The sequence below is a fragment of the Akebia trifoliata genome, chromosome 8 (genome assembly GCF_017979445.1).
Source record: "Akebia trifoliata isolate Shusen 1 chromosome 8, ASM1797944v1, whole genome shotgun sequence".
In the NCBI taxonomy this organism is placed as follows: domain Eukaryota; kingdom Viridiplantae; phylum Streptophyta; class Magnoliopsida; order Ranunculales; family Lardizabalaceae; genus Akebia; species Akebia trifoliata.
The window spans coordinates 2637447-2696760 of record NC_141382.1 but is presented as its reverse complement, the minus strand read 5'-3'; the positions used below and the strand labels follow the sequence as shown (position 1 = coordinate 2696760).

Here is a 59314-nt window from a genome sequence, read left to right as displayed (position 1 = left end):
CCTCACACACACACACACACACACACGTGGGTCTGGATTTAGGGACATATGAAAAAACATATGTAAAAACAATGTAACATTAATAAATTTTCAAAATATGGGTTAGAAGTTTCAGATTGAGCTGATTTTTTGTGAGGATGATCTCTATGATGGGAAGATCATCCGGAAAAAAAAAAAATTAGTCCAATCTGAAACTTTTAACCCCATTAAAAGTGATTTAGAATGTGGATCGTCGATTTTTTATCAATTTTTGTCAATAATTTGTAAATTACTTTTGATGGATTTAGAAATTTCAGATTGAGCTGATTTTTTGTGAGGATAATCTTCTCATCATAGAGACCATCCTCGCAAAAAATCAGCTCAATCCAAAACCTCTAGCCCATATTTTGAAAAACCATTATTTTTACATATGTCCCTTGAACCGCCCCCTATATATATATTCCTTTGCTTTGTGAGGACTATGTTTCCAAGAGCTAGATTTAATTCCTAACTTGGAATACAAGACACAAAAATGTTTATTAATATACCAAAAATTCGATAAGGCCAACACTAAGATCTAAATTACAATCAACAATGCCTGCAAAGAAAAGATGAAAAAAAGCCCTCCATTCATCCCAAAAAAATTACGTTTGGTTTATTTAAAGGCTTCATTTTTCTTTTCTAACAAATTTCTACTGCTACTCACACCAATTATGCAATTAACATTCTATAACATACAAGGATAGCAGTTACATTCAAGGACATATTCTTGTAATTCGATCAAATACTTACTTTCAATCTTTAGTTTAGATTGAACATAACAAACAAAACTCCAATGCAACAAGAATCACCCCCCAAAAAAAGAGAGATTGTATACAACATTGTTTAACTCTCTTGTCAATCATAGTGAAATAGCGCTCGCAATGACATCGGTGAAGCCTTCACGGGGCCTATACAATGCCTCTAAGGGCTTAATCTTCGGTATGGTGATCCCCGGCCCCTCGGTCATGTCCATTTCCTCCGAATCAATCCTCTCCCACTCAAAACATTGGATCAATGATCCCAATGTCAGCCCCACCATACGCATGGCCATCCGTGTCCCTGGACACCCCCTCCTCCCGAACCCAAAAGGGATGAACCTAAACCCTTCCCCTTCCCCATTTTCGAACCTCTCGGGCTTAAATTTATCGGGATCTTCCCATATGTTGGGGTCTCTATGAATGGCCCATGTATTAACCAATAGCATTGTGCCACGTGGCACATCAAAACCTCCTACAATGCACTCCTCGGACGACTCATGTGGGACTATAAGTGCCGTTGGTGGGAAGAGTCGGAGTGTCTCATTAATGATGTTTTGGAGATACTTCAGCTTCGGTAGGTCAGATTCCTCCAATAGTCGATCTTTACCAACATGAGCATCTAACTCGTCTCGAGCCTTGTTCAGTACCTCTGGATGATTCAGAAGAAGTGACATTGCCCATTCCATAGTCATGGCTGAAGTGTGGGTTCCTGTTGTTAACAATGTCTAGACATACAAATTATGGTCATAGAGTTAGATCATCTCTACCAAATTCTTGTTTTAAAAATTTGGGTAATTTCTTACTAAAATTATGTATTTTATTAATGGAAGAGAAATAGATGATTGGTTAATTGAATATTTGCTAAGCAAACTTTGGAAAACATTGAAGAAAAGATGATAAATGTCTGAATTGTTCCAGTTGAAGTTTATATTCAATTTTTTTTAAAAAAATCAAACTATTGATGAGGCAAACAGGCTACCTAAGGAATCAGTTTTCCCACTTTAAAAACAAAGAGGAATAAAGGAAAGGTGCACAAATAACCACCAGTAATTCAATTCTCGCATGTCAATATCTCTCTTTTTTCAGAAAGGGGTGTCTCCTCGTACCACATATCATGTTATTGATTTTTATAGAAACGGACAAAAAATTGTGCTTAATTTGTAGTGGGTTGGATCTAATATATGATTAATATTGATTTGAACCATTGTCAAATCTAATAATAATTCAATTGGATTATTATCGAAATAGGCTAAATAGACTTGAACAAAAGACATAATATAATTTACATAACTCCTTAGATTTTATCTAGAATCATGATAATTTGACTACCCCACGTGACATACTCAATCGATTCCCCCGATGTGATAAGTTAGAAAATTATAGATCTATATGCCTTGGGATACACAATTGCACTTATCTATAAAATAAGTATGGATTGGTACTAAGGCAGTTGATTGGGATTGAAGCTTTAAGGTTTCAGTGGGTGGGGCCATTAGGATCCATTGTAGTGATTGGGTGGGGCCAAAGAAGATTCCTAACTCATTACAGACCCCAAAACATGCAAATATTTGAATGACACGTGGCATTCCTACAGTGGAACTCAGGCGTTGGTGGCCGACCTCACCCTTATTGAGAGAGAGCACGCCATGCAAGGAGATTCCTCAACATCCGAAACATATGATATATATATTATATATGATGAGTGATCAAGTCAGTTGTCCTCTTCATTGGATGGGGTTTACCGCTCCACCAATATGTAAGGATACAGATGGGAAAATTAATAATAGCCTCAAACGAGATTTGAGGCTCTCCTTAACATGGAATTTTCTGAACAAAACAACTTTTTTAGATTGTCAAAACGACTAAGATGGGTGGAAAAATAAAGATTTTTTTTTTCTTCGAGATCAATAGAACAATTGTCGGCAGGGCGGAATTAGGATTTCTTTTAATGGGGGAAAATTATAATTAATGATAAAGTTGAAGAGCTTAAAGTTGAATGATTTATGAGGAGAAAATTCAAAGATTTTTGTTTAGAAGTTGATGAAAAGGGTATGTATGTCATTTTCAATTAATCTATGAGAGAAGGCTCAAGTCAATGGGCAATGTCATCTTCAAAAACTGAGGGGGACAAAAATTGGAAGGAGGTAAGGGAGTGAGGGCAAATGGGGCATGTAACTGGTTGAAAATATAGGGGTATCTCAAATTAAAGCACATATCTACCCGTTTCCATCCAAACGAAGGTTGAGATGTTAGTTATTCCCAAGTAAAATATACATATACTTAAACAAAAAGGTTGTACCAGTCCTTAGAAAGCATTTATTGATCCGAGAAAGTTTTTGTTTTTTCTCCAATGACGGGGAATCCATCCTCTATGGCACTTTTTTTTTTCTTTTTTGTGTCAGCCTCTGTTTTACTTTTTCATAGTTGAGAGAGTGCCACGTTGAATAAAAAAAGACCAAATATTTTGTTTTTCACTTGATCAAAGGTTTTGAAATAAGATTACTACTAAATTCTAAAGTTTCAACGCACTGATGATTTTTTTTTTTTTTTACATGACACTCTCCCAATCATCCAAAAATGCTACATAGTGCTCCATGAAAATGTGTTACATATGCTATATGCATTTTAAAAAGAGTAACAATAATCCGATACTCCCACTTGGCATACTCAAAATACTCTCTGACGTGAGATGTGTTAGAACTATAGATTTTCTTTCATCGGGATACACAACAGCCCAATTTTATCGGGATGTATAATTGTGTATCCCGGGGCATAAAATCTATGGTTCTAATGCAGGCCATGCCAAGAGAGTATCTTGAGTATGCCACGTGGAAGAGTCAGATTATCACGACTCTTTTTAAAATATATAACATACAAGAAATACATATATACGTACATACATACATACATACATATATATGATTAATTCTATAGTGGCCTCAATGGTGGACACACAAGGACATCTTGACGGTAAATGCATTTTCTCCGAGATAAGAGTAAAATGCATTTATGGTCATGTGCGCGCTACCATGCCAAGGTGTCCCCCGTTGAGGTCACTCCAACACGACTCTATGTGTCTATATATATATATATATAGATACCTTATTTGGTAATGAAATATTTATACCAAACAAGATACCATTCTAATACATCTTGTTTGGTGAGAGAGAGAGAGAGTTACCATTATAATTCCATAAATGATTTCATCAGTGTAATAATCGGGCTCTCTTTGTTGCATAGACAACAAAACATCAATAGTAGTTGAAGAAGAAGAAGAAGAAGATGAAGAAAGATTACTTCTCATTTTTGTTCGATTCTCTTCCACAACACCTTTCAAGAAATCATCTCTCTTTCTTTTCAATCTAACCATTTTCTTCTCTACCCCTTTAAAATCCAACCACCTCAACATCGGCAAATAATCTCCAATATAAGGTGACCCAATCAAATCCACACTTTCCTTCATAAACTCCTTAAACATCTTCGCCTCTTCTAAATCCTCCTCCTTCACATCTTCTCCATAATATCTCTTCAAACCAATCATCTTAGTTATATTATTAAATACCAACTCTGTAAATTTTGATTTCATCTCAATTTTCCTTAATTTCAAACTCAAATTCTTTCGATATAGTTGGTGAAGAAACACCCCAACTTCTTCTCGTCGAATTGAAGAAGAAATTTGTAAGCGTGACATGGAGAAGATCTCGAGGAGTGTGAAACGACGAAGATTACGCCAGTTTACACCATAAGAAGCTGACACGAGAGTGGTAAAATTATAATTTAGATGCTTTGCTGCTAGCATTTGAGGACGGTTGGCGAAGATAACGTCGTTCTTTGTAAAACATTCTTCAACTGCAGAAGGGGTGGAGATGAGGAGAACGGGTCGAGATCCAAACCGAAGGAATAAGATGGGTCCGTATTGATGGGAGAGAGATTGTAGTTCTCGGTGGAGTGGTTTTTTTACAAGGTGAAGGTGGCCTAATAGGGGAAGATTTGGAGGGCTTGGTGGTAATTTTATGGGTTTTAGGGTTGGGTTGGGTTTGGGTTTGGGATTTTCTAATTGTGAGAAGAATAGTTTGGAGATGGATATGAGAAAGATAGAGAGAAAGAAGAGAAGGAAAGAATAAAAGACTTCTTCCATGCTCTCTCTCTCTCCCTTTTGTGTTTTTTTTTTTTTGTTTCTATTTCTATGATCTTTGTGTATTTATGTTATAGGTTTCATTGTATCTTGTAGCCGATGATAAGTTTGCTTCACTCGTTTATTATGTAGAATCTTTCTAAGGTCCAACGTAGTTGGACACTTATAATGTCCAACGTAACTTGACACTTATAATGTCCAAACCTAATAAAATAGGGACACGGTGATTTCAATTTTTTTTTATATTTTTTTTTATTATTTAAAAAAAAAATGATGAATCACTATATTAAAAAAAAAAAAAAAACACTTACTGGTCGTTTGAACTCACCTTGTGGCATCCAAAAACATGACCCGATGCTTCACAAATGTAAAGGATAAAACTCTATGAACTTAAAACAATGATTATTTTTCATTCTTAAATTTTAATTTTAAAATTGGGAGTTTGGTAACAGTCCATTTTCAAAACCTTAGACAAGGATTGCAATTGTATATCTTAAGAAAAAAGATCTATGGTTTTGTGATCATGCCATGTTTTTTTTTTTTTTTTAAAATATTAAAAAGGTATCTGGGCCAACTTGCGTGCACCAACTATTCCCTCCTCCCCTAACAAGACTTGCGAAACATGATTTTAATCTTGCAGTCCATGACCACTGATATTAGTAGCCGGTGGGAATCGAACTTGAAACCACATGGGGAGCACACCCCTTGATCCCAAAGTGCTACCACTCAGCCACCCATCTGGTGGTGTGACCATGCCATGTCAACAGAGTATTGACTGAGTGAAGACTTTCTAGTTAGAAAATCATTATTCTATAATATATAAGTTTTGATAATGTGATTCGTGAGATGGCATACTCAATTGACTCCCTGACGTGATAAGTTCTAGAATCGTAGATTTGTACGTCTCGGGATACACGATTGCACTTCCACATAAAAAAATGTATCACAAGGGAGTCGTGTATCCTGAGACGTATAGATCTACAATTCTTGAACTTGTCCATGTATGAGAGTCAATTGAGTATGCCACCTTTAGGATTCGTAATACATTGAGTAAAAATATCGGTTTACAACAATATTTGAGATTCTTCTTCAAAGAATTAAAGAAAGGGTTGACATAAAAGATTATTGACAATGATTTAAAAAAAAAAATTGCATCTCAAGAAAATCTCTATTGATGCTTAAAAAACAAGTACATTCTTAAGATTCATGGATAGCCTCAAACGACCTTAGAGAAAAAGAAAAAGAAAATCTATACTCACACCATTGGAAATTGTGGATCCAGCTACGTAGCACACTAAAATTCCGACCTAATATAAATCCAAAACAACTTTTGTCGTATTGAAAGGTCAGCTTCAGCTGTGGTGGTATTATAATTAGTAGCGATCCAATACTACAGCGGGAGTTACATTGCAATAACTCCTGGCCACATTTCACACCAATTGGTCCATTGATCCAGGGAATTTGGAGCCCACAATTAGTAAAACTACATGTCGAAATAATGCAACTGAATTCGAATATTTTCTCATCATGGGCTTAGGATCAAATCATGAAGTCCATCATGGAAATTTCCTCGACCACATCAGAGTATCAGACTAATTTGAAGTTACTTAAGTAAGTTACATTGGCAACATTTGGTGGGTTAGTAATCCAAAAAGAGTAGGAGTTGGGTCTATCTTGAGAATCCATACAGTAACCAATGAAAGTACGACACATGCACTAAAAGTGACGGGTTGACGTTACCATCTACTAACCCAATCCCACCTACCTAACATCTACTAACCCAATCCCACCTACCTAACAAATTTGCAAAAATTACCCTCTCTATTTTATCTTTCATTTTATACTCCTTTCAATTTTATTGTCTTTCCCTTCCTTCCCATTTTTTTCATTAATATCCCTTCAATTTTATTATCATTCATCTTTTACCCAATTTATGACAATACCTCTCTAACTTTATTATCTTCCTCGTTTAACCCTTTAACCCATTTTATTGACTTTCTTCGTCTCTCTTTTTCTTAATAAAACCTCTTCAATTTCATTATATTTTGTCTTTTATTCTTTTAACTTCAATTTTTTTTTTTCCAGTAATACCTTTGCAATTTTATTATTCTATTTTCATTTTTATTCTTCAATACGAAAGATGATGCCAATGCCTAGGACACAAACGAACTCAAATCTATATACTACAACAGACTTATAGAACCCATTTTTATGAGAACAACTGGATTTACTCCCCAAGTCATACATTCGAATTTCTATATGTCTCTTCACATAAAGTAGTATATTTAGTTGCTGTCACATGTAGGTGGATGGTACGTGATATATATATATGGGTCCCGTTCGGCACCCTAAGTTTTACCACACACTTTAACAAACGCGTTTTGTCTTACATGGGTTAGAAGTTTCGGAATGAGCTGATTTTTGGTGAGAATGATCTCTATGGTGAGGAGATCATCCTCACCAAAAATCAGCTCATTCCAAAACTTCTAACCCCATCAAAAATGGTTTACAAAAAATGGACGGTCCACAATTTTTCAACGTGTAAACATGGGGCTAAACATTTCGGAATGGGCTGATTTTTGGGGAGGATGATCTTCTAATCATAGAGATCATTCTCACCAAAAATCAGCCCATTCCAAAACTTCTAACCCATGTAGGACAAAAAACGTTTGTTAAAGTGTGTGGTAAAACTTAGGGTGCTGAACATTTCCCTATATATATATATATATATATATATGGGTTCTGTTCCCCACGCTATGCTTTACCAAACGTGTTTTGTCTTACATGGGTTAGAAGTTTTGGAATGAGCTGATTTTTGGTGAGGATGATCTCCTCACCATAAAGATCATCCTCACCAAAAATCAACCTATTCCAAAACTTCTAACACCATAAAAAAATGGTTTACAAAAAATGGACGGTCCACGATTTTTTAACTTGTAACATGAGACTAGAAATTTCGGAATGGGCTGATTTTTTGTGAGGATGATCTTCTAATCGTAGAGATCATCCTCACCAAAAATCAGCCCATTCCAAAACTTCTAACCCATGTAGGACAAAACCCGTTTGATAAAACATAGGGTAAAGTTTAAGGTAAATGGTTTAGCACCCAACCATTTACCCAACAATTTGCCCAACATGTTTTGTCCCATATGGGTTAGAAGTTTTGGAATGGGCTGATTTTTGGTAAGGATGATCCCTACAGTTAGAAGATCATCCTCACCAAAAATCAGCCAATTCCAAAACTTCTAACCCCATGTTTACAAGTTGAAAAATTGTGGATCGTCCAGTTTTTGTAAACCACTTGTGATGGGGTTAGAAGTTTTGAAATGGGTTGATTTTTTGTGAGGATGATCTCCTCACCATAGAGATCATCCTCACCAAAAATCAGTCTATTACAAAACTTCTAACCCATGTAGGACAAAACATGTTGGCCAAATTGTTGGATAAATGATTGGGTGCTGAACGGGACCCATATATATAGGGTTCCGTAGACACATAAAACTACTAATAAAGCTACAACGTTTTTGTCTTATATGGTTAAAAAGGTTTGGAATGGGCTGATTTTTTGTGAGGATGATCTCTGTGGTGAGGGGATCATCCTTGCAAAAGAATCATTCCATTCCAAAACTTCTAACCCCATCAAAAGTGATTTACAAAAATTGGACGGTCTAAAATTTTTCAACTTGTAAACATGGGGCTAGAAGTTTCATAACAGGCTGATTTTTGGCAAGGATGATCTCCTCACCATAGAGATCATCATCACAAAAAATCAGCCCATTCCAAACATTTTTGCCCATATAAGACAAAACACGTTGTAGCTTTATGTGTATACGGATCTTAATCCATATATATATATAAGGTCACATTCACCTGCCAAACTCTCAAATCAACATCCACACAAAACAATCCAATCGTTAGATAGTGTGAGATCCATCGATCTAGATCAATTAAAAATAATTGTAAATCACTAAAAATAAAAGCACAACTTTATGCATCACAAATTTTAGATTATTTGAAAATAAACCCTTATTATTTACAACCACCTACCTTTATTTATCCCATCGTTTAAACCTCGTTTTCTCAAACTAACCCTAACTCATAATCCTTCACCACTGAACCAACACCCTCAATTGAAGACGAAAATGACGCAACAATCTCTAACCCAGCTCCCTCCTCGAACTAACCTCCTTCTCTACTTTCCATTGAAGACAAAAACGACTCAACACTTCTTTAAGTCTAGAGTGAACTGTTAGGATCACACACCCCTCAACATGTTTCAGTGTTTCTATTTCAGCAATTATTTTGATGAGGTCATTTTGGTTTAATTGGAAAATTATTGTTGTAAAAATGATATTTTAATCAATAAAATTGGAGCATTACAAAATTAAGATTTCAAGAGTAAATGCATTACAAAATTACAATTTTGAAAGATAGAGAGATTATAACTAATTCAATTGATCATATTTTTTTTAATTTTTAATTTTTTTCAGTTCAATGGTTCGATGATTAATTTGGAGAATCGTAGATTAATTAATTTGGGTAATCCTTAATGAGTTTTTCCTAATTTCCAGAAAAGAAAAATTGGTGAAATTTGCCACAGTGATGATGTTAACAACTATTAAACTAAATACATTCTCAAAGAGTCTAATATGAAAATAAAAAATTGAGAACATGTTCAATTCATCGGCAAAATCATTCTTCGTGGATTCTAATTTTGGGGATGAACGTGCGTTTTCGATTTTCTTTACTCAACAAGAATTGGTTACCTCTATAGTTCTTGCTAGTGATCTTCAATGGCCCTTAATATGGGCTTCTATTTAAGACATCTTCAACTAACATTTTAAATTCCATTTGATATGGTTTCATCAATACTTATAATCCCATTCACCAATTGGCCAACACTAAGATCTAAATTACAATCAACAATGCCTGCAAAGAAAAGATGAAAAAAGCTCTTCACTCATCCCAAAAAATTAGGTTTGGCTTATTTAATGAACTAAAGGCTTCTACTCTTACTCACACCAATTATTCAATTAACATTCTATAATGTACATGGATAGCAGTTACATTCAAGGACATATTCTTATAATTCGATCAAATACTTACTTTCAATCTTTAGTTTGGATTAAACATAACAAACAAAACTCCAATGCAACAAGAATCACCCCCAAAAAAAGAGAGCTCTTGTCAATCATAGTGAAATAGCGCTCGCAATGACATTGGTTAAGCCTTCACGAGGCCTATTCAATGCTTCTAAGGGCTTAATCTTCGGTATGGTGATCCCCGGCCCCTCAGTCAAATCCTCTCCCACTTGAAACATTGAATCAATGATCCCAGTGTTAGCCCCAACGTATGCATGGCCATCAGTGTCCCAGGACACCCACTCCTCCCAAGCCCAACAGGGATGAACCTAAACCCTTCCCCTTCTTCATCTTCGAAACTCTCGGGCTTAAATTTATCGGGATCTTCCCATATGTTGGGGTCTCTATGAATGGCCCATGTATTAACCAATAGCATTGTGCAATGTGGCACATCAAAACCTCCTACAATACACTCCTCAGACAACTCATGAGGGACTATAAGTGTGGGTTCCAGTTGTTAACAATGTCTAAACATACAAGTTATGATCATAGAGTTGGATCATCTCTATCAAATTCTTATTTTAAAATTTTGGGTAATTTCTAACTAAAATTATGTATTTTATTAATGGAAGAGAAATTGATGATTGGTTAATTTAATATTTGCTAATCAAACTTTGAAAAACATAGAAGAAAAGATGATAAATTTCTGAATTGTTCTAGTTGAAGTTTATATTCAATTTTTTTTATATCAAACTATTGATGAGGCAAATGGCCTACCAAAGGTATCAGTTTATTTTTTTTATTTTTTTAACCGAGTGAGAGACTAATCTCCCTTGGGGGCCGAATGACCAACCCCACACGAGTTTGAAGGGGACGAACCCAAACCATTTAAAAGGAATCAGTTTTCTCACTTTAAAAACAAAGAGGAATAAAGGAAAAGTGCACAAACAGCCACCACTAATTCAATTCTCACATGTCAATATCTCTCTCTCTTTTATCAGAAAGGGATATCTCCTCATACCACATATCATTATGTTATTGATTTTTATAGAAACGGACAAAAAAATATGCTTAATTTGTAGTGGATTGGATCTAATATATGATTAATATTGAATTGGACCTTTCTTGGATAGGATTTTTATCAGATCTCACTATTAGAATCCTAATCCAATCTAATAATAATTGAATTGAATTACTAACGAAATAAATTAAATATACTTAAACAAAAGACATAATATTATAATTTACATAATTCCTTAGGGCCCGTGTGGATACAGGAGCCAGAAGTACTTAGAACATAAGTACTTTCATAAGTACTTTTTTAAGTACTATCTGGAGTAAGTGGATAACTGTTGTGTGTTAGGATGCAGGTTCTGAAAAGTACTGTTAGAAGTACTTTTGATAGAGTTTTGTGTTTGGAAACTATTTTGAATTCTGTTTAAATGATCAAAAAGCCCTTATAAGTATCAGTTACTATTATTAACATTATAACTCAACAAATTATTCTTCAAAAGAAATAAAAGTTATTGTTTTTATCCATAAAAACTAATATAAACACCCAACAATTATAAATAAATAGAAAATATTGTGAGCAAATATATACAACCACTAAAAATATGAAGAAGCTTTCACCACATCAATGGATAGTAAATTTGTGTGTAATTGTTCACATCAATTTTCCAATAAGAAAATTTCAACCATAGTTGGAATGCTCATGGATAAATCATTGAGTAAGCAATTGGGGGAGTTAGAAATTCAAATTCAAATGCTACACTAAAAGACTACCACCACATCAATGGATAATAATAAAATATTATTTAATTGCATTTTTTAGGGTATGCTTGTAATTTTCAAAATTTATGATGGACATACTTGTCCCAAATGCTATACCAAAAAGCTACCACCACATCAATGGATAGTAATATAGTATTACAGCAATTGCATTTTTAAGGGTATGCTTGTAATTTTCAAAATTTATGAGGGGTATACTTGTCCCAAATGTTACACCAAAAGGCTACCACCATATCAATGGATAGTAATATAATATTATTTCAATTGCTTTTTTGAGGGTAGATTTGTAATTTTTGAAATTTATGAGGAGCATACTTGTCCTAATCTCGTCATTTTGACAATATTTTGTGGCTCCGCGCAAGAGTAGTTTAGAGAAGTAGCACCATCGGTACTCCGTGAAAAAGCACTAAAATGACTCCACAGTAAAGTAGTTCTTTCTAGGAGTAATTTATCCAAACACCTTTAAAGTGCTTCTGACTCCCCGCAAAAGTCAGAAGTACTTAGAAAAGTCAATCCACACAGGCCCTTAGATTTTATCTAGAATCATTGATCTATATGTCTCGGGATACACAACTGCACTTTCCCAAATGATAGTGTATAGTAAGGGAATCATGTATCCTGAGACGTACAGATCTATGGTTCCAAAACTTTTCACTTCAAGAGAGTCGATTGAGTATGCCATGTGGCGGTAGTCTGATTATCACAACTCTTTTGTGTAATGTGATGTGGTTCACCTAGTGTCATATTCGATAGGTTATCAAATTGTGTCTCTACTAAAATCCAAATCCTCATGATTTGTGTCCTAGAATTAGATCGTTGGATCCAATGGCTAGAAACAATCAACAAGTCTGAACTTTTATATATAAACCAACTAGGTGGGCATGGTGGGTGAAGCTATACAAATGAATCCACGTGGCAGTTGGAGGTCCACAGGGCAAGAAAAAAAAAGAACTGTATGTAGGTAAGATGGATTGGTACTAAGGCAGTTGATTCGGATTGAAGCTTTAAGGATCAGTGGTGGGTGGGGTCATTAGGATCCATTTTAGTGATTGGGTGGGTCCAAAGAAGATTCCTAACTCATTACAGACCCCAAAACATACAAATATTTGAATGACACGTAGCATTCCTACAGTAAAACTCAGGCGTTGGTGGCCGACCTCACCCTTATTGAGAGAGCACGCTTCCTTAACATCCGCTACTTATACATGATGATGAGCGATCAAGTCAGTTGTCCTCTTCATTGGATGGGGTTTACCGCTACACCAACATATAAGGATACGGATGGGAAAATTAATATAACAGCCTCAAACGACATTTGGGGCTCTCCTTCATATGGAATTTAGATTTTTTCATTTTTTCGGGATTAATAGAATTATCTTGTCGACAGGGCGGAGTTAGAATTTTCTTATAATGAGAGAAAACTATAGTTAATGGTAAGGTTGAGGAATTTAAAGTTGAATGATTTGGGAGGAGAAAATTCGAAGATTTTTGTTTAGAAGTTGATGGAAAGAGTAAGTACATCATTCTCAAATAATCTATGAGAGAAGGCCCAAGTCAATGGGTATTTCAAATTAAAGCATATATCTCTTAGTGAGGGTCCTCTCGAGGAAAACACTAGCCTTAAGCCATGATTACCAGTTTCCATCAAAATGAAGGTCAAGATGTTAGTTATTCACAAGTAAAATATACATTTGCTTAAAAAAAGATTGTACTGATCCTTAGAAAGCATTTATTGATCTTAGGAAACTTTTGTCTTTTCTCTAATGACGGGGAATCCATACTCTGGCATTTTTTTTTGTCTCACCTTGTGTTTTACTTTTTCATAGTTGAGAGAGTGCCACGTTGAAGAAAAAAAAAAATCAAATATTTTGTTTTTGACTCGATCAAAGGTTTTGAAACAAGATTACTCCTGAATTCTAAAATTTTAACGCATTGATATTTCTTTTTGTTGACATGACGCTTTTCCAATCATCAAAAAAATGCTATAGAGTGCTCTATGAAAAAGTGTTACATATGCTATATGCATTTTTAAAATAGTAACGATAATCTGACACATCCACGTGGCTTACTTAAAATACTCTCTGACGTGAGATGTGTTAGAACCATAGATTTTTTTTCATCAGAATACACGACTGCACAAATTTATCAGGATGTACAATTGTGTATCCCGAGGCATAGAGTCTATGATTCTAGCACATGCCATGTCAGGAGAGTATTTTGAATATGCCATGTGGGAGAGTTAGATTATCATGACTCTTTTTAAAATATATAATATATATGAAATACATACATACATATGATTAATGTTAGAGTTACCTCAATGGTGGACACATGGGGGACATCTAACGGTAGATGCATTTTCTCTGAGATACGAGTAAAATGCATTTATGGACATGCGCAAGCCACCACGTCAAGGTGTTCCCTGTTAAGATCACTCCATCACGACTCTATGTATATATATGCCTTATTTAATAATGAAATATTTTTACCAAACAAGATACCATTCTAATACATCTTATTTGGTGTGTGTGAGAGAGAAAGAGAGAGACAGAGAGTTACCATTATAATTCCATAAATGATTTCATCAGTGTAATAATCCAGCTCTCTTTATTGCATAGACAACAAAACATTAATAGTAGATGAAGAAGAAAAAGACGAAGAAAGATTACTTTTTGTTCTTGTTTGATTCTCTTCCATAACTCCTTTCAAGAATCCATCTCTCTTTCTTTTCAATCTAACCATTTTCTTCTCCACCCTTTTAAAATCCAATCACCTCAATATCGGCATATAATCTCCAATAAAAGGTGACCCAATCAAATCTACACTTTCCTTCATAAACTCCCTAAACATCTTCGCTTCCTCTGAATCCTCTTACTTCACATCTTCTCCATAATATCTCTTCAAACCAATCATCTTAGTTATATTATTAAACACCAACTCTATAAATTTCGATTTCATCTCTATTTTCCTTAATTTCAAACTCAAATTCTTTTGATATAGTTGGTGATGAAACACCCCACTTCTTCACGTCGAATTGAAGAAGAAACTTGTAAGCGTGACATGGAGAAGATCTTGAGGAGTGTGAAATGACGAAGATTATGCTAGTTTGCATTGTAAGAAGCTGACACGAGAGTGGTAAAATTGTAATTTAGATGTTTTGCTGCTAGCATTTGAGAACGATTGGCGAAGATAACGTCGTTCTTTGCGAAACATTATTCAATTGCAGATGGGGTGGAGATGAAGATAACGGGTTGGGATTCGAACCGAAGGACTAAGATGGGTTCGTATTGATGGGAGAGAGATTGTAGTTTTTGGTAGAGTGATTTTTTTACAAGGTGAAAGTGGCCTAGTTGGGGAAGATTTAGAGGGCTTGGTGGTAATTTTACGGATTTTCGGGTTGGGTTGGGTTTGGTTTGGTTTTGGGTTTTAATAATTGTGAGAAGAGTAGTTCAGAGATGGAGACGAGAAAGAAGAGAAGGAAAGAATAAAAGACTTCTTCCATGGTATCTTGCAGCTAGTGATAATTTTGCTTTACTCGTTTATTATGTAGAATCTTTCTAAGGTCCAATGTAATGTCCAAACTTAATAAAATAGTGACACGGTGATTTCAAAATTTTTTTAATATCTTATTTTATTATTAAAAAAAATGATGAATCACTTAAAAAAAAAACACTTATAGGTGATTTGAACTCACCTTGTGGCATCCAAAAACATGAGCCGATGCCACTTAGATGTAGAGGACAAAACTCTATGAACTTTAAAAAAATGATTATTTTTCACTCTTAAATTTTAATTTTAATTTTAGGAGTTTAGTAACAGTCCATTTTCAAAACCTTGGACAAGAATTGCAGTTGTGTATCTCGAAAAAAAATATCTATGATTCCATGGCTATGCCATGTCAATTGAGTTTTAACTGGGTCAAGACTTTCTAGTTAGAAAATTCTATAATATATAAGTTGTGATAATATGATTCGTCAGCCAGCATACTCAATCAACGCCCTGATTTGACAAGTTCTGAAATTGTAGATTTGTTCGTCTTAGGATACACAATTGCACTTCCACATAAAAAAAATGTATCACAGAGGAGTCATGTATCCCGAGGTGTATAGATCTACGATTCCTGAAATTGTCCACGTATGTGAGTCAATTGAGTATGCCACGTCTAGGACTCATAATACATTGAGTAATATATCGGTCTAAAACAATATTTGATATTCTTCTTCAAAGATTTAAAGAAAGGATTGACATAAAAGGTTATTGACAATGATTAAAAAAAAAAATAAAAAAAATTTGCATCTCAAGAAAATCTCTATTGATCTTTAAAAAACAAGTACATTCTTAAGATTCATAGAGAGCCTCAAACAACCTTAGAGAAGAAGAAAAAGAAAGTCTATACTCACATCATTGGAAATTGTGGATCCAGCTACGTAGCATACAAAAAATTCCGACCTACTATAAATCCAAGACAACTTTTGTCGTATTGAAAGATCAGCTTGCGCTGTGGTGGTATTATAATTAGTAGCGATCCAATACTACAGCGGGAGTTACATTGCAATAACTTCTGGCCACATTGCACACCAATTGGTCCATTGATCCAGGGAATTTTGGGCCCACAATTAGTAAAACTACATGCAAAAATAATGCAACTGAATTCGAATGTTTTCTCATTGTGGGCTCAGGATCAAATCAAGAAGTCCATCATGAAAATTTCCTCGACCACATCAGAGTATCAAACTAATTTGAAGATACTTAAGTAAGATACATTGGCAACATTTGGTGGGTCAGTAATCCAAAAAGAGCAGGAGTTGGGTCTATCTTGAGAATCCATACAATCACCAATGAAAGTACGACACGTGTACTAAAAAAGAGATGGATTGATGTTGCAATCTACCTAAGAAATTACAAAAAAACAAAAAAAAAAAAAAACAAAAAAATAAAAATAAAAGACCCTCTTTATTTTATCATCAATTTGTTGTACCCATTTAACTTTATTATCGCTCGTGTCCTCCTCTTTATTTTGTTCAATAATATTTCTTTAATTTTACTATCATTCATCTTTTATTTTATTCATGAAAATATTCCTCTAACTTTATTATCATTCATCTTTTAAGCCTTTAACTCATTTTATTATCTTTTTTCATCTCCCATTTTTTTATATAAAATCTCTCCAACTTTATTATATTTTACTTTTTTACTTTATTAATCTCAATTTTTTTTTCAATAATACCCTTATAATTTTATTATTTTATTTTCATTTTTACCTTTCAATACGAAAGCGGATGCCTATGCCTAAGGCCCAAATAAACTCTAATTTATATAATAAAACTAAATTACTGTACCTACTTTTGTGGGAATAATTGGATTTGCTTCCTAGGTCACACATTTGAGTCTCTATATGCCATTTCACATAAAATGATATATTTAATTGTTATCACATGCAGGTGGATGGTACGTGCGGCCTGTGAAAGCAAATATATATATATAGATCCTTTTCTTTATGGGGACTATTTTTTCAAGAACTAGATTTCTTAACTTGGAATACAAGACACAAAAATGTTTATCAACTTACTAAAAAATCGATAAGGCCAACACTAAGATTTAAATTACAATCAACAATGCCTGCAAATAAATGATGAAAAAAGCCGTACATTCATCCCTAATAATTGTGTTTGGCTTATTTAATGAACTAAAGGTTTTTCTTTTCCGACAAATTTCTACTACCACTCACATCAATTATTCAATTAACATTCGATAATGTGCAAAGATACCAATTACATTCAAGGACATATTCTTGTAATTCAATCAAATACTTACTTTCAATTTTTAGCTTAGATTGAACATAACAAACAAAACTCCAATGCAACAAGAATCACCCCCCAAAAAAGAGAGATTGTATACAACATTGTTTAATTCTCTTGTCAATCATAGTGAAATAGCGCTCGCAATGACATTGGTGAAGCCTTCACGAGGCCTATACAATGCTTCTAAGGGCTTAATCTTCGGTATGGTGATCCCCGGCCCCTCGGTCATGTCCATTTCCTCTGAATCAATCCTCTCCCACTCAAAACATTGAATCAATGATCCTAGTGTCAGCCCCACCATACGCATGGCCATCCGTGTCCCAGGACACCCCCTCCTCCCGAACCCAAAAGGGATGAACCTAAACCCTTCTCCTTCCCTGTCTTTGAACCTCTCAGGCTTAAATTTATCGGAATCTTCCCATATGTTGGGGTCTCTATGAATGGCCCATGTATTAACCAATAGCATTGTGCCACGTGGCACATCAAAACCTCCTACAATGCACTCCTCGGACGACTCATGTGGGACTATAAGTGCCGTTGGTGGGAAGAGTCGGAGTGTCTCGTTGATGATGTTTTGGAGATACTTCAACTTCGGTAAGTCAGATTCCTCCAATATTCTATCTTTACCAACATGAGCATCTAACTCGTCTCGAGCCTTGTTCAATACCTCTGGATGGTTCAGAAGAAGTGACATTGCCCATTCCATGGTCATGGCGGAAGTGTGGGTTCCTGTCGTTAACAATGTCTAAACATACAAGTTATGGTCATAAAGTTAGATCATCTCTATCAAATTCTTGTTTTAAAAATTTGGGTATTTCTTACTAAAATTATGTATTTTATTAATGGAAGAGAAATGGATGATTGGTTAATTTAATATTTGCTAATCAAACTTTGAAAAACATAGAAGAAAAAATGATAAATGTCTGTATTGTTCTAGTTGAAGTTTATATTCAATTTTTTTTTATATTAAACTATTGATGAGGCAAACCGGCTACCTAAGGAATCAGTTTTCCCACTCTAAAAACAAAGAGGATTAAAGGAAAGGTGCACAAATAGCCACCAGTAATTCAATTCTCACATGTCAATATCTCTCTCTCTTTTTTCAGATAGGGATATCTCCTCATACCACATATCATTATTTTATTGATTTTTATCGAAACGGACAAAAAAATGGGCTTAATTTGTGGGGGATTGTATCTAATATATGATTAGTATTGAATTGGATTGTTAACGAAATAAACTAAATATACTTAAACAAAAGACAATATTATAATTCCTTAGATTTTATCTAGAATCATAGATCTATATGCCTCAGGATAAACAAATGCATTTCCCCAGAAAAAAAGTGTATACCGAGAGAATCATGTATCCTGAGATGTACAGATCTACGATTCCAAAACTTTTCACTTCGAGAGAGTCAATTGAGTATGCCATGTGGGGGTAGTTTGATCATCATGACTCGTTTGTGTAATGTGATGTGGTTCACCTAGTGTCATGTTCGATAGGTTATGAAATTGTGTCTTTACACTGAAATCTAAATCCTTGTGATTTGTGTCGTAAAATTAGATGGTTGGATCCAATGGCTAGAAACAATCAACAAGGCTGAACTTTTATATATAAACCAACTAGGTGGGCATGGTGGCAGTTGGGTAAAAAAAAAAGTATCGTATGAAGGTAAGATGGATTGGTACTAATGCAGTTGATTGGGACTGAAGCTTTAAGGATCAGTGGTGGGTGGGGTCATTGGGATCCATTTTAGTTATTGGGTGGGTCCAAAGAAGATTCCTAACTCATTACAGACCCCAAAACATACAAGTATTTGAATAACACGTGGCATTCCTACAGTAAAACTCAGGCGTTGGTGGCCGACCTCACCCTTATTGAGAGAGCACGCCATGCAAGGAGATTCCTCAACATCCGCTACTTATATATGATGATGAGCGATCAACTCAGTTGTCCTCTTCATTGGATATGAGGTTTACCGCTCCACCAACACATAAGGATACAGATGGGAGAATTAATAACAGCCTCAGACGAGATTTGAGGCTCTTCTTCACATGGAATTTTCTGCCCCAAACATCTTTTGAGATTGTCCTTGCAACTAATTAGATGAGAGGATAAATATAGATTTTTTTTTTTTATATTTTTTATTTTATAGGATTAATAGAACTATCTTCTGAGCAAGTCGGACCTAGAATTTTCTTATAATTGGGAGAAAATTATAAGAATTTGAATTTTCTTATAATTAATGATAAGTTTGAAGAACTTGAAGTTGAATGATTTGATGGGAGAAAATTCAAAAGTTTTTGTTTAGAAGTTAATGGAAAGGATATGTACGTCATTTTCAATTAATCTATGAGAGAAGGCCCAAGTCAATGTGCAATGTCATCTTAAAAAATTGAAGAGGGCAAAAATTGGAAGGAGGTGTGGGAGTGAGGGCAAATGGGGCGGGCCTGTAACTAGTTGAAAATATAGGGGTATCTCAAATTAAAGCACACATCTCTTAGTACGGGTACTCTTGAGGAAAACACTAGCCTCAACCCATGATTACCGGTTTCCATCAAAACGAAAATCGAGATGTTAGGAATTTCCTAGTAAAATATACATATGCTTAAAAAAAATTGTACTAATCCTTGGAAAGCGTTTATCTATGACTTTTTTTTTGTCTCAGCTTCTGTTTTACTTTTTCATAGTTGAGAGAGTGCCACGTTGAAGAAAACAAAACCAAATATTTTATTTTTGACTTGATCAAAGGTTTTGAAACAGGATTATTCCTAGATTCTAAAATTTCAATGCATTGATTTTTCTTTTTGTCGACATGACGCTCTCCCAATCATCAAAAAATGCTACAGTGTGCTCCATGAAAAAATGTTACATATGCTATATACATTTTTAAAAGAGTAACGATAATCTGACACCCCCATGTGGCATACTCTAAATACTATCTGACATGGGATGTTTTAGAACCAAAAATTTTCTTTCATCAGGATACACAATTGCACAAATTTATCGAGATGTGCAATTGTGTATCTTGAGGCATAAAAGTCTATTATTCTAGTGTATGCCACGAGGGGGAGTCAAAGTATCATGACTCTTTTTAAAATATATAACATACATTAAATACATACAAATATATGATTAATGCTAGAGTGACCTCAGTGGGGGACACACAAGGGACATCTTGGCGTTAGATGCGTTTTCTTCAAGATAGGAGTTAAATGCATTTATGGACATGCATGCGCCACCACGTCAAGGTGTTCCCCGTTGAGGTTATTCCAACATGATTCTATGTATATATATACCTTATTTGGTAATGAAATATTTTTATCAAACAAGATACCATTGTAATACATCTTGTTTGGTGAGAGAGAGTGAGAGTGAGAGTGAGAGTGTGAGAGAGAGTTACCATTATAATTCCATAAATGATTTCATCAGTGTAATAATCTGGCTCCCTTTGTTGCATAGACAACAAAACATCAATAGTAGTTGAAGAAGAAAAAGACGAACGAAGATTACTTCTCATTCTTGTTCTATACTCTTCCATAACACCTTTCAAGAACTCATCTCTTTTTCTTTTCAATCTAACCATTTTCTTCTCCACCCCTTTAAAATCCAACCACCTCAACATCGGCAAATAATCTCCAATATAAGGTGACCCAATCAAATCCACACTTTCCTTCATAATCTCCTTAAACATCTTCGCTTCCTCTAAATCCTCCTCCTTCACATCTTCTCCATAATATCTCTTCAAACCAATCATCTTAGTTATATTATTAAACACCAACTCTGTAAACTTCGATTTCATCTCAATTTTTCTTAATTTCAAACTCAAATTTTTTCGATATAGTTGATGAAGAAATACCCCAACTTCTTCACGTCGAATTGAAGAAGAAACTTGTAAGCGTGACATAGAGAAGATCTCAAGGAGTGTGAAACGACGAAGATTACGCCAATTTGCACCATAAGAAGCTGACACAAGAGTGGTAAAGTTGTAATTTAGATGTTTTGCTGCTAGCATTTGAGGACGATTGGCGAAGATAACGTCATTCTTTGTGAAACATTCTTCAACTGCAGATGGGGTGGAGATAAGGAGAACGGGTCGAGATCCGAATCGAAGGAATAAGATGGGTCCATATTGAAGTGAGAGAGATTGTAGTTTTCGGTGGAGTGGTTTTTTTACAAGGTGAAGGTGGCCTAGTAGGGGAAGATTTGGAGGGCTTGGTGGTAATTTTGCGGGTTTTTGGGTTCGATTGGGTTTGGGTTTATGTAATTGTGAGAATAGTAGTTTGGAGATGGAGATGAGAAAGATAAAGAGGAAGAAGAGGAGAGAATAAAAGACTTCTTCCATGTTCTCTCTCTTTTCTGTGTGTGTGTGTTTTTTTTGTCTCTATTTCTATGATCTTTGTGTATTTAAGTTATAGGTTTCATGGTATCTTACAATTGGTGATGAGTTTGCTTAAATTCATTTATTTATTATGTAGAATCTTTCTAAGGTCCAACTTAGCTGGACGCGTATGATGTCCAAACCTAATAAAATAGTGATACAGTGATTTCAATTTTTTATATTTTCTTTTACTATTTAAAAAAGATTGATGAGTCACTTATAATAATAAAAAAAACACTTATGAGTTATTTGAACTTTCCTTGTGGCATAAAAAACATAAAGAGATGCCACACAAATATGGAGGACAAAACTCTATGAACCTAAAAGAGAAAAAATAATTATTTTTCACTCTTAAATTTTAATTTTAAATTTGGGAGTTTAGTAATAATCCATTTTCAAAACCTTGGATAAGGATTGCTGTTATATATCTCGAGAAAAAAAAGAGTCTATGATTACGTGTCTATACCAGGTCAACCAAGTATTGACTGAGTGAAGACTTTTACAATTAGGAAATCATTATTTTATAATATATGAGTTGTGATAATATGATTCGTCAGGTGGCATATTCAATTGACTTTCCAACGTAACAAGTTGTGAACGGTAAATCTATACGTCTCGGGATTCACGATCGCACTTCCACAAAGAAAGGTGTATCCCAAGGGAGTCATTTATCCCGAGGCAGTGAAAGGTATCTATTTGGTTTGAGGAAAAGATACCGTTTGTCTTCTAGCTTCAGCCGGCACTGAAAATGACGGGTTGACGTTGTCACAATGGAAACATCTGTTGGTGTCCACGATGTGCCGTTTGTCTTCTAGCGGCGCGAATCATTGGAGATCTTAAAGGTATCTTTTTACTTTATTGGTAAAAGATTGTGGATCATGTACTACTGGTGGTGGGATTGCAATCTCACGAACTTTACTTTTTATATGCCATGTGGCATTTTCTTATTGGGATAATTACTTTCGTCGAATTTTACATAATAAAAAATTTATTTTGAGTCGTGATTTTCCGATCCGATTTTTTTTTCACTCGTTCTATACTCGGCTGACGTGGCAAGAATAGAGAATCATATATCATTTTATTTGGGATACACAACGAAAAAATCAATGGTTTTGTGTCCTTGCCACGTCAATTGAGTACAAATGAAATAATAAAGTCGGTTCATAAAATCGTTAGTCTTTTATTTTATTTTATGATTTTATATACTTGTCGTGTCAATCACATACGATTTAGTGTGTCATTTTTATCACGACTATTTTATGAGTGCTTCTACTCAAGAGAGGTCTCAATAACAAGTATTGTTCATGATGTAAATAAAAGTTCAAATTAAGTTCGTACAGGATTTGGGTTGAATTTGCCTAATCCTTCAGGTGAGACTAATCCCATAGTCTCACGGTCACATGCACTGCCCCTCTCAAAAAATCCTACGTGCAACTAGTTTAGTCGAGGGTTAACCATACCCTGAAGGGTGGCCTTAAGGAATTCAATGCTTCATGGGATTTCAAACACTTGACCTACCCTTACTGAGGAGCTTTTCAAGGGTTCGGCTTGCCACTAAGCCAACTCCTTGGGGTTTAGTTATCTTATAATATATTTTGATTATATTTTATTATAAAATCATAGATCTATGTATTTAATAATGGATCAGAACACGTTAGACCGGGTGGTCATAGGCTCTAGCTCAGTGCAGGCACAAGATAAAAGCTCTGAACCTTGATTTTTTTGGGTAGGTCAGGTTAGCAAACCAATGGGACCAATTGACATCTCTAAACCCAAATACAAGAAGAATCACCATCGAAAAATTTATTTCTAAGTTCATCAAGTGGTTGATTGATATTCATTGATCAATGAGCCCAAAGAGTGTGATAGATGGTCCACAAAGGAATCAAGTTACAAACTAACTCCTAGGAGTACAGTAAATTTTCGTTTATGGGAAGATAGTACAATAATTCAAAATCTTTAATAAAATGTCAATCTTTCAAAGGACAAGTAGTGTGATTTCTGTTTAGCCTTTTCAAGCCAGGTCTTGTATGTTTTTAACTGAGAATAGGAGAAAGGAGAGATGTCAGTGGCTTTCATTAGTATTTTTTAGTACGGAAATGGTCATGCATGAAGCCAAAACTACTGATCCGGCAATATTTTCAAAATATTTATAGTAAGCGCAATAAAAATATTACCCATTTCGGTATTATTTTTATCATAATAGATATCCACTATATGATCACATTTCTGAATTTACTTTTACAACCATCATGTGAATCTGAAGTAAGATTTCATGTTTTTTACTTTTTTATACTAAATGACAACAAATTCAAAATTATTTTGTAAGTTGGGTATTTATTTCATGTTGAAAAGAAAGATATAAAAGTAAAATTATACCTTAGAGTTTATCAAATCATAATCAAGGTTCACTTTCTAAAAAAATATGAGTGCTGCTATTGGCAATCCAACTTTTACTTATTACACTCCAATCTCTTAAATTATTTATCACACCCCAATTAAAGATTAAATCACACTTTTCAAACATTATCAAGATTTGATTTAGATTACAATCTCAACATTATAACCCTTATTCAAACAATTTCAATAGTTTTTTTTTTTTTACAACTATGATTAGGCTTATATAAAATCCAAAGTCCCAAAATAGAAATCCAAAAAAAAAAAAAGAGAGATTCTATTGGTACTCCATCTTTTATATATTTTCAACCATTCACTTATTTCCTTTATTTTTAATTGGGGTGTAATAAGTAAAAGTTGGAGTGCCAATAACAGCTCTAATAAATATTTTGTCTAATAAAAAACCCTAAGGATTAGGGAGATGGCTAAGATCACGCATCACGAAACGAAGGTCTTGACTTCAAATCCCCCCTTAGTGGCCACCGTCAGAGATTTATCCTAAAAATTAATTGGTACATGTGGGGTGAGGTGATTACACGTGTCTCGAGGATTATTCAGGTGTCTAAGAGATATGGATATCTTGAGATCCCAAATTGATTATGTCCCCTAACAAGAAACTTGTCCTCGGCCCTCACATACCCACAACTATTGTTGTGTTGGAATAACCTCGAGAATGACTCATTTACTTCTCATTTGTCCCAAAGTTCTCGGATTTGAATCGCCTTTTCTTGCTTCTAAGCATGTTTTCTACCAAAATTCTATAAAATTCATTTATATAAACTAAATTAAAAGAATCAACCTAAAATTAGTCAATGGATCGCAATAGAATTGGCCCAAAAATTGGGTGTAATCGATGCTTAACATCTTCTGGATCTCATAACTTGACCACTAAATCCAAGACTTAGTTTTAAATCATACCCAAATTTGGAATTTGGAGTCAAATTCGATTCCTAAATCATAAAATTATGTGACCATTCCTGTTTAATCTGCAAACCCGTATAAAAGGATCCAATTCTTCTTGACCCATGAAACCAAACAAAAGACCAGACCCATGATGAATCGATCCAAATTGGATTGAGGAACTCACAATATGTCGTCAGGTTAAGAACACAGAGGTTCCTCTAACATTACGTGGAAAAAAAAAAAAAAAAGAGTAAATCTGATGCCAAGATCCATTGAATTTAACCATTTTTTCACATAACGTAGTTTTCACCAAAACGTAAAAGGGATTATTGAAATTTACCCAACCTTAAATAAATGGTGTGATTATATAATCTTCAAAAGATATTTCAATTATTGCGAAATTTTACAGTTGGATGATGTGTTGTCATTATCATACCTTTGGGAATAATAAATATAATGGTGGGGTAATATCAGAGCTCTAGTAATATTTTGTTCTTGGCACTTACTTGCACTTGATAGTTATTGCTGATTTTCTCTTCTTTTTTTTTTTTTTCTTTAAAATATTACTTTATTGAGTTTAGTGGCTATAGATAGTATAGCCGAATAGAAAGGTTCATTCAAATGGTCTAGACACTGTTGTATGGCGTAGGCGTAGACCCATTATACATAAACCCTAACAAACTGTTCCAATAGTAGTTAGGGGGTGTCAATTTGGCCCATTAGCCGTTAACCCAAACCAGCTCGATTTTAAAAGTAAGAGTTGGGGCCTTTGATCTTTAGCCCTTAAGGTAGGGCTGAATACATAATTCTCAAACTCAAAATTTTGGCCGGACTTCGATGGTGTTATGTTGGTGCCTGTTGAGATCATAGTAACAAAAAATGGTGATTTTTTCATTTTTTTAAACCCGTTTTTAACATTTTTTCAAAGTTTTCCTTGCTGATTTAAACCTGTACTCAGACTTTGTGCTTATGGTTGAGATAGCACACTGTGCGGTACTTGAAAGCTTTGACCTACAAGTAGGCCTAGAAAAACCCACACATGCGCTCATGTAAAGCAACACAAGAAGGCAATGGTGATTAACATAGTCCACAGGGAATTTCATTAATATGATAGCACTTGCAAGGCAATATGGTGTACAGTGACTTGATATGAAGCGACTCGTATGCTTGGGACACATTATTGACACGTTGTCTTGGTTAAATGCTCATCATGTGAGCGGTGAAGGCTCGGCTTGGGCACCAATAAACGCCAATCCTTTAAAGTTTAATCTAAGTTTTTGGCACATCTCCAAAGGAAAATATGAGCTTTTGATCCCATTCATACTGGGTTTTATGAAGGCCCAATCCGATTCCAAAAGCCGAACAACTTGGCCTGTTTACAATGACACATACAAAGACAAAGGCACTTGAACGAGACATCTCAAACGTTTCGAAAAACTTGTCTAAGACGACTTGGTATCTAGCATGGATGAGACGAGACGCGAAACCAAGTTTTAAAACCATGGTTGGAAAGCCAACTCAATGATTTGGAGCAAATCAGTTTTAATGCCAAGTTAACTCAAAATGCAATCCTGCCCGGATGTTAGCTTTTTCTCTTCTTTTTTGAAAATTCTTACAAATAAACATATATCTTTTTCCAAAAAAGTATTATTTAGCCGAATTTACCTTTATGTCATTATATTCAACATGAAATTTACCCAAAATATAGTTCTAATTTTTGCATAATTTTGTTTTAAAAAAAATAATCTTTTATTTGTGATTAACAAGAAGTCTAAAAATGCAAAATTACCCATTTTGGAAAATAAATAAATAATTACCAACACGGGTATATTCCTCTTCTAATAAATATTTTAAAATTTTGGCTGGACCTGTAAATTTGACCTCATACAACTATTCAGGCATTTTTCTCTGTGGTCGAGTTTCCTATTTTATTGTCACCTATTAAGTTATTCTCAATAAACGGTTTAAAAATTTTCACCAAGTTATTAATCTAAATTAAATCTAATACTTATCTTTTAACCTAAAACAACACAAACTTGAGGAACTTGTATGATATGGAACTAAACACTCATGTGGTCACATTAATTATACTAAGTTTCATGAAAACGGAGGGCCCTCCATGTTAGGGATGAATGTGACACATTCTTAAGGTATAAGTATTCTTTTTAAATCAGGGCAATGACGATAACCACGAGGACAATAAAGGAGTCGAAATAAAAGAAAAAAAACAAGTTATCTTATTTTATTGACTATATTTATAATCTTGTTCATTTAAGTAAAGGTAATCATGCTTATACTTCTAAATAATAATGCAACTTGTCTTAGAAGTTTCCATGATCTATCTCTTTGTGGTAGCTTTAATTTTTATATCCCTCACTCCTTTAATTCTTTTTGTTGTTTAACATTTTTTGAAATACGTGTTACGAGGGCATCCGACCAGCTCTGATTCACCTTCCTGAGGTCCCAATCGTCATGTTTCTTCTATACGTTCTTCTTCGTCTTTTAAATATGGTATTGCGTGCGGTTGCGAAGAATAAAACTTGGCCTAGTTGATGATTTTGGGTAATTTGAGATTTTAAGTATAAAAAAAACTCAATAAAATGTTGGTTGGAAAAAATGAATGTTTAAGTTAGATATAAAAGTAAAGAATATGATAGTCATTTGGGTTTAAAAACATTGTTTTGGAATATAAATCAAACTCTATAGAGCGATACTTGAAGATGTTTTTGTGTGTTGGGTAGAGCATGATATCTAAAGGTGTGCGTGCTTTGTCCATGATTGTTTAGCAGTAAAGGGAATGATAAAGATTGACAATTTTAATGTCCCAACCTATAATATTTCTTTTGTCCCCTTCCACCCAAACAAACAAAAGGTTAATATTTTCAATATTGGCAATCCAACACCACCTCTCTAGATTTCAAGGAAAAACTCTAGATAAAAAAAAAAAATCCTTTGGCCTTGATCTAGGGTTTTGAAAATCCTTTGAATTTTTTTTTTTCAAAGTATATATAGAAGTTTGCATGCTACAACCCTGAAGAATAATATCATGGTTTTGTATGCCACAAGTTGAGCCTAAGGACCCTTAGGCTATGTTTGGATTGATTGGAGAGAACTTTGGACAACTTTGAAAATTTAAAATATCATAAAAGAGATTTAGGGGTAGAGTTAGAATTATATAATATTTTATAAGGGTATCTCTCCATTTCTCTCCACTGTTGGAGAGAGAAAACTATCAATTTTTTTTTCTTTCCTCGTCTCTTCAATTCTTTTCTCTTCTCTCCCGTCTTGACAATCCAAACAAGAGAAACGGAGAGAAACTCATTTATTTTCTTTTCCTTTCTCTCCATTTCTCTCAATATAAACACAGCGTTAGGGAGGTACTTAGGAAGGCTAGTTAGACTCATAGTCAAATTGGGTTCTTAGATGGGTAGTAGTGGAAGTAAAAATAAAATTAACTCAATCTTTGAATGGGAAAATGTGAGAAAGTGGGGTGGGAAACCCTTGGGGGACAAAAGTAAATATACTAATATATATGAGCAAACATGAGATTTCATTTCTTTCTTCTAATTTCTTGGTCTCCAACATATATAGAGAAACAAAAGAAAGGGATTTTGAACTATAACTTAACCTCCTTACCATCATGTTATTCCCTCTCAAACAAATCCCAAAAAAAGTGAGAGAAAAAAAAAAAAAAAACACAACCAAACAAATTACAAACAATCCTCATTCAAGAAAATTACATAACTTAGGATCATCACCCAAATATTCTGTTTCTACTCATTTTGTTCAAGTCCTTCACATAACAAGGTTCTGTTTATCTGTTGTGTATATCTTCTTGGATTCTTGAGTAATCCACAAAAGATTCGAACTACGAGATCAGCTTCCCCTCAGCATAAAGGAATGACCAGCATAGTTTTTGAAGATCTAACATAATAGTAAATTTGTGATACATTGCGGAAAAAAAAAACCCATATGCATATATTGTTGGAGAGAAGATATATATATGGCACGAAATATCACATGGATTCGATCACATTTTGTCCCTAAGAGGTGGGGACAATGGTGCCAACATAACCTAACCCCATGATGAAGAAGGCAATGGATTGAAGGTATAGGTATATGAAGAAGTTATTCTTCCCAAACGCAACATTATAGCTGGCACAGAAGAAGATGTAAGCCCCAAAGCCAAGCTCCAACAGATTGAGCCTGTCAATGTTTAATGAGGAAAGGAAGAAAAACTCATGAGATGTGTAAAAGGTAGAAAGGTTTGAAAAATGTACAAATTTGATGCAAAAACAATAACAACAGCAAAGCCTCATCTCAAATATTTGGAGTCAGATAAACGAATCATGTTCCTCCATTCCACTATGTTCAAAGCCAAATCTTTTGTTATTTTTTTTTCTCTCTATTTTTTAACCCTAAAAGAGGCTTAGTAACGAATTCATTTCTATATGAAACCCAAGAAAAAAGTGCTTGTTTTAATAAAAGTGTCTTGCCCCCACTTTCATGGTTTGATTGGGCTCCAAAAAAAATTCCCATCATATATTAAGTCCTAACATGCATGGTAAGTATGAATGATGGAACTATGCGACTTATATGTATGTACATTGATGATTGATGCATTTGGTTAATCAAAACATGGGGTATTCTATTTTCAGGCCCAAAAAAATCGGCGTGTGAAGAAATTGTACCTTTCACCGATCCTCAATCGAGGTTTTTTGGGTGCTTTTGTGGCTGGTTTTGTCTTGAGAGCATCTCCCAATTTCTCAGTAACAACCCACTCATTTACTCTGCCTGTCTCTAATATACCGATAAGGGTTGCTTTGGTCCGGTGCAAAGACATGACATTTTCGAAAAGAATCCAGAAAAAGAGAAGGTGAATAGACCTACAAAGATAGAAACAGAACAAAAGAAAACCAATTCTTAGCCTTCCATTTTGCTTTTTAATAACCAAAATAAAAAAGCAGAATGAGAAGTTGAAGGGTACCAAACCTTGGAGTTCCTACTGCATTGAGAAGAGTAATGATGCAAGGAATATAAACTGCACCCCACAAGGGAACTTCGACTTCAGGAACCAAAACAGTTGTCGGAATTACGACGCAATAGAAGAAAAAAGTGACGAGATGTGCAATCATCTTCCGAACGAAGAAAAAGCTATAAATGACATAAAACTTCTTCCATAGAGTTACTTTCTGCAGTGATCATTCCATAGATAGAAGAAAAAAAGAGAATTAAGAATTAATAAATCTCATTTTAACATGTACAAATTTCAGTATAAGAACGAAAAAAGAAGAACAAGAAACTGACCTTGTTTCGAATAATCTCCATAGCCATTTTCCTAAACAGATTGGCAGGTCCACAAGACCATCGATGCTGCTGGTAACGATAAGCCTTGAAGGTACTTGGCAATTCATTTTTCACCTATAATGAAGAAAAAATTAGTGTGGAAAACAGCTTAAAAAGCGATTTAAAAATTGAGACTACAAGATTTAATATTTTAGACTCAAGTGTGGGTACAAGGAATTGAATAGTGACTTACGATTCTACCCCTTCCATTGGGAAATATGATGTTTTAGTTTTTGTGACAATTGCACAATTTTCTTCTTATTGAGTCTTCTTTGTTGTACATGGCCTAAAGTTTGATTTCTATGCATACCATTTGTAGTGCCTCTTTTCGTAAATAATTGCTACAAATGTAATGGAGGCTCATCATGGTTGTTTCCTTCGAAAATCCTTAGCGGTTAATCAAATAAAATCTCTATAAAATGAGTTAGTGAAGTGTGTGGTGGTGATGGGGCCAAGGGGGAATTTTTTTTTTCTTTATCTTTTGATCTTGTCGGCATTGTTATTGATTCCAGCCTCCACGATATTCATTTAGTGGAGACTCTTCATGGTCGTTGCTCGTGAAATACCTTAGTAATGAATCACATAAATCTCTATTATTGAGTGGATGTGGTGGTTGCATTGTTTTGGGCGACACCTCAAAGCCAACAATCGATCTGTATGTCACTAATTAGCTCAACTCAGCGAAGAATGTACCGTTTCAAGTCTTGTTCAGTTTTATTAATTGATTCGTATGGGAGTTCTAGGATTAGTGAGTCCAACTCCTATGTGGTGAAAGATACAATTCATCAAGATAGAGAATAAATGCAATTTCGATCTAAAACTTGTCATCCACTTCTAGGAAATGTTCAAAACAAGAAGATATCTATTGAGAGAAAGATTCATCTAAGAGCAAAGAATTTTGTGGATTTTTTTTTTTTTTTTTTTTCGAGAGAGAGATTGGTTCCGCAACTTATCAATATGTCTCATAAAACTAGAGAAGTGTAACTTGAGTTACGAGGATAAGTTCAGGTCAAATTTTTATATGGTTAGTAATTTTAAAATGTATTGATCTTTGATAGATACAGTTGAATTGTCGAACATGATAGTCATGCATGTTTAGACAAATTATAATACCTGGAGGTCACCAAGGTAGAGGAATTTCCAGCCCTTGAGACTCGCACGAACAGCTAAATCCATGTCCTCGACCGTGGTCCGATCCTTCCATCCTCCAGCCTCATTAATGGCCGCAATTCTCCATATACCAGCAGTACCTTTATATTATTTAAATTAAATAAATTATAATTATAATTAAACAAACAGTCATTCTACAATGACGTGGCTGTGTGTACAAGACCATTGATTTTTCACTAGTATCTCGGTGAAACGTATCTATGATACTGTGCATACTGCCACGTCAGCATAGTGTTGAATGCAGTGCCCAAGGAAGTCACTTCAGCATTTTTCCTTCAATAAAGCAACTGATGGTAAACCGTTAGAGGAAGGTGGTTTACCGTTAAAGCCAAAGAAAGCGTACGTGGACGACCCCACTTCTTGCTCCACCGTGAAATGGTAATCTAACGACATCTCTTGCATTCTTGTCATTAGGCACTCGTCCGCGTTCACTGCAAATGAACCAATAAACAACTGACACGTAAGCAAATCTCCTTTACATCTGGATAGAAATAATAGGGTGGTCATCATCCTCCGGATGACGGTTACATCATCCACAAATATAACTGGAAAAGAGATTCAAGTGTCGGTGGATAGAGTGAGGTACAAGTGACACGTAAGCAAATATCCTTTTAAGTCTGGAGAGAAATAAATAGGGTGGTCATCATCCTCAGGATGACGGTAACATCTTCCATAAATATAATTGGAAAAGAGATTCACGTGCCGGTGGACAGAGTGAGGTCCACCCGCGACACTTGCACATGGAATTTGATCCTCCAAAGAAGCCCTAAAATAGTAAATGAAACAAATGCCCCTAATTCCCAATATTTCACCTATAATTTGACTGCTTATTTAAACAAAATGATACCGACACTGCTCCAGCAAATCTGGCACTTTCGGCTGCTTTAAAGACTATCAAAACTATAGTCACAAAATTCGTAAAATTTTGTGAATTAGGGTTTCATCGAATTAATCACCGACTCTTCAATTAATTGTGGAACATGTTAACATTTTTCTCCTTCTCAATCAATTATTTTTTAATATTTAAATATTAAGAAGATAGGGTTTCTTAGAGAAATTGAAGATGATGGGTTTTGATAAGAAATCAACAAACCCTATTTTGTATAATCTCTGAAAATTTTGCTTAACTTCTCACGAAACATTTCTGAATTAATCGAATTGAACCTCTATCAAATAATTATCTTGTTACTATGATCAAAACATAGTTTATTGGGACATAGTCTGATTTCACATACAATATTTAAAGAAACTTCATATATTTATTTCTGTGCACCCATTTATTGAAACAATTAAAAACAATAATGAAATGATCAAATTGACCTTACCAAAAAAAAAAAAAAAACCCCTAAAACACTGACTTTGAAAAAGATTTCAATTTTTGTTCAATTAGAACTATCCAAATTTTCTATTGTGACTCAGTAAAATCCTATCTAATCTATCCAAAAGGACTTGGTAGAATCTTATCGAATCTAGTAAAGAAAGTTAGATATTGAATCTTTTTTAATTGATTAGGTAAGAGCTCACTGGATCCTTTTAAAGTATTCAGTACTGATCTACCAAATGAAATTTCATTTGATTTCTTTTTTTGTTGTCAAGAGTTGCTAATAATCTGTAGTTCAGGAGCGGAGGTTTTCATGATCATTTTATAGCCTACTTTGCAAGATCCGAGGATATTCCTTTTTGTATCACGAAATCCTCGTTAAGATCTTGATTGAAATCTTATGCAAAGTTGGGCTCCTAAGCCTATATTATAGACTCTAAACAGACCAAATAACACTACCCAAATCTTATCCATGGTGGGCCAGACCAAAAATTGGCCCATTATTCAACATAAACTCTTTTTTTAACAAATTAAAGAAAACGATTCTTCAGTGGTGATAATGCAAACAAGCAGAGATTCCAAAGCAAAAAGATCTCACTTAAATAACGTAAATAAATAATCCCACACTTCCAAGAGAAGTAGCTCAAGAAACAAAGGTGCCGGACCCAAAAAATTAAATTTTTTTTTAAAGAGTCAGTGATAATATGACTCACCCACGAGGCATACTCAAAATACTCTCCTAACGTAATATGTACAATAACCATAATTTTTTGCCTCGGGATGCGCACTTTCACATCTCCATAAATATGTGCAATTGTGCATCCCGAGGCAGAATGAAAAATACCAAATCAAGGAGAGTACTTCTTTAAGTAAACCACGTGGGGGGAATGAGAAATCATTAATCACAAATTTATTAGTCCATAATCAGTGATGGGCCTCGACTTTGCTGAAGTGCCACGTGTGTAATTGTCATAGTTAAACTACTCTTCCATGTCAAACAACAACAGCAAAAACGTTATTCTGGCTTCCCAAAAAACAATGAAATCACATCGTGATTGATGGTGTGGGCTCCACTTTCCCCATTGACCCATTGCAAGCCACGTGTGTAATTGTCTTATTTAAACTACTCTTCGATGTCAAAAAACGACAGCAAAAACTTTATTCTGGGACCCTAAAAAACCAATGAAATAACACCGTGATTGATGGTGTGGGCCCCACTTTCCCCATTGGCCCATTGCAAGCCACGTGTATAATTGACTTATTTAAACTACTCTTTGATGTCAAGCAACGACAGCAAAAACTTTATTCTGGGCCCCACAAAACGATGAAATAACACCGTGATTGCTGGTGTGGGCCCCTCTCTTCCATTGGCCCATTGCAATCTCTGCAACAATCCACGCCACGAAAGAAAGAAAAGTTTTTCCACAGAGAGTGAGAAGAAACCACCGACATTTCTCTTTTAAACCAAAACAGTAATAGTAGCCTAAATGGTAATTAATGTTTTTATTAAGATTAAAAAGTAAGGTTTAATGGAGAAAAAAATTACCGAAAATCCATCGAGCTTGAACGAGAGCGATCTGAGGATTGTGGAGGAGAAATGGGATTGATCGCCAAAGAAAATCGGGTTCGGGTTGGAAATCTGCGTCAAGAATGGCAACATAATCGCAGTGTTTAACGTAGTTGCGTTTCATTCCTTCTTTAAGTGCTCCAGCTTTGTACCCTGTTCGGTTATCTCTGATTTCGTATTTGATGTTAATTCCTTTACTTGCCCATCTTTGGCATTCTAGCTCCACTAAATCCTGTTAAATTTAATTGACAAAAGAAATCCATATATCAAGAATTGAAGAACTTGGACAGATTTTAATGCGAAATATTAGAGTAAATTTAACATGTTTTTTTTCTTCTAATGGAAGATCCAGAACAGAAAATAAACTGATTTAGACAAATATGTGGTTTGTTTGTTAATTTTTGGTGGGTTTAAGTTGACCAATGGATTTGTAATGGCTTGTAAACTGAGAAGCGGGAAACCCAGATTAGAAACAAAAAGAGAGCTTGAACAAGCTCATAAAACTTATAAAAATTGCAGCTTTTTTCTCCATTTTGATCGAATAGGTTTGAGGCGGGAAGTGAGAAGGAGAACCTTAATGGTTGGGTCTGTAGAGTCATCAAGAACTTGGATTATAATTCGATCAGCTGGCCATGAAAGGCCACATGCAGCTCCAATGGAGAGCTTGTAAACCTGCAACAATAGTAAAAAAAAAAAAGAATTTTTCAGTAAAAACCAGAAAGTAAAAAAAAAAAAAAAAAACCCAAAAAACTTAGTGTTGTATCACAGAAGGAGAGATTTAGAGAAACAAAAGAACCTCTTTTTCGTTGAACATGGGGATTTGAACGAGAACCATGGGATAAGCTGCATTACCCATCTCCAAATCGTCTCGTATCGGCTCCCATTTGTAACGCTTTTCGGGTTTTCGACAAAACAACTTTACAAGAACTATAACAATCCCCATATAAACCCTCTCAATGAAAAGCATAATCGACATGACTAAGCACAGAACTAGTAGAATTTTCAAGAGAGGAATGATCAATGGCACTTTGATTAAGTGCCAAATCAGTCCAAATTGCTCTGTTATATCGTCCCTTGTCCCCTGAAACCTCTCAGGAAGAAGGGTACTTGAAGAAAGTCGATCCATTCTGTCTCTCCTTCTTCAAATCGTTAATGAGATAATGCAGAAAGAAGAAATTAAAGTGTTCACCTATTCTAAGCTTACCTCATTAAAGTAAAAAAGCACAAGCCCAATTCACAAGAAAATGAAAAACCCAGTTCAGATCTCACTTATTTAAACCCAAAAAACAAGAAAGCGTTGTAGAAAATAATCCCCCCAAAAAAAACAAAAATTTTGACGTATTCTAAGCTCTCCTCATAACTTTCAGTTTCTAAGAGTTAAACTAAAAAACAGAGCAGACTCATAAACAGAGATAGAATGATAGATACTGAGAGGAAAAACAAGAGGACCAAAGGGTCTTTTATACTTTCTCTCTCTCTCTCAAGTCTAAACCCCAACTCAATCAACGGAGGTTTGCGAGACTTTATACATCAAGAAATGAAGAAAAGTTAAAACAGAGTAAAAAAATTCATGACCGGAAACCCGTAACAAGTGTCAGATCACGGTAAGAATCCCAGTACAGTAGATAAGATTCGACACCTCTACCTGAGTCCAACTTTGAAGCAGCCAGCCCGCTTCAAATTTCGAAGAACCCTCTTCATTACAAGACACGTGGCATTTTATAGTTATTTCACCCCTTACATTTTTATTACCTCCGTTTTGAAATACCACGTGGAATTCAATGGAGAGGGTTCTTTCAAAAATTTGAAGCCGGCTACTCGCTTCAAAGTTTTTTCCCCTTTTCCTTATTTGGAACCTTAATTACAATTATGTATAATTAAGAAATTAATTAAGTACTTAATAAAACCTCATTTATAATTTCAAATCCTGATTCTATACTCCAATAACTTAGTTAGCTATCAAACTCCAGGCGTACTTTAAGATCAAGTAGCTATTTTCATCGTGGGATTGGCACCCATTATAGACATGGAGCTGATAATACCAAGCAACATCATGGTGTACAGTATCTAAGATATATATATATTCTGTTAAAGATGATGCAAGGTCTGTCAATGAATCAGATCAGATTTATCTCTCCATCCAATGATATATTTGGAAAGAACTGTCATAATCTAACGGCCCCCTCTCCCCTCCCCCATCACAGATCTCGGGATACACAAAAACCATTATGTGTATCCCGAGGCAAATGCTTTACAATTCTCTGATGAGGGCGTATGTCAGAGGGGATGTCCAAAAATCATTATTCATTTGAAAAAAAAAAATATATATATATATATATATATATATAAATAACGATGGGCTTAAAATGACATATTGGATCGGTTCTAGATTTGGTTTGGGTCTAATAAATTTCTTATCGGATCCATTGACAGTCCTGGAAGATGCTGCCATGATTGCTCATTGAGACAATGAGTAATATAAAATTATCCCAACTGGCAATCTCTACATTTTAGCACAAATGATTATACGTGATAATTGAAACTACCAATTGGGCCGATTTTGGGTATATAGATTTACCATATAGATGGCCCAATCATTAATGGGGACAGTGGGCCCAAGACTGTGTGGTACACGTTATTATTACTTGGGCCGTACATTCAGCTTCCTAAATAGTCCTACACCTATTGGGTGATGTAAGCCCAATGTCTTCACTCATGGGACTTGCTTCTAAGAAAAATTTGTCAAAAACTGACAAAGTCAAAGAAAAATTAGGAAAATTAAAAATATAATATTGTTAGCTATTGACAATATAGAGGTGTGTAATTCATTTACTAAACATAATATTAGCAAAAATTACAAGATTTCATACATAAAAATGTATTATTTTATTTTATTTTTTGATAATCGTGTATTCCTATAGATAATGGACCGAGCTTATATTTGGGCTTTGCCTAGTAGATAAATCATGGTCCATGGTTTTAAAATTCGGTTTTACGTCTCGTCTCATCCATACCAGATATCGAGTCGGCTCGGACAAGTTTTCTAATACGTTTGAGACGTCTCATTCGATAAAATGAAAAATGAACGTGGGGTTCTATATCTCATCCGAAAATATGACTTATCAGTCTGTCTCATCCATGGTTGATATCGAGATGACTCAGGTGATACGTCTTAGTCTTGGATGAGTTTTGAAACCATGTCATGGTCTTGTTCAAGGACTAGTCCCAAGGCACATGCAACGCCTATGCATCACACACACCAAGTAAGTGAGGGTGCACCCTTGTGGGTGGCCCCTGATGAATTAATGCTCATATTAAGTATCGAACTCATCACCTATAGAAAAATGTATTATTTAAAAAAAAAAAAAATTCATATTAAACATAATATAAAAATATAATTTTCATAACTTTTTTATGACCCCCCAACTTCATGTAATATTAAAATGAACTTTTTATTACAAATCTGAGATTTTCCATGAAATCAGTAAGTCTACGGTGTTGGGTTACCAATTTGATAATCCATTTGGGCCCAAGGACATGAAAATTACATTTTTATAGTATGTTTAATATAAAATTTTATTAAATAATACAATTTTTTATAATATGAAATCTTGTAATTTTGTCTAATATTATGTTTATTGTATAAATTATACACCACTATATTGTTGGGGCAGATCTATTGGGATTGTCTCTCGTCACTCATGTCGGTAAATCAAACATGGGTGCCAATGTCATTTTCAATGCGCTTTAAATAAACTTTAACAAATAATGCACACGTGTTTTATATGAACACAAAGCTTGCCATTTACCAAAAACACCATTAGAGATAATATTTTCTTATTTCTAAGTGATCTTAGGTTCACTATGACAACACAAAGATACTCTCTAATTATTTTTTTTAGGGTTGCTATTGCCGCACCAACTTTTACTAATGTCACACCAATTTTTATGTAAACCATCAAAGAATTGAACACATTTGTTGTGGCGTTAGTAAAAGTTGGTGTGGCAATAGTAACCCTCTAATTTTTTTCAACAAAGCTTTGAAATAAACAACACTTCTAAAATAATATAAAGTTGAATTGCTTATTTAAATCATACTTTTGATTTCTAGAGCTAATTTACAAATGAGAAACCCTTTCCTTACTAAGATAGTGAGGAAAAAACTTTACTAGGCCTCATCCACCATAAAAAAAGACTTTGAGATGCGTATGCCAAGGCCTTGAGATTTGTTACCAATCTCGATGACTTATTTTACGCATCTCAAAGCTTTTTTTTAAATATATTTTACGATGGATGAGATTTAGTAAGGTCTCCTTTCCTCTCTATCTTAGTAAGGCTAGTCAGATTCTTTATAGATTGGTAAACCTTAAAGAAGAAAAAAAAGAGTGCATTTGTAGAAAAATATATAATTTTCCTTGAAGATGGAAAATGCTTTTTCTCCCATTAATGTAAAAGTTATATTTTTTTAAATTAATTTATTATAACTTTATCATATTAACTATCATAAGATGAATTTTAATACATTATAAATTATACAAGAGCAATGAAAAAATAATAAGAAGAAATTATTAGTCATAAGATGGTTCATTTGGGAAATTTAGCCATCATACGACATACTTTTATAGGGTTGTAATATGCATTTAAAAAAAAAAAAATTCATTGGATCTTATTGTCCCTAATATGATATTAGGATTAATAATTTTAGATAAAACATACCACAATTGTGAATAAAATAATACCCAAAGAAACTTTCAAGAAAATTATATTTTGTTCACCTCTTTTGATCATATTTTTAGTCCCACATAACTCAATTAAGGGGATACGATTCAAGTCGCAAGAGTTCTAAGTTATTCTCAAGAAACTTATCCTTTTTATGATAAATGATTTGCTTGCCTAGTCCATAGATCATGATCTTGTCCAAGGACAAGTCTCAGGGCACGTACAATGCCCGCACATTACACATACCAGGTAAGTGAGGGTATGCCCACGCGGGTGGCTCTTGAGGAATTAATTATTTAATGCATAGGATCATTCATTTCTAATTTTATATTTCTCAAACCTTTTATGCATACGTTTTGACATTTACATTTCTGTTACCTCAATTTATTCACATTATGCATCTTAATTGTCTTACTATCAGCTTCTGATAATTTATTTTTTCAAATAAATTAACTTATTCAAAACAAAAAAACAAAAAAATCCTTAAAATAGATATCTCGTGCTTAGTACTATATGATTTGATTGTGAAAGAACTCCAAATCATTTTCTTGTCATTCATCCTCTTTACGATAACTGATCTGTTTATCCCGAAATGACCAATTTTAATTTATTGGATCCCTAAAGTCATCAATTCATGTTATACCAAAATAGCTTTTAGTAGTCACCCCCCAAAGAAAATTAATCATTTTTTGTATGATTGCCAACAAAATATCTTAAGAGATATTTTAGTATTTAGTAATGTACATTATGCAAATGAAGGCATTATTATTAATATTAAAGGAAGAAAAAAAAAAGAAAGAATTGTACAAATAACTCCCTATGATGTCCATCAGACTGGACCGATGGAAGGACTACTTACTTGAATTGGGCAGCTGCCCAAACCGTTGAGCTGTTAAATCACTCTTATGTAATAAGGAGATACCCCACCGAGTTTTATAGATATTTGAGACACCCTTCGTATTTTAAAATTCATAACAAACCCCTCTTGATAGCCTTGTCACATATTCTTTGGGATACTAATTTAAGTGATTGAAATGTCCTCATCTTCGTTTTTTTTAGCAAAACACCTTGAATTTTTTGAAATATTTTGATGACGGGGGGTTCCAAACTTCTGTTCGACTTGGGTGATTTGAATAGCCAGGACCGGAGCTAAGGCATATAGATCTCTCCCTCGGGGCATGTGCAATGCTTGCACATCACACGCATGAATAAGTGAGGGTGCGCCCTTGCGGGTGGCCTCGATGAGATACTGCTCATATTAGGTATCAAACTCACAACCTGCAGACTCCCACCGCTTATAGGATCCGAAATTGCCATTGAGGTACCCCCTCGAAGTTAAAATTAATATTTTCCTTCAATCTTAGATAGACAATATTACATTTGTTCTCCACACAATCAGATTTTAAATTAATCAGATAAAACAATTAATACATCAACTTCAAGTATTGATCTAAGAGAAGGGCTTCTTTTTTATGAAGCTCATTCAATGGTCGTCGTTGTCGTTTAAAAGAATAAGCCCCTTTTCTGCCTAGATCCAGAAAGATAGAAACTACAAAGGAGATCAAACCAAAAAAAGACTTCTTCGAAAGAATTCTAGAAAGTACAAGTAGATCAGGAATTTCTTCTGTTGATTGTAGATGATAAATTTTGGAGAAATCAAGATTTTTACAAAAGAAAAATTCAAGAACTGTCAAATAAATATAAAATTTACCCGCAATATTGAAAAGATTAAAGATAATTGATTTAGAGGATGGGGAATAACGATATTTAGCAAGATAGAGTTAAGGGTATTTCTGTCATTTTATAGCAGTATCATGAAAGACCACGGTCAAGTAGTATTATCATTATCATCAATTTGAAAATACTGGGGTATCTCAAATTTTTATTTTTTTTCACATGGCACATAACAATTTGGACAAATTTTTCTTACCCAATATAATATATATCGGACATCATAAATACATATCAAAAATAGGTTTTTCTTTTCACTTACCTCCCTGAATAGTGAGATATATTCAATCTACCTCCCCCAATTGAAAAACTATTATGGATTTCCTCCTTGGCACTTTGACTCAAGAGTCAATGAAATAGACCACCTGGGAGTTGTGTAGGTACTTTATACGTCAACACAAACCAAAAAAAAAATGTGCCAAGTGTCAGATTAAAGAATTGGGAGTAAAATAGGTATAAATCCTGGGTTGTACAGGATCTAAAAGAATATTCTCTAAGATTCGGACCAAAGATTCTGAGATTTGATTTAGATGCAGTCCCTAAGATCCCTACTGTCCAGTGAAAACCGTCGGCAGGGGCTTTTCATCACGAAATTATGGTTTAATAAACCATTGGCATTTCTGTAATTTCAAGAAATTGAAGGGTTGTTTAAATTTTACCAAAAAACAAAATAACCTTAGATCTTTCTTTTCTCTTGCACTTCTAATTTAATGGCGAAGTTTACTCTCTACCATCTCCCATTATTTTGTTTGTTTTTTTTTGACTTACCTCCCCCAATAAATCCAGTCTAATGAATCCAGCCCCATTAGACTGCATCCCTTGATTAAAACGTGTCAAGTTGTCACGTGCTTAGGTATCATATTCTAGTTCGATCGATGACTCTCTTATATTTATTATTACGTCTTCTCCTTCAGATCTATCTTTTAGGGTAAATAATATGTCAATATGGTATTAGAGTGCTAAATTCATATAGATTATGAATTCGAATCTTCTCAGAAAAAAATTTCACTCTTACAAGTGATAGAGGTGTTGAGTGTTGTGTTATCAGTCTTCGCTTTCAGGTGTTATGTACTCACGTGTTGTATCCCAATTTGATACGTGACCTTCTTCTATTTATAATTGTGCTTTCCCCATCTCATCGATCTTATGGGGTATTAAATGGTTTGTCAAAAAAATAAAAAATAGACTCACTCTCTCTCTCTCTCTCTCTCTCTCTCTCTTGTAATTGTCAAACGAGGCAAACCTAAATTTATTTTGAATCAAGTGAGAAATATCTTTTATGCCCAACTAATGGAGGTGAATCACAAAAGCTCATAATTTAATCTATAGAAAGTAGTGTTATAGAGTGGAGACTGTTCCTTTTGCTCTTAAGTATTAGACAGTGAGAGGACGAGTAGTGTACAGTGGTCCATAAAGAAAACAATAAAATTTTGATAGGGAATAGACATCACACTTTGCATTTCTTTTTAGAATAATAATGAATGCACCCGGTTGGGGGTACGCGGCTGACATGGCAAGGGAATAGAACCGCACGTCTTTTACCCCCGATGAAAACAATCTATGTTCTGTAATCCCTATTTTTGATCAAAATAACTAGAACAGCCTTGAAGTGCCCTAATTTAATATATCAATTTATGTCCAAACTAGCATTTTCTAGAAAATCTCAAATTTGGATCTAAATACCTAGAACAACCTTGAAGAGCCCTAATCTTTTCTTTAATGAGAAGAGTCGTGATAATTTGACACCCCTCTCTAGCATACGTCCCCATCACAGAATCGTGCCTTGGGATACACAAGAAAATATGTATAATTTTACGTATCTCGAGGAAATGATCTACGGGTCTGTGATGGGGGTATATGTCAGAGAGGGGGGGGGGGGGGGAATTAGAAAATCATTATTCTTAATGAGAAATATTCATCTATAACCCATAATTTTTTATTAATGATGGGGTGTGTCTAGACCCGTAAGCTCGACTAGCAAGGGTGAGGCAACTGGCCTCTTAGAACACCATTTCTCATCACAATCCCTCGGGTATATATAATACCCCACAAATCACACATATTAGGTAAGCCAGGATAAAATCCTTGTGGGTGGCCAATAAAGTGGGTTGAATTCAAGACCTCTCCCTTTTTGGAGGGAGGTTTTGACCACTACGCCCAACATTCATGGTTTCCAAACCTCATAATTAGCCTAGAAATCAATTCGCAGGTTCATTAAATTACCTTGGGTCCTTGCAACCACCTCAAGATGGTTAAAATTGAAGCACATGTGCCAGCACACCCAAGCTGGCTAGTCGACCAAAGGACAACCAATCTTGGGGTCCAAGAAAGCAATTTTCTGACTTCAATCATGTTTATGTCTGAATTTAAATGACCCCAAGTTGAAACAAATTTTGGTTCCTATTGAACTTTTCGACGTATTCTTTCGGTCAATTGGCCCACAAATATTTGATTTGTCTCAAGACCAAATAAAATCCCAAATCCAATGGCTAGAAATCATCATCTATGTCAAAAGTGTTTTTAATAGTTTGTGTCCTTTTAAATATGATTTATACTTCACACAATTAAAGCATTAAAATCAAGAGAATTGATTTGGTAACTCATGAACCACCATATTCCATGCCTCTCCCTTGATCTAATTTCTGACCAAAAGGACAACATAAATAAAGATGAAATTATTTTTGTTTCCCATCGTGGGTCCATCGTATGATACCAATGTTGGTGCTCCAAAAAGTGCCATGTGAGACATTGTATTTGTCCCACCGATATGAGGTTAAAACAAGTTCTACATAGGATTAGCTATTTAGCTATCAATTTATATCTTCTATTTACAATTTTCTGAATTTATTTAAGATTTTTTCGTGCATACGATTACAATGAATTAGGTTCTCTTTATGGGGTTATCCCGAAATCATGAAATCCAATGATCATAATTTATATGTATCTCGATGATATATCTTATAAAAAACTGACCGTTGGATTGTGTTTTAATGGTCAGGATCATGTGTTCTTCCATGAATGCTATGTAAACCCACTCAAGGTTCCGTTTATTTTGTTGTACCAAAACCATTGTGGCCAAAACAAGGAAGATAATACTTAAGGCCCAATATGAATCCAGGGAGTCTCTCCTATTAAGCCCATTTGAAGGTCCATATCTATTAGAAGATTGTTCCAATCTTCAAGATCATGCCTGGACTCAACACCAGTTTCTTTTTGAGAGCTGTTATTGGTACCCCAACTTTTAATTATTACACACATTCATCACACCCCAATTAAAGATTAAAATACACCATTTTCAAAAATTACAAAGGTTTGGCTCAAATTATTATCTCATCAATACAAAACATTATAACACTCGCTCAATCAATTTCAGTAGCTGTTTACAACTATGATTAGGCTCATTTAAAATCTTAAACCCCAAAAAAGAAATCTAGAGTAAAAAAAACATGAGAAAGCTTCTCTTGGCACTCCAACTTTTACTTATTCTCAACCATTTACTAATTTTCATTACTTTTAACTGGGGTGTAATAAGTAAAAGTTGGTGTGCCAATAGCAGCTTTTTTGTAAATATTTATTTTCCCTTTCTTTTTTAACACCTATAAGAAAGCGTTCTACCTCCAATTGCACTTGCACTCTTCTGGTTGTTTGGAACATCGTTTAGCATGCACATAAGTAGCTGAGGACTCCAAGAGATGTCTTTAGCCAACGAAGAAGTGATTGAGAGATATCAAACTTCTCTAAACCAAGTTAGTCTGGAAATGGAGACTCAAATTAGATGCAACTGTGTCAATGATTTAATGAGATATAAACTCACTTAGTTTTACTGCTAGTAGAGGTAGTTGACTAGTTGTTTAGTTCAACAATGCACAATAACCATTTTAATAAGACGATGTCACAAGTTGAAGTTCAAAGCTGCTACCCAACAAGTTTCTTGTGAAAAATAAAAATATAATTTTATCTCTCAACATACACAAGTCAACATGAGATGTGAGACAATTAATAATATTACTCACAAAAATCGTAGTAAAATGTGTAGCCATATAAAAGTAACAAATCATTCATTTGATACAGAAAGTAAACGTAATAAAATCATGGGAACTGACATGATTAAGCATAACTAAACGTAAAAGACAAATTGATAAAATATAGACTAAGGAAGTATATGAATAAGAGTATAATAAATGTAAGTGATTTATTCAACTCCTACTGAGATTCGGTGCCTGTTTGACAGATACTGCTGGCGAGGAGATCAAGGATAATAAGATGATTCATGTGCAGTCTCAAGGCTACAAAATCCCTCATACTTCCCAGCAATGGTGTGAATTCCATTCCCGATTAATAACAGAAACCATGGGTTCTTGTAAGGTCACCTGTGGTTCAACACCAATAAGATGGATAAAAAGGTTGCTAAGGTCTCCAGGTTTCCCCCAAACATCGATCCCTTCCAATCTACTCCAGAGTGTTTTACTCGATCTGCCATAAAACCACAAGTAGATTGATTATTACCAATAAAAGAGCAACATTTGTTTGTTGTGTTTGACCCATCAGCACATGGATTCGATCACATGTAGGACAACTGGCTAGCTCATCACTTTTAAAACTTATAGCTTCTTCAGCACATCAGTCCAAAGCCTAGACAAACAGACCAACACCATCCCCTTTCCTTGATCAATAAAAAAATATCCAACATCGTGGTTCTAGAAAGGTAGCTTAAGTTGCTAATTTTTTGCCATGAAGTCTAAGGTTGTTCCGAACGAACACAAGATCTTCCGCTCTCTCTGCTCCCAGTAAATTAACTGCTTCTTGACATGTGGAACCATTATCATGCCAACTTCCTTGAAATGTTGTAACACTTGAAATCTGACTAAGAATCTTTATTGCTAATGTCTGTAATTGTGGTGTTTCAGAACCGAAATTCTCCCACCATGCAACTGGGTCCATTTTATCCCTACAATCCATAGCATCTTCTTCCCCTAAGGACCCATCTAACCTCCAGTAAGAGCTAAGCTGCTCCCTAAGAACCCGTCTTGCCATTCCATCACTCTCATATCTATCTAGAGTTGCTTTCCAACCTCGCATTACGGTTTTATCCTTGGCTTGACCTTTCCCAAAATACCTTGGGTTCAATATATAACCGGCAGCATGGAGAGGTGAAAAGAGCATTTCCCACCTGTTCTCTAACACAACTTCTAACTGCTTCAATGCCATGTCATCAATTCTTTTACTTCTCACGACTTCAAGTGCTTGAACACGCCAATTGTAAACATCACCCATTACAGATCTGTCTACATTCAGTGAGCCAAGTAATCTTACAAAAGGCTCACACAATTGCAACATCAAATGAGCCCTGCCCCAGAAATCATTGCCTAAAACAGCGGCTTCAATACTCAGAACATCTTCGGGGTACGTGAGTTTCCACTGTCTCCACTCCTCACTACCAACCACTTCTTGCAAAGCTTGCTTAAGCTTGATAATCCTCCAGACCATGTTATAGGTTGGCGCAAACTTAGCAGAAATGGGGTCAATGCTCTCTTCTCTCAAATTTTGACTGAGAAGACGCAATGAAGAATGTCGCCGAGCCAATATGCATTGTTCAATTCCCTTAGCATACGACACAAAAGGCTTCATCCAATCCAGTTCAGTTATGTCCTCCATCAACAATTGGATGCAATGTGCAGTGCATGTAGACCAGAATATATGAGGGAACTTGGAGTTAATGAGGGATCCAGACAATTTGGATGAACGATCCGGATGCAAGATTACCTGAAGCACATTTGCAGGCCCTACATCCATGATTGCCTTGGTAAGAACCTCAGTGAAGACATCATCTTCCCCATCACCTTTTTCAATATCTATAGTTTGCAAGAATATGAGCCCCCTTGGACTTGAGACGAAGATATTGATATTAAAACAGCCTAATGTGCCATCTAATTGACTGAGACAGAATATTGTGCAACCTGTGAGAGGCCACGATTCCCTAACTGGACTCACAGCTTTATCCATTCTTGCTTTCTCTTTAGTCAAGAAAGAACCCAACAACTTGTCTACCGATGGGGGCTCGTACCCAGGACCAAATGATGCAATCGCTTTAGCCATGTCGTGGAAGTAAGAAGATTTAATAATATTGAAATTCAACCCATCTGCATAGAAGAATCTGGCTACCACATCATCTACATCTTCTTTTCCAAAAGCTTTCCCCACAGAGGTAATAGCCAGTTGGGAAGATCTAATGCGCTTGCTGGATTTCCCACTTGTAGGAATCTTTTTCTTTTTCCGAGCAAGGCGTTCTTCCTCCTGTATATGAAATGCTTCTCTTAAAGACCTATCTATTGCCGGGCAGCTTTTGACCCCAACTCCTGTGAACCCAAGAAGGTGGGCCCTTACACGGGAATAGGACCCATTATATCGTAGGTTGCAGTGGTTGCATTTCCACCTCTTTGTACCTGTTCTTGTCTCAAACCCGCCAAACACACTAACATGCTTCCATCCCCACTTATCGGATTCCGATGGCATGGTCTAGGCTAGAAAAATGCTATTCATCAAAGACAAATGACATAAAATAAGTGCCAGTTAGAAGAAGAGAGGACCATGAGGACAAGATATACTTTGAAAATAAAAATCTTACTGAGCATATTATATTAATTTACGATCACATTTATAATCTAATAAGAATAATCTGGAACTCATTAATAATTGCGACAATGTAGTATTTGCTGAAAGAAAAACATGAATGGGGGTCAGGATTCACCATTTGATGAGACACACCTAGGATGATCTTCTGGTCAATCTACTCAATCAGATTATCATGCCCATCATCTATTGGATCGTCTGAACTTTATTCCAGACTGTCTGTAACTTCCCAAAATAATGCATTAACTTGGATAATTAAAATTATATAATTAAGTTGATTTTTAACATTGAAGATCTCGAACTTGTGAGGTCCCAATCCCTATTAATCATTTTCCATGCTTATGCTATGGGGGGAAGAATAAATTAAGTCTTCTGAATAATACCTCAGCTTTCCTAATGAAGCGAAGGCCCATTAAAGTAAAACCAACACAAAACAATTATTAAAAACAGAACTTTGATATGCACGAGTGAGAAAGAAGTGATACACCAGTATCCAGTTTCCAGTTTCATAAGAAAAACTTAGTAAACTGAACATCTTCAGACCTTCCAATCACATGGATTATAGACCTTCTAATCTATATAAGGATATATCAAAACAATATTAAAATAATGATGTCAAGCTCAAGCATGTGGTTTCTGTGTGATCATTAGTAAAGGCATTTCAACAAATTCAAGGTTGGAAGCAATGAAACCTTGTAACTTGTCTGCATTTTTAAGGTCATCTTTGAGGAAGCAAGGTTTATATGTGCGGTACTTTTGACCATCATTGTGCAAACTTCAGGTTTTGCTAAATAACAGAAGAATTTGTGGAAAAACCTATATTGACAGCTCTAATTGTCAGAGGAGGTGTGGAGTGTTGAATGCAGATTGTAGCCAAGGAAATGCCTAAATAAAAACAAGGACACAGGCACAGGTACAAGGAACAGAGATTCAACTCCTCATTTCTTAAAATCCAAGATAGGTATATGTATAGGAGTATCCTGATTAATATCTTAGTACCATGATTTATATTTTAGATCTCCTAGGCTAAGTATCATTTTCTCTACTTATCAATATTTTTTTTGTATTACAGCAATGAAACTCCTAACATTACAAAGATTATTGTACTAAGGCTTGATATGATACACTATACACATATTTTTGTTGAACAAGCAAATTACACTAAGTTGAGAAAAAAACTAATGGCACTAAAGAAAGTGAGAGAATTATAAGGCAGAAGTATCCATGAATAATCTGGTATTAATATTGACATTGTATTGTGTGGATACAGATAAGCTAGACATATTGAAGTATCTAGATATCATAGATGGCCACCTAACAACCTAGGAGTAGGAGCATAACTAAGGATGGGAAAAGAATTTCATGGTTGTTGGCAACTTAGATTTGTGCTCCTTATGGTTTTAATGATATTGCAATCTAAAGGGTCCTTGAGGGATTAATGGGGTATACTTCAACTATTCCTTGATTTGATAGTGTAACCAACCAATTTGGGAATCTCCAGAAGCAGTGGGATTGCTCTTCCACATGCTATCTATCCCTCTATTAGAGGTGTCTCACATTTATATAAACCATTTCTAAACACTGTTTTGTGATTTATTTCTGTTTTTATGTTTATTTTCTATTTGCATCTCCTGGTGTTTCGGTCACATCTTTGGTGGGTCCACTCTTGTTGGGTCGAAGCACATGAATTCGTCTTTATACGATTGGCTAATTTCAATATAGGACCAAAGAAGAATGGGTCGAATTAAAAAACTTTTACCATATGTGACATGGATAATACCCAAATGGGATTTCAGGGGTGATTTATATAATAACAGCAACACATAACAAGACCTTATTTACTTAATGTGATTTGCTTCCAAATCTCTCTATTTTGAGTCCCGACAAGCCAAAACCCCCTACCAAGGCAACTAAAAGAAATGCATTCTATATGGGTTCCGCTCCATTAAGATCATTGTTCCGTATGCATGGTTCACTTCTTATTACTCTTTTCATTCACTTTTTCTATTATTTCTTGTACCAACTAATTCATTTGGGCGAGATATCTTACGATGTCATGATACTCTCATTCCTTTAATACTTTTGGCTTTCGGGAGTCTCTTTGTGGGATACTTGGCCAAAGTATGATAATTTGCACTCTAAAATCGATAACCCATAATTGTTCATAAGCCTTGGAATATCATATATGGCTTCTAAAACCCTCACTTTGTGTTACAGAACTTCTCAAAAGTTTAAAATTTAGTGTTAAAAAAAAAAATTCAATCTTTATCAAGATTCTCAGTAAAACTTCACAACACTGCTAATCTAAACAAAATAAATTAATAAATAAGCATTATTACAAAATACTGATACGTGATGAAACTAGGGTAAATCAATCTTTATTAGTCTCTTCTTTCTGTTTAATTATTAAAACCTTATTAATGGCTTAATAAGCAGATCTCAGTCAAAACCAACGTATCTGATGGACAGAATAGCAGAGAGAGTTACATATTTTCTTAGATATTCGAATTCAATCAATGAATCCTGCAATATTTCTAGACCTAAAGGAATTTTAAAAGAATAAAAAATGGAGAATAATTAGAGAGATTTGATTGATTTATAAGTTTACCTGAGAGGTCTTGTTCTGTGTAGGGTTTTGTCTGGGTCTGTATCAAAGGAATTTAGATGAAGAGGAGAAGAAGCGAATCGATCCTTTTTTTTAAAGAATTTTTATCCAAATTAATGGTGACTATATCAGTCTTGGATCTTTAATTATGGTTTTAAAATCGGTTATTTCGTCTCGTCTTGTCTCACTCGGATACCAAGATGACTCGTTCGACTCATCTCACTTTGGGCGAGTCAAATCATTTAAATATTTATTTTGAGAAACACTTCCCTTACTAAGTAAGATTTCAAATTTTATTTACAAAAGGTCGTTGAGCTGAAATGGGTCAGCAAATTGGCAAATCCAACACCACAGCCCTCTAGATTACATCGGAAAAATCAAGATAAAAGAAATCATAAAATATTTTTTGGGGGGCTTGATTCAAGGTTTTGAAAATGGACGGCTATTAAACTCTTACCGAACTCTCAAATTTAAAATTAAAATTTAACGATAAAAAATAATTATTTAAACATTTTATTTAAAGTTCATAGAATTTTATTCTTTACAATCTTGTGGCATGAGATCGAGTTTTCAATGCAACGAAGTGAACTCAATGACCCTTCGTAAGATTTGAATTCTTACTAAATTAGTAAGCCTAACTTACTCTATTTATTTAGGGTCGGGTTTGGTGACTAATGAGAAAACATATGATGGTGACTGTGTAAACAAGAAATCCCATGGTTAAGATTTATGTGTATCTCGAAATCAAATATCTCAAGATTAAATCTCAATCATTGGATTTTATATTTAAAACAGTTGGGATCATGTGTATTTTCCATGAGTCATCAGATCTTGACCCAATTATTTATAAACAGGTCAAGATCTGATAGTTCATGAAACACCCCCATTTAATGTCACACGACATTTTTGGCGACCCCACTGATTGCATGGATATGTGCTTGTGGTCCAATCCTTGGTGAATCTACACACAAAAGATCAATTTGATTGGTGATGTGCAACCATTAATAATAGCATGTCGTAAATTTTTTTTCTTCTAATCGTTGGATTTAAACCTTTTTTCAAAAACTTAGATCCAGTGGATACAAGTTATCAAAGACTATGATTTTTTGATACGTAAGTTCATCAAGGGATGGACCACACATCCATTACGATAATTGGGTCCCCCAAAAAGTCACGTGACATTAAATGGGGTGCCACCTAACCTTGATTAAGAACAAGACACCATTCTCGACCCCTACTCATACTTTAAATTGAATAAAAGTATTTAATAATGTTATTATGAGGTGTTGAGTTACTAACATAAATAGTGATATAAAGATAATGAAACCCTTTCCTTACTAACATAGTAATATTTTGAGTCTTACCATGGGTTGTTTTCCTTAAATTATTACCACATCAGAAATCCAACACCATAATCTTTTAAGTTTCATAAAAAACATTTTATTAGAAGAAAAAAAAAATCAAGATTTTGAAATTTTTTTAGATAACTCCTAAACTTAAAAATGAAATTCAATGGTAAAAGTTTTTTTTTTTTTTTTTTTTTGATGTATGTAAAATTTGTAGAATTTCATCTTCTACAACCTTGAAGCATCTAATTGTTTTTTTTTTTTTTTATTTATGCCAAGAGGTGAGCCCAAAGACCTCTTAGAAAGGGTGAAATTCATATTAAGTTAGTGAGATATTGTTAAAGTTGAACATAGACCGAGGCAACTTAAAAAAAAATAAAAAACTTCAATATGAGTATTTTGACAATGATTTTTTTTGAATTTTCCTTGGTACCATGTACTGAGGTACCTAACCACGACAAAAGCCAACCATTGACTCTTAGTCTAGATGATAATTATCAATTCATGTTTCAGTAAATAATTGAGATATTCCCGGCATTTCTAATTTAAGTTGATGACATACCAATATGGTTTTGAAATTTGTTTTGACATCTTCGACAAGATAATCCGATTTATTTGAGTTGTTTTGGATGAGATTTAAAAAATTACCTTAGAATTAAAACAAATCATGTCTTCAAGATGATTTGTCAACTCGTCTCGTTATTGGACGATATTGAGACAACTTGGATGAGTCGTCTCGGTCTTGGACCATATTTAAAACCATGCATACCAATGCTACTCTTGACTGTGGTCTTTGAATATAGACTGATAAAAATGACGTTTTCAAATCTCTTGCTAGAACCTCTTGATTATGAACCATCCAAAAACCCATCATCTTCAACCTTATGTTTTTGTTGAGATGATCACTGATGATTAATTGATTCTCTTTACTATTTTGTCTTCTGACTTCATGAAAAGAAAATAAATGAAAATTTTATCAAAAAATTATTTTGAGAAAAAAAATCAACTGTTGGAGAAGATGAAAAATCATTTTTTTTAGGGAGGGAGAGTGACAAAATCAAAGTTTTTATGAAGAGGTTGAAGGCAATAAGTTTCTTTTTTAAACTTTATTTTATTTAGCTCAAAGGAGAGGTTTTGGCATGATGTTGATGAAAAGATATTTCGGTCATTTTCCATTAGAATTTTTAAGAAGGCCATGGTCAAAGAGGAAAGTCATCAATTTCAACTTTAGAAATACAGGGGGTATGTAGAATATTAACCAAAGCCCAGAGGTGTGTATCTAAATTATCCAAACTTATAAAATAGAGTGTTGAAGGTGATTTGGTTGACTAGTCGAACCTGCCGGCTTTTGTTGGTTGCGTTGTTTGTCCACGCACACACTCTTTCTCTCTCCATCTCTAAGTCCGAAGTGGTTTGTGGTTTGGTTATCGAAGGAAATGGGGAGTGATCTCTCAAACTCTGTTACTGTTAGTAGAGAAGTGAAGGCAGAAGAAGAAGAAGAAGATGAGGAGAAACACAGCTTCGATCGTTCTTCTTCAGCCCAACTTCACCATAACAAGCCTCTAGACGCTGGTGCTCTCTTCGTTCTCAAATCCAGAGGTAACGATTCTATACGATATTTCATTTGTGTGTATGTGTGTGTGTGTGTGTGTGTGTGTGTGTGTGTGTGTGTGTGTGTGTGTGAGAGAGAGAGAGAGAGAGAGAGAGAGAGAGAGGAGTTCCTCTTCTTTTGTGGAGAACATTGGGCTTTCACAAGGCGTTGAGCACTTCAAAAGGATTTTTGATGGATTGCTCTCCAAACATATTCAAAAAGAGACCGACCAGTTGCATATCACATGGTACCAGTTGCACTCCATCACTTTTAAAAAAAAACCTCTTGTACATGGTTAGGATTGCACTCTAAAAGTAGAAAAGTTGCACTGTTTTTCTTCATCTTGAAAAATCATAGAGCAACCACAACATCGAAGTTTCATAAACTATAAATTCAATTTTCAAAGCTTCATGATCTACTAGTAGAATAAAACACTGCATGAACTCCTGCTAATGATGGATTATTTATCTTCAATATTGGTGCAAAACTTTTTTATTTTTTATTTTTATAGAATTTATCAAGTAGGGATGGGATCAATTTTTTATTTTTATTTTTAAAGGCAAAAATAAGCAATTTTTTTAATATTGGAGTGCAATTGGTTCTAGGTGATGTGCAACTAGTAGGTCTCCATATCCAGCCTAATAAATCATGGTTAACGGAAAATTGAAATGGATTGGTTGCGTGGCTTAATTTGCAGGGTCATGGCTACATTGTGGGTATCATCTAACGACAACAATCGTAGCTCCAGCTCTTCTGAGTCTACCATTAGTGTTCGCATTGTTGGGTTGGGTGGTGGAGTGTTTTGCCTAATCGTCGGAGCCTTAGTGACGTTTTGCTCCTACAACCTTCTCTCTTTTGTCTTGGAACACCATGCAGAACTTGGGCAGCGCCAACTTCGTTTTAGGGACATGGCCCATGACATTCTTGGTACATAACTACTAAATCCATATCTCATAATCCTGAGGGTCTTGTTAGTAAAATAATTTTAAATCAACTTTTCATATGGTTAGTAATGTTGAAATACAATAAGAAATAACTTTGATGAACTTCATTGGAGAACAACTTATCCTATTATAGATTCACTTAAAATCATATACATTTGATTCTCATAGGGGAAGTACAGAATAAGGGTAAAGATTACATCCAATCATCTTATTTGTGCCCGTTCACGTTTTGGTAATTAAAATGAACAGTGAGCCGAAATCATAAATTAGTCAAAAGTTGATCACGTTTTCATAAATATCTCTTTCTATTTTTTATATAAATCCTATCAGGATTCCTATAATTGATCATCAAAAAATAAATCATATTTTCTAATCTTTCACAATTTATGCTCTTCTTTCTTTAGGACCAAGATGGGGTTGATATTATATGGGTCCACTACAATTCTCCATATGCTATGGTGCAGTTATTGCTTGTATTCTAGTTGCAGGACAGAGCCTTAAGGTTAGTAAGTAATATTAAAATTATAGATAATTTTTCAAAACATGGAGTCATGTGTAATTGGCTAACTGGTAAAGAATTATATATTTTTCAGTTCATTTACTTGCTTTTAAGCTCATCTGGAACCATGAAGCTTTATGAATTTGTAGCAGTTATTGGAGTCATGATGTTGGTTTTGGCACAAATTCCATCTTTTCACTCCTTGAGGCACATCAATCTTGTTTCGTTACTTCTTTGTCTTGCTTACAGTGCATGTTCTACAGCAGCCTCCATCTATATAGGTAATTATAATTACGGATCAATTAGAAGAAACTTAATTAATTAGATTTTCTTTTGTTTACTAAATTAAACAAATTTATCTTCATGGGTGATGTGGTTCAGGAAATTCTAATAAGGGGCCACCCAAGGATTATTCTGTGGATACGAAAAGAGCAAATCGTATTTTCGGTGTTTATAATGCTATTTCCATCATCGCTACCACATATGGGAATGGAATCATTCCGGAAATTCAGGTATATGCCATCATCATTCACAACATGAAAAAAACCCATATTCGACGAATCAAGAAGTCTTATTGGTGTTAATTTTTTTTTTGATGGACCGAAGCTGTCAAATTAATAGAGGATGGGAGAAATTTGACGGTTCTAAACCATCAAATCTGGGGAACATAAAAAATTTCAACGGCCTTGAGCCATCGAAATTCGATGTTTAAAATTCGTGGGCAACCTGTCAAATTTTCCAATTTTCACATTGCGATTGGCACACTATCTTTAAATGTTGAGCACGGTTGTATAACTTGTCAATTTTTATATAGTTCTTTGAACATAAAATGAGCATAACAGATATGAGAACACTGAGAAAGATAAGTAGGAAAAATGAAATCAGAAATCTAAGTAAAGCCGCGATGGGTGATTATACGGAGAATAAATCTTTATTAATTTCAATAAACTTAAATGTAAAATTTGTATTTGATCAAATCTCATAAACTTCTCATAGATCACAAGAAAATATGTAAATAAAATTGTTTTGAAGGAAAAAATTGCTACTCTATAACGGCTGAAACATGAGGTTCTGATTGACACTTAAAATAAATAATTAAGAGGCATAAGGATTAAAGAGGGTGTCTCTATGATCATCCATGCCCTATACACTATATTTAATTTAAATGCGTACAGTATGACAATAAAATGAGATATTCTGTTAACAAACCAACTTTTACTTATAATGCTCATTTAATTTCTGCAATGATTGGTGTGTTATAAGTAAAAGTTGGCGTGGCAGTATAATTATTGTTATTTTATATAGTTTTTAATAGTTATTTGATATTATTTAGTTGATGATGCATGGCATTGTCACCACAATCCTCCTTTTCTTCTCCAGGCAACCATAGCACCTCCAGTGAAGGGTAAAATGTTTAAAGGACTATCCTTGTGTTATGCTGTGGTAATTGTAACATTCTTTAGTGTCGCCATCTCGGGTTATTGGGCGTTTGGCAACAAAGCTGGCGCAACCATTCTCAGTAACTTCATGGTTGATGGGAAGCCTTTGGTGCCTAAATGGTTTCCTTTGATGACCAATTTCTTCACTCTCTTTCAAGGATCAGCCGTGGGCTTGGTACGTATTATAGAGCTAGCTAGAATTCTAGAGCAGCATATTATTTTCATAATCAAAGAGATAGTATATTTCCACACCAACTTCTTATAACACACCTAATGCTGAACTAACTTAAAGAGAGGAAAGGTGGGTGGGGAGTAGGAAGAGAGTGAATTAGAGAGGAAGAGAGGTAAAAGATTTAATTGGTGTGTCTATATCGTTCTCTGATGTATTAAATATATGTGAGTTCGTTGGTTGATGTTTTACAATAAAATGTTGGTGTGGTAATATAAAATATCTTGCTAAACACTTCTAACTAATTAAACTTCCCAACTTGTCAATGGTTCTCAACATCTAATGCACTTCGCATCATGGAACTGCAGGTAAACTTGCAGGTAACAAATGAGGTGCTCGAGCGTAATCTAGCAGATCCTAAGAGCGAACAGTTCTCTCTCCACAATGTGGTGCCAAGATTGGTTTCACGATCATTGTCAGTAGAAATAGCGACCGTTATTGCTGCAATGTTTCCATTCTTTGGAGACATAAACGCAGTGATTGGAGCTTTTGGATGCATTCCTTTAGACTTTGTTTTGCCGATGATTTTTTATAACGTAACATTTAGGCCTTCTAGACAAAGTTTAATTTTCTGGGGAAATACCATCATGGCTGTGATCTTTTCCGTTTTAGGGGCTTTGGGAGCAATTGCTTCAGTACGACAAATAATTCTGGATGCCAAGGCCTATCGATTGTTTGCTAATATATGAACTCTTTGTTAGAAATAGTTATCGAAATTATAGGTAACCATTATTTCATCATTTATGCTTTTGTATTGAAGTATGCATAGCTATTTGAGACCTAAATATATGAGAACTAATCATTAATGTTACAAGAATGATAAAGATTTAAAGTCGTAATTTTGAGACAATGTCTCAGTTCAGAAAAAAATTGAGATTGTCTTAATCGAAGCATTTCAAAATATTCTAAGACAATTTAAAATGTTTGCAAAACATTCAATCTTTTGTTTTAATCTCGACATGAATTGAAATGCCTTAGAAATAATATTCTGAAGAGTAGGGATCTAGAATGGTGTCTTGTTTCTAACTATGGTTAGGTGACTAATTTCAATATAGGACCAAAGAATAATAGGTCGAACTAAAAAACTTTTATTATAAGTGACATGGATGATACCCAAATGGTATTTCAGGGGTTATTTATATAATAACAGCAACTCATAACAATGTATTTTGCTTCCAAAAATCTCTATTTGAGTCCCGACAAACCAAAACCTCCTACCAAGGCAGCTAAAAGAAATGCATTCTATATGGGTTCTGCTCCATTAAGATCATTGTTTTGTATGCACGGTTCACTTCTTAGTACTCTTTCCATTCACTTTTTCTTTTATATTTCTTGTACCAACTAATTCATTCGGGCGAGATATCTTATAATGTCATGATACTCTCATTCCTTTAATACTTTTGGCTTTCGGGGAGTCTCTTTGTGGGATACTTGGCCAAAGTATGATAATTTGCACTCTAAAATCGATAACCCATACTTGTTCATAAGCCTTGGAATATCATATATGGCTTCTAAAACCCTCACTTCGTGTTATAGAACTTCTCAAAATTTTAAATTTTAGTGTTAAAAAAAAAAAAAAAAGAGTCAATCTTTATCAGGATTCTCAGTAGAACTTCACAATATTGCTAATCTAAACAAAATAAATTAATAAATAAGCATTATTTCAAAATACCGATACGTGATGAAACTAGGGTAAATCAATCTTTATTAGTATCTTCTTTCTGTTTAATTATTAAAACCTTATTAATGGCTTAATATGCAGATCTCATTCAAGACCAACGTATCTGATGGACATAATAGCAGAGAGAGTTACATATTTTCTTAGATATTTGTAGACCTAAAGGAAATTTGAAAGAACAAAAAATGGAGAATAATTTAGAGAGATTTGATTGATTTATAAGTTTACCTGAGAGGTCTTGTTTTGTGTAGGATTTTATCTGGTCTGGGTCTGTATTGAAGGAATTTAGAATCGATCCTTTTTTTAAAAGAATTTTTATCCAAATTAATGGTGAGTAGATCATAATTATGGTTTTAAAATCGATTATTTCATCTCGTCTTGTCCCACTCGGATACCGAGATGACTCGTTCGAGTCATCTCACCTTGGACGAGTCAAATCATTTAAATATTTATTTGAGAAACACTTCCCTTATTAAAGTAAGATTTCAAATTTTATTTACAAAAGGTCGTTGAGCCAAAATGGATCAGCAAATTGGCAATCCAACACCACAGCCCTCTAGATTTCATAGGAAAAACTCAAATGAAAAAAAAAATCAAAATTTTTTCTTTTGGGGGTTTGATTCAAGGTTTTGAAAATGAGCGGTTATTGAACTCTTATCGAACTCTCAAATTTTAAATTAAAATTTAATGGTGAAAAATAATTATTTAAGCATTGTATTTAAAGTTCATAGAATTTTGTCCCCTACATCCTGTGGCATGAGATCATGCTTTCAATGTCACAAGATGAGCTCACTCAATGACCCTTAGTAAGATTTGATTTCTTACTAAGTTAGTAAAACTAACTTACTCTATGTATTTAGGGTTGGGTTTGGTGACTCATGAGAAAACATATGATCCTGACTGTGTAAACAAGAAATCCCATGGTTAAGATTTATATGTATTTCAAAAACAAATATCTCAAGATTAAATCTCAATCATTGGATTTTATATTTAAATAATTGGGATCGTGTGTATTTTTCATGAGTCATCCTATCTTGACCCAATTATTTATAAATGGGTGAGGATCTGATAGTTCATGGAGCACCCCCATTTTATGCCATGTGGCATTTTTGATAACCCTGCATGGATATGTTCCTGTGGTCCAATCCTTGGTGAATTTACACATAAAAGATCAATTTGATGGTGATATACATTCATTGATAATAGTATGTCGTGAGAATTTTTCTAA

The 59314-nt window shown here is 34.6% G+C and overlaps 5 protein-coding genes across 12 annotated transcripts; 1 reads left to right on the top strand and 4 right to left on the bottom strand.

The window, feature by feature from the left end:
* Nucleotides 1-591: 591 nt before the first annotated feature.
* LOC147395438 (cytochrome P450 81Q32-like) lies at nucleotides 592-4941 on the bottom strand. The gene is made up of 2 exons (XM_086452986.1): nucleotides 3961-4941; nucleotides 592-1504 (listed from the first exon to the last, which is right to left on the bottom strand). Exons 1-2 carry the CDS (start codon nucleotides 4915-4917, stop codon nucleotides 881-883), a joined length of 1581 nt encoding a protein of 526 aa, XP_086309112.1. The 5' UTR covers nucleotides 4918-4941; the 3' UTR covers nucleotides 592-880.
* A 12558-nt stretch (nucleotides 4942-17499) lies between these two features.
* Nucleotides 17500-22006, bottom strand: LOC147395437 (cytochrome P450 81Q32-like). Its single transcript, XM_086452964.1, has 2 exons — nucleotides 20994-22006; nucleotides 17500-18332 (listed from the first exon to the last, which is right to left on the bottom strand). The coding sequence occupies exons 1-2, from the start codon at nucleotides 21933-21935 to the stop codon at nucleotides 17709-17711; spliced, it is 1566 nt and encodes a 521-aa protein (XP_086309090.1). The 5' UTR covers nucleotides 21936-22006; the 3' UTR covers nucleotides 17500-17708.
* Nucleotides 22007-28802: 6796 nt separating this feature from the next.
* On the bottom strand, nucleotides 28803-36184 carry LOC147395436 (glucomannan 4-beta-mannosyltransferase 9-like). The gene is made up of 9 exons (XM_086450277.1): nucleotides 35472-36184; nucleotides 35249-35347; nucleotides 34655-34907; nucleotides 32108-32218; nucleotides 31731-31867; nucleotides 30579-30692; nucleotides 30264-30463; nucleotides 29963-30157; nucleotides 28803-29477 (listed from the first exon to the last, which is right to left on the bottom strand). Exons 1-9 carry the CDS (start codon nucleotides 35799-35801, stop codon nucleotides 29315-29317), a joined length of 1602 nt encoding a protein of 533 aa, XP_086306403.1. The 5' UTR covers nucleotides 35802-36184; the 3' UTR covers nucleotides 28803-29314.
* Nucleotides 36185-44436: 8252 nt separating this feature from the next.
* On the bottom strand, nucleotides 44437-50490 carry LOC147395435 (uncharacterized). 7 transcript variants are annotated; one of them, XR_015180702.1, is made up of 3 exons: nucleotides 50364-50490; nucleotides 45327-47657; nucleotides 44437-44906 (listed from the first exon to the last, which is right to left on the bottom strand). XR_015180702.1 is itself a non-coding variant. In XM_086451085.1 (3 exons), exon 3 carries the CDS (start codon nucleotides 47636-47638, stop codon nucleotides 45836-45838), a length of 1803 nt encoding a protein of 600 aa, XP_086307211.1. In that variant the 5' UTR covers nucleotides 47639-47657; nucleotides 47874-47974; nucleotides 50364-50485; the 3' UTR covers nucleotides 45144-45835. The 7 variants fall into 7 exon arrangements, 5 of the variants coding, with proteins under 5 accessions (XP_086307211.1, XP_086307214.1, XP_086307210.1 ...); XR_015180703.1 differs by having other exon boundaries at nucleotides 44437-44877; XM_086451085.1 differs by lacking the exon at nucleotides 44437-44906 and adding an exon at nucleotides 47874-47974 and having other exon boundaries at nucleotides 45144-47657; nucleotides 50364-50485.
* A 2601-nt stretch (nucleotides 50491-53091) lies between these two features.
* On the top strand, nucleotides 53092-57129 carry LOC147395434 (GABA transporter 1-like). Of its 2 annotated transcripts, XM_086450894.1 has the most exons (6): nucleotides 53092-53305; nucleotides 53995-54224; nucleotides 54646-55021; nucleotides 55122-55252; nucleotides 56121-56354; nucleotides 56717-57129. In XM_086450894.1, the coding sequence occupies exons 3-6, from the start codon at nucleotides 54793-54795 to the stop codon at nucleotides 57095-57097; spliced, it is 975 nt and encodes a 324-aa protein (XP_086307020.1). In that variant the 5' UTR covers nucleotides 53092-53305; nucleotides 53995-54224; nucleotides 54646-54792; the 3' UTR covers nucleotides 57098-57129. The 2 variants fall into 2 exon arrangements, with proteins under 2 accessions (XP_086307020.1, XP_086307021.1); XM_086450895.1 differs by lacking the exons at nucleotides 53092-53305; nucleotides 53995-54224 and having other exon boundaries at nucleotides 54654-54743; nucleotides 54835-55021.
* The last annotated feature ends 2185 nt before the right edge of the window (nucleotides 57130-59314 follow it).

Coding starts and splice junctions, on each gene's coding strand:
- LOC147395437 (XM_086452964.1), bottom strand. CDS start 21,935: ATGGAAGAAGTCTTTTATTCTCTCCTCTTCTTCCTCTTTATCTTTCTC. Junction 18,333..20,993: donor TCATTTATGGAATTATAATG/GTAACTCTCTCT, acceptor TTGTATGTTTAG/ACATTGTTAACGACAGGAAC.
- LOC147395435 (XM_086451083.1), bottom strand. CDS start 47,638: ATGCCATCGGAATCCGATAAGTGGGGATGGAAGCATGTTAGTGTGTTT.
- LOC147395434 (XM_086450895.1), top strand. CDS start 54,669: ATGGGTCCACTACAATTCTCCATATGCTATGGTGCAGTTATTGCTTGT. Junction 55,022..55,121: donor AGCAGCCTCCATCTATATAG/GTAATTATAATT, acceptor GATGTGGTTCAG/GAAATTCTAATAAGGGGCCA. Junction 56,355..56,716: donor AAGGATCAGCCGTGGGCTTG/GTACGTATTATA, acceptor ATGGAACTGCAG/GTAAACTTGCAGGTAACAAA.
- LOC147395436 (XM_086450277.1), bottom strand. CDS start 35,801: ATGGATCGACTTTCTTCAAGTACCCTTCTTCCTGAGAGGTTTCAGGGG. Junction 35,348..35,471: donor CCATGTTCAACGAAAAAGAG/GTTCTTTTGTTT, acceptor CTATTGTTGCAG/GTTTACAAGCTCTCCATTGG. Junction 30,464..30,578: donor TGGAGATTATTCGAAACAAG/GTCAGTTTCTTG, acceptor TGATCACTGCAG/AAAGTAACTCTATGGAAGAA.
- LOC147395438 (XM_086452986.1), bottom strand. CDS start 4,917: ATGGAAGAAGTCTTTTATTCTTTCCTTCTCTTCTTTCTCTCTATCTTT. Junction 1,505..3,960: donor TCATTTATGGAATTATAATG/GTAACTCTCTCT, acceptor TTGTATGTCTAG/ACATTGTTAACAACAGGAAC.